The sequence below is a fragment of the Mytilus trossulus genome, chromosome 10 (genome assembly GCF_036588685.1).
Source record: "Mytilus trossulus isolate FHL-02 chromosome 10, PNRI_Mtr1.1.1.hap1, whole genome shotgun sequence".
Lineage (NCBI taxonomy): Eukaryota > Metazoa > Mollusca > Bivalvia > Mytilida > Mytilidae > Mytilus > Mytilus trossulus.
In genome coordinates this window covers 5,434,334-5,506,422 of record NC_086382.1, presented here as the reverse complement: position 1 = coordinate 5,506,422, position 72,089 = coordinate 5,434,334, and the positions used below count along the sequence as shown (strand labels likewise).

The 72,089-nt window shown below is 31.9% G+C and overlaps 2 protein-coding genes across 8 annotated transcripts; one reads left to right on the top strand and one right to left on the bottom strand.

The window, feature by feature from the left end:
- Positions 1 to 12,023: 12,023 nt before the first annotated feature.
- On the top strand, positions 12,024 to 18,148 carry LOC134686762 (para-nitrobenzyl esterase-like). The gene is made up of 4 exons (XM_063546504.1): positions 12,024 to 12,819; positions 13,368 to 13,686; positions 16,068 to 16,139; positions 16,734 to 18,148. The coding sequence occupies exons 1-4, from the start codon at positions 12,196 to 12,198 to the stop codon at positions 17,330 to 17,332; spliced, it is 1,614 nt and encodes a 537-aa protein (XP_063402574.1). The 5' UTR covers positions 12,024 to 12,195; the 3' UTR covers positions 17,333 to 18,148.
- Positions 18,149 to 24,356: 6,208 nt separating this feature from the next.
- On the bottom strand, positions 24,357 to 70,426 carry LOC134686761 (uncharacterized). 7 transcript variants are annotated; one of them, XM_063546499.1, is made up of 11 exons: positions 70,105 to 70,426; positions 58,854 to 58,976; positions 38,370 to 38,533; positions 32,881 to 34,700; positions 31,824 to 31,923; positions 30,683 to 31,627; positions 29,901 to 30,032; positions 28,562 to 28,633; positions 27,209 to 27,294; positions 26,734 to 26,775; positions 24,357 to 24,635 (listed from the first exon to the last, which is right to left on the bottom strand). In XM_063546499.1, exons 1-11 carry the CDS (start codon positions 70,122 to 70,124, stop codon positions 24,537 to 24,539), a joined length of 3,603 nt encoding a protein of 1,200 aa, XP_063402569.1. In that variant the 5' UTR covers positions 70,125 to 70,426; the 3' UTR covers positions 24,357 to 24,536. The 7 variants fall into 7 exon arrangements, with proteins under 7 accessions (XP_063402569.1, XP_063402566.1, XP_063402571.1 ...); XM_063546500.1 differs by lacking the exons at positions 58,854 to 58,976; positions 70,105 to 70,426 and adding exons at positions 25,752 to 25,806; positions 55,626 to 56,512 and having other exon boundaries at positions 24,455 to 24,635; XM_063546496.1 differs by lacking the exons at positions 58,854 to 58,976; positions 70,105 to 70,426 and adding an exon at positions 55,626 to 56,511.
- Positions 70,427 to 72,089: the final 1,663 nt, after the last annotated feature.

Sequence of the window (72,089 nt, the reverse complement as noted above, 5' to 3'; positions counted from 1 at the left end):
AATCAATTCACGCAATTACACACAGCAAGGTAATTATATTTCAATTATTTGATTTAGAGTAACATCTTTAAACCGTTTGTAGCATATTTGTCTATAATAATAACGTAGCAAAATCAGGAATATTTAATCTGACACAATATTAAAATCATTTTCAGGCCGCGTCCCCCGCTGCCATTTTGAAAATACCAGCAGATTGGCAGATTGGGTAGGAGTAACAAGAACCTGCAAGGCCCTTAAAGATAAGGTTACTTTCTTTGTATTCTTAAATGCAACAATTTGTGTTTTTTTTTAAAGATCTCAACAATTTTTTAAGTTAAATTTCTTTTCTTCGTAAATAACAAGTAGATTGATCACTTGGACACACTTGGAACTATTTTCTGTTTTTTAAGGTACTGTTTCTGATTTTCGCTCCTTCTCCGACTTACTTACTTGCATTAGTATATTTGAATAATTACGTCCCTTGACTAGAAAAAAAGCAGATTTTGTTAATGAATTTGTAAGTAATTCTTATATATAATTATTGTTTGAAATAATTGTATTTTACATGTATGTAATATTCAGAGTATTCTTCCAATAGAGATGGACTATTTTTGAGTGTGAATTTTGACTCTTGCTCGTTAAAGCAAGAGTCTTATTTTACACTGAAAGTCGGAATTTGGGTAAATCACAATTACTGAATTACAATAAGTGGCGTTGTCCGAACCATTTACTAGCCTCTAGATATTTTGAAGAATCCTTACAATTTTAGAGGTATAAATATAGATTAACTGTTGTAGTATTGTATAATTTTGGACCATGCCATACATGTCACATGTACATGTATTGCCAAAATTATTAAGTTGTGTAATCCATGTAAAATTTTAGGTATTTGAATTAGACATATGTTCACGCATACATGAGTACTTGAGCAAATACAATCAGTTTCCAATCACTACGAGCACCCATGAGATCTTAAATTGAGCAAATATGATCACTTACATTTATGAGTAAAATTTGAGCTAGATCTACTCAATTGAGTTAGATATATCAATTTTGAGACTAATTCAAATGGTTATTTGAGCACACATGTATCTATATATACTAATGAGAGCGATATTGGGATTCTGCATGAGTAAACTTAGCAAAATCTTTATCATGTTTATAGAGACAAACCTATGAGCTATATACCATGTATACCCTGCATATGACTGCAAGAGATATTTTAAAAGTTTTCTGGAACCCCAGATTAAAAGTTGAAGTAACATTGCAAAGGGTTAGTGTATTATTTTATTTTATCAAAATGTTAAAATTGAGAATGGAAATGGGGAATGTGTCAGAGAGACAACAACCTGACCAAAGAAAAAAAACAACAGCAGAAGGTCACCAACAGGTCTTCAAAGTAGCGAGAAATTCACGCAACCGGAGGCGTCCTTCAGTTAGCCCCTAATCAAATATATAATAGTTCAGTGATAATGAACGCCATACTAATTTCCAAATTGTACACAAGAAACCAAAATTAAAATAATACAAGACTAACAAAGGCCAGAGGCTCCTGACTTGGGACAGGCGCAAAAATCCGGCGGGGTTATGTTAGTGAGATCTCAACCCTCTCCCTATACCTCTAGCCAATTTTGAAAAGTAAACGCATAACAATACGCACATTAAAATTCAGTTCAAAAGAAGTCTGAGTCTGACGTCAGAAGATGTAACCATTATGGCATAGAAAATAAACAAAATGACAATAATACATAAAAAACAAAAGACTACTAGCAGTTAACTGACATGCCAGCTCCAGACTTCAATAAAACTGACTGAAAGATTAAGATTTCATCATATTAATATCAAGCACAATCCTTCCTGTTAGGGGTTTAGTATCATACCATCATAACATATATGAGAAGAACATAACCAGTGTCATGCCAACAACTGTTTTTTTAATAAATGTGTTTAGTTCCAATGCAAAGACCCTATAAGTGAATCGATATTAACACCAAAATATCCATCTTTAATGACCTGATAACAGTATCGTTACTATATCCCTTCTTAAAAAGTCTATTCAAAGGTTTGTTAGTTTTATGAGGTGAATACTGACACCTGTGTGCTTTATAAAGAATATTTCCATAATAAATTGGATGTGAAATACCTGAACGTTTAAGAAGTCTGCATGTTGAGCTATATTGGATAAATAATGTCCTTATACCGCTGATAAAATTGAGTAAATGTAATGACTAGGTTGTGATATGGAAAACCCTGGTGGAATAATTTTTCAGTAATACATAAATTTCTCTCGTTAAAATCTAAAACATTGTTACATTGTGTACATACACGAGAGAATCATACAAGTTGAGATATATAAACACTGTAAGTAGGTGACAAGGGAACTTCACGATCTAATAATGGATTGTTATCTCTTTTATCATAAATTTTAGTATGTTAAATGTTTTATCATAATTTTAGTATGTTAATTGTTTAATGTTTTTGTTTATTTATTATTCTGTGGAAATTTAAATCTCGAGAATCTTTCTGTGAGTTTGCATGAATAATTCCATGTTCTAATTTGTACCAGAGGCCAGAGTCATGCATAAGTTAACATGGATTTAAAATGTCCACGATTAAAACCACATGTACATATAAAAAAGAAGATGTGGTATGATTGCCAATGAGGCAACTATCCACAAAAGACCAAAATGATATGTATATTATAGATAATTCAAACAAAATGTTCAGCAACATTTAACATGTTTAAAGCAACCTTTCTATTTTATTCCCAAACATAATTTTTATTACCTAAACAACCTTGTTTCAAAGCAGTTTAGATTTCTATCAAATTGGATGAGAATCCAGGAGTTTTAAAGGGGGAGGGGTCTAGCAAGTCAACACTTTGGGTAAAACTATATAAAAAAAGGACTACGCATTTACCATACATGGAGCTCCTCGAAAAAGCATGCCTTTAGCTCCTTCCTCCCCCAAAAAGTCTGCCTTAGCAATTTTAAACACTCTTACGCTGTCTATTCATGTAGCTGTACATTGGAGCCTATGAGATAACAATCTGAGTAGCCATCTGAATCACTGAAAATCAACCTATAAACATGATAAATATTTTCATGTATATATAAATTGATAATTAAATTTTAACCAATTTATACATTTTTTTAAATTTATTTTTGATAATTTTTTGTTCATTTAAAAATATACATATGTATAGGGACAACAGAGTTGGTGTATGTGGGTTCGATTCCCACCCTAGGCATTCATTTATATTGGCTGGTGCAAAGAGGGCAGTTAAGCTTAGTGGCCCCACACTGACTCTGTTGTTCATATGTCACTTTAAAGAATCAGGCGGCCTTCTTCAGGTCTTGCCATCTCTATTTTTCTATTTGTAAATCATACACAACAAAACTATTGAATAATTGTGAAAATTATACCACAGATAACTATTGTAAAACTTTAATTCTTGTTGGCATAATTAAACTTGGCAGCTATGGCTGCCATCCAAGATCCAAAAAGTTTTATATTGATGAATTATATATTTCAGATTTGGATTCTTTTGGTCACAAAACATTTTGGATGGTAGGTTGCTCAGTCTTTAGTTTTCTATGTTGTTTTTAGAAAAGAGTACTTTTTTTTGTCTGCATGTCTTTTTAGTTTTAGTCATGGAATTGTAAGTTTATTTTCGGTTTATGAGTTTGCTGTTCATCTGGTATCTTTAGCTCCAATATTACAATTTGTCTGTTTTAATATGATTGTCTTAAACCTCTTTATCATAGTTCAGTGAGCATTGGTGAGTGACTATATAGCTACTCGAAGAATTGTTTGCTATGTTGATTCTCTATTTACTATTATAAGTTATATGCTAACTATTTTTGTATGTGTGCAACTATATAGTCATAATGCCAATCTAACAGTTCTCATTTGACCACATAATCATTGATAATTCACAAAGTTAAGTATCCTAGTTCAAGTCAGTATCTCAGATATGATATATATTTATAGCATAGCAAATATTGTTATATGTACTATATTGTAAGGTGAACATATCTGTCCAGCAAGTATAATATAAACACCTGTCATTTATCAATAATTCAACACAACTTGAGGTCCTCTGATGTTCAGTACTTCAGTACTTTGATTTACTTTGTCTCCTCTTTGTTCACCTATGAAAGCTAGTATTATATTGCATAAACTGTTTGTTTTATATGCATGTCCATTATATTATACTATTATTGTAACTTTATATTGTATTATGGAGAAGACTTCATAAGTATGATTTACTTGTGTCTAATCCATTTTGCTTTAATTCAGCAAATAAAATATGTTTAAACTAAATCCGACGGCCATTTACTTCTTGCAAATTATAATGGTCTGATTGCTGGAGTCATAAAGTATAGTTATACCGGGCAGTTTATTCGGAACATTGATGCCTCCGATCAACCGTTTGATGTAGCAGTTTTTGAAACCGATCATATTGCTGTCACGTATGGTCAATATAATTACGCGGAAATTATAGACGTTAATAAAAACAAAACTAATAATAAGAAAATACAATTTCAAAACAGTTGCTGGGGTATATGTCATCAGAATGGGAAATGTTATGTTCTAATTCATAGAAGCGGAATATCAGTTATTGATATATTGGGTTAAAAACTGAAGACAATTAAGCTAGCAACTGCAATAGTGGACTATTTAGCGATTACAGAGAACCGAATATTCTACGCGGACTACCGCACAAGTTTAGTTTACTGTTGCGATATGGAAGGGGGAAAGGAATTCAAGGAATTTTCTATCAAGGGTCCGACTGGATCATCGGTCGACAATCATAAAAACGTTTTTGTTGCTAGTGAACAAGCAAATACTATAACCTTTGTTCAACACGATGGAAACTCCAGTAAAATACTTCTAAATGAAGAAAAGAGCTTGAAGAAACCAAGTGCTATTCATTATGATATGGAGAAGAAAATTTTAATAGTGTGCAACAAAGAGGATAGGAACGTAACTATTTACACTGTAATTTAAACTTCGAAACCAACTAGCCACACCAAATGATTTTTTAATAACTCTTATTAAAATATTGAATTGGATATGCAATTTCATTTTTGTTTTAAAAAAAAGCATTGTATTACAGACAAGATAACAAATGGCTTGAAAAGGTCATAATACTTGTACATTAAACAGACAAAATTTATGTAAGAAAAACTGTATATGAAACCGAGAATGAATTGAGATGCAAAACGGAGATGAAGTTATACAAGCCCCCGACAGAAAAAAATCTTGAAACTACTGTAGATTTATTAATATTCGTTGGATACCAATTTTCGTTTATTTCGTGGGTATAGGTTAACCAAGAATTTAAATGTTCAACGAATTGTATATTTTCCATTGCACGAAAGTGTCAGTTTTTCTCGATCCACGAAAATTGGTACCCACGAAAATTGGTACCCACGAAAATAAATGTTGATGTAAATTCAAAGTTGCAACCAACACTACAAGAAGAAACTGAGTTCAATGTACCAATCAAATTCAAGTACACACACAATGTATCTGTAAATTTTTTTAAATTTTAAAATTTAACAAATTCCAAGTGCTCCAGAAGTCGATATAGTTCAATTTCACATAGAACTAACTTAAGGTTGATAATACAGACAAGAAATCATTTGTATCCTTAGGGTATGAATAAAACGTTGACATTTACAAGAGAACATCTAGTTGATGATTTTTGTATCCATAGCCACTGTGAAAAGTACTTGAGAAAGGGGAGAAGTTTTTTTGTCACTTTGTTGATTTTCTGTTTTTACCTTGGTGTTGATCTTAAGCACGATTGTCCTTTTTGGTAAAGCATCTTAATGTCTCTTCCCATTTCTGACAAACATCAAATGCAGCCAATTAAAGTCAAGAATTTCTTTTTCGATGATTGTTGTCAGTGTAAACGATAAAACGATAATTCGTCTAGTAAGTACTAAACGTTCTGCATTATATATGTGATTTAAATTATATTATATTGATTAAGTGTAGAACACTTGTAGCTTAGATATTTGTGTTTGTTAAGAGAAGAGTTTTGTGTGTTTGTTAGTTTTTTTGACTTAGATTATGAATGTTGCATCGCAAGGAAAATAATATTTCTAGAATAAATGAATGTGAAGTTAGCAGCCGGTTCGTTATTCGATATTTGATATTCAATATCCAACCGGCTGCTAGCAGTCGGTTAGATATTCAAATTTATTTGAAAATCATAAAAAAATATAATATTTGATAACAATAAAAGCATGATTTTCATAGTTGAAAGGAGCGAAAAGATACGTAGAAAATTTTTTTATGACCCCATCAATTAAGTTGTCTTACACTCTCGTTGTCCTCGAATATAAACCCTAATCAATGCTTATGTAAATTGAATATCTGTCTTTATGATACATAGGTTTTTATCAATAAAACGACATCAAAAATGTATTTTTTTTTCTAATATTTCACAAAACAAAATCAAAAACCGATGACTCTAGAAATTTTTAGAAATATAAATATAAATAGTTATGGAAAGCCCAAAAAACACAGAAATATATAGTGTCAACCTAACTAAGACCGCTTAAATGACCCCCCCCCCCCCCCTGTTCTTTCAATGTACATAAAATTAAAGGAATTTATAGACTCAGTATATATAAAGATTGTCTCAGAAGGATTTCCGAGAATAAAGTCATTTTTAATATCTACGGAGGGCTTAGATTGTCACTTTTCAGCTAAAAATTGTCAAAATTGCAGGACAAAGGCCACAGGGCAATGTTGAGAGACACCTGATCGCTTAGATGAGGTGGTCTCGCCCTCATTTAAGCAGTCTCAGGTATGTTTTCACTATATATGTTGACTGAATATCTAACAGGCACTTTCGGCGCTCCGTAAACATAGAAGAGAGGAAGTGTACTCAAATTCCTTTTAGTCACGTTTGTATCTACCTATCAACTTAATGTCTGCATAATTTTAGAAAAAATTAAAAGTGACAATCTAAGCCCTCTAAGCCTTCCGTAGATATCGAAGATGACATTATTCTAGGAAATCCTTCTAACACAACCTTCATATATACAGAGTATATCATTAAGTTGAATGTTATTGACATAATGAAAGACCAGGGGGTCTCCCCTTCATTTAAGCGGTATCAGGTAGGTTGATAAAAATCTATATTACATAGATAAAGACAAATACGCAAGTTAGAAAAGGATTTATATTCGAGAACAACGAGAATTTTCGACAGCTTGAAGAGGTCATGAAACGATTTCCTACGTATCTTATCAGTCCTCTTAAGGTGTAATTCCAACATTGATTTTCCCCTAATTGTCTTTGTTAAATTTGCACTTTTCAAAAAAACTGTGCAGAATTTATCTTTGCTTCAAATAAAGAAATACTTGGCATGAGTAAAGTTTTATCCTGTCCAGTTCTATAGAAAAAGTTTTACATAACATTTCATTGCATATAAGAAAATAACCATTATTGGAAGTTAACCAATCAAATTTCTCCCCTTATTCTATCTGTGTACAAGGTTTAGTCACCATGTAAAAAATAAAATATTATATTCAATATTCAACTACCTGAACCATATAGTTTCTTCGGAAAATTCTTTGGCATATGATATATTCACTAAATCTGTAGATTCAAACCCTTGGGTCATAAAGGTCAAGAGTCTTTTGAATGAACTTGGAATGTCTTATATCATCAATAACTTTAATTATGTTAAAGGTAATTTAAATTCTATTAAACAAAGAATTAATGACCAATGTTTGCAAGTTCAAAATGCAAATATATTTGAATCCAAAAAGTTAGACTTTTTCAAAAGTGTCTACATAATGGGCAGAAGACCACCCTATGTTGATATATTAAAAAACAGAAGTGACAGAGCTGCAATATGTAAGATCCGTATAAGCGCTCATACACTGATGATTGAAAGAGGGAGACATCTAAATATTCCCAGAAATGAGAGATACTGCTCTGTATGTAATTCTGGTCAAATTGAAAATGAAAAACATTTTCTTTTACATTGTGAAAAATACTCAACTAAGAGGGACATATTTTACCATAAAGTTTCAAATATAATTGTTGATTCTACAAAATTTCAAAAACATGAAAATAATATAATCTTTTTATTAAATAATAATTCATACACAATCCTAAAATTAACTTCCTCTTTCATCTCAGACAGTTTGAACCTGCGTAAAGCAGAACAAACTCTATAAAATTGCTAATAATCATTGTTCATAATAAATAATATTACATATTAATATTGTCGTTATTTTTAATACTTATTTTGTTTGACCAACTATGTAATTGATATATCTTTTTTTAATCATTTACTGTTGACGATATTGATATCGTTCGATGATATTGTTCGAAATATGCCTATTGATATTCTTTGCATTATTACTATTTGTATAACAGTTGTATGGGCCATTGCCAATTATTGTAATTGTGTTTGTGCCAATAAAATATTTGTATTTGTATTTGTATTTGTAACCTCAAGATTACAAAATTTTCTATAGAAATCACAAATAAAAATAAGGGTGTTTTGAAATACCCAAAGCATATGTTTATGACACAGAAATAGGTTTACTGCAATAAAATGTAGGATTAATTACCTACAACGGTCAAAATCGAGGGAATATTTTTTTATACCTACTTTCGTGCAACCGGATGTGACGTACCATGATTTTGTGGTATTATACCAAAACTATGAAAAACCTGCTTTTAAGGTTATTGAGTTTTTTTTATGCTTTTCAACTTAATATTGAATATCCAACCGCCTGCTAGCAGCCGGTTAGATATCGAATATCGAATATCGAATAACGAATAACGATCCGGCTGCTAACTTCACATACATCTAGAATAAGTTAATGCGAGCAAGCCAAGTTTACATTCTGACTTGCCCTTTTTTATTGCCATGCAGATTAAAAAATGTTTTAAAAATGTTTTAAATTCGTTCAAATTTATGAGGGAGAATGTAAATAAACTTAACAAGTATCAAATGATATTTTGTGACATTATAAAATAAATAGTTACATAATTGCTATATAATGATCAATATTATCAGGTGATCGTTCTATCAAACATAAAAAAAAATTAGTAATTGCATAATTGCGATAAGTTTACTTATATATATTAAGTTAAATGACAAATACAAATTTAAGTGTTAGTAATTTCGTCAATATTGTCATTAAATCAGTAATTAGTATTAAATATATAAAAAAAAAAGAGATGTGGTATGATTGTCAATGAGACAACTCTCCACAAGAGACCAAAATGACACAGTAATTAACAACTATAGGTCACCATACGGCTTCAACAATGAGCAAAGCCAATACCGCATAGTCAGCTTTAAAAGGCCCCGTAATGACAATGTAAAACAATTCAAACAGAAAAACTCACGGCCTTATTTATATAAAAAAAAAAATGAACGAAAAACAAATATGTAACAAATAAACAAACGACAACCACTGAATTGCAGGCTCCTGACTTTGGACAGGCACATACAAACATAATGTGGCGGATCATAATTTTGTGTCCCCTTTTTTTATTTGTAATGTTTTGCTAGTTTTTTTTATAATTTTTTTTGGAAAAAAGAGGGGGGTAATGATTGTTTGTATTATGCAACTCGGCCAATTGCTAAGGTTCTTCATAGCATTTGTCAGCTCAAAATGTGTTCTGGATATAGATAAACCTATATAAATCTGGAAAAGTTTAAAGGCATCGCATAACCTAGATATACATGTATAATTAAATAAATTTCGTGGTAGAGGTAATAAAAAATACTTATCTTAAAATTAAATTATCAGCTTGTAACCCTTTGAAAATAACTTAAGGTGGTATGGGAGTCTAAAATAAAAATGACAGAATTTGTTCATACTTTGCCAAAACGTAGTTTCTTTTGACATATGGTGAAAAATATAATAAGAATAATAGATCACCGCGCATTTTCTCTTGCTACAGAACGTGACAAACTGACACATTTTGTATGGATTATACAGGAAAATACACCATTTTGTGATTAGAAACTAAACAAATGATAGAATTGTTAAATAGTTAGGGAAAAGACAGCTTTCAGACAATGCTTTGAGAATATCAAAAGAAAAGATAGGGTGACCGTATGCTTTTTCCGGCTAAAATACAAAATAGGAAAATTCCATATAGAATCCTTCAGAAAATGCAGTTTTAGAGTTACCTCCCCTTAAAATGCCAATTTAAAAAAGTTAAAATCAACCAAAAATAATCAACATTTGCAAAAATATTAATATTTATAAGTTATATTCTTATAAATTGGTTCTTTTAAACGAAAATTCACATTAAATATCTGCATTCCTGCATAACATTTTGCGAACTTGAAAATCTGGACCTTTGGTTCTCTGTTTGTTACAATATAAGATGGAGGAAGACACCCATACCACCTGAAGCCTACGTTGTTGTACTCTTGTTACCTTGCTGTGAGTGGAAGCTGGTGGTATGATATCAAACTAGTGTGTTTTAAAAACAAATTTGCGGCTTCTTAGCTGGACACGTTACAGTCACGAAGCAAGATTGCTCACTTGTAGACGTGGAGTCAAAAAAATGAGCCTCGATTAAATGACATGTAAAAAAAGGAGATGTGGTTGTTAATGAGACAACTATCCACCAAAGCTCAAAGTAAAGTGGATTTAAGCTATTATAGACTACAGTACGGCCTTCAACAATGAGACAATCCCATATCGTATGGTCAACTATTAAAGCCCCAACATGAAAAATATGAAACAATTCAATAGAAAAACTAACGGCCTATTTTAGAACAACACAGTTTACGAGATAAAAATATGACAGACAATAACCAACGACAACCACAGGCATAGAAAGAATGTAGCTGAATTAAGCATGATTGTGATCGCCCAATCATCCCCTTACCTTTGGAAGTGGTGTTACAGTACAACATAAGAACAAACAAAAAAATGAGTTATACAATGCTTAATTCACCAAATGGATACAAATAGAAATGTATCTAACATAAACACAATGTGGACGTGGACAGGTACTTATACATCCCAAAAGCAAAATGACAAAATATCCGAGATTACTCGCAGTTACGTATACTGACAGCTATAGTTCAAAGCTAATAACAACTTATGAAAAAAAATCATGTATCAAAGACTAAAATATCAATCTGGACCCGGTTGTTCAAAAAGCTGGATAAAGTTATCCACTGGCAAACTATTTATCCAGTGGAGAACTATCCAGTGGTTAAATTCTGTTGTTCAAAACCTGGTTAATGATTAGTTAATTATCCACTAGACAAAATATTATCCAGTGGACAAGTCCCATAACTCTTAGTACTTCCTGTCACATTTGCAAAATGGAACCAGAAAAGGGGAAAGGGCTGCAAATTGTACGGATGTAGAAAAAAATCGGGCCTAGGACACATCTAACATCCAATAGATTTAGTGCAAAATTGTCTTTGTATCAATCACAATTGATAATTATTGTGTAACTCTGAGAGTGAGAATGATATTCATGTTTCGAGTTCCTGACTACAACATAGCAATTTGAAGCAATCAGCATTTACAAATTGTAAAAATAATGGTTTTATTGTTTGCTAAAAAAACAAACTTTGGTAAATAAAAAATATATATTGGCCATTTGAGCCGAGAGCTACTTTTTTATTATCTTACATAAAAAATTTGCTCACTGGTTAAGCCCGTCCGTTGACCTAAATTAAAGTTGTTAACTTCTACGCCATTTGGTCTCGGTAAATAGTTGTTTTATTGTCAAGCATACCACATCTTGTTATTATAATATTGATTGCACTTTACCGTGTACATAGGCAATGCAGAAATAAAGAGTGTTTACAACCCGAGTGAACTGTTCCATATGTTATAATACCAAAACGTCAGAATATGTAAAAAATATATGAAGTCAATTTATGTTGATGATTTGAGGGGGATAATAAAGGTACTTTTGATAAAAGGAAAATCATATTATAGGAAAACATAAAACGACATTTATGTATAGAGATAAATATCTGACATCCGTGATATGTTATTTTTCTCTATTTGGTTCAATAATTATTCATAAGTTAATAACTTATATAACTCATGAACTTTGCACTTTGGCTTATGAATAAAAGCTTCAAACAAATTTGGAATTGTGGAATTAACCTAAATTAGTTGGATAATCTGTACAATAGTGAGTACAGGTTTGTTGCGTGTGTGTGATTAAATTGCTACAATGAGAAATGAGCAGTGCACGTTATGTATCCTGCTTTTGTCAATTTCTGCTGTACAAACCTGCATTAGAAATCAGAAAAGTGCACCATTCGTTCATACTTCATGCGGGCCGATAGAAGGACTAAAAACCTCATCGTATGTATTTAAGGGAATTCCATATGCTAAACCACCAATATCCAGTCTACGATGGAAGCCACCTGTACCATTAACGAAAAGGGATAACACATGTTGGGATGGTATCCTCAAAGCAACCGAGTTTGGGAATTGGTGTGTTCAACGAGATCCAACGTCTCCCATTGGCATTTCTGGGAGCGAGGATTGTTTGTATTTGAACGTATGGACGCCTACAATAAACAGGAATGCCAATTTGCCAGTGATGGTTTGGTTTCATGGCGGTTCTCTCACAGAATTAAGTGGAAATTTTCCTACTTATAGTCCATCTGAAGAAGTTGCAGAGGCAACAAATATGGTTTATGTTAGCATGAACTACAGATTAAATGCTTTTGGGTTCATGACTCTATCAACTCCGTTACGTTTAACGGGAAACTATGGTTTCATGGACCAGATATTGTCGTTACGATGGGTAAAAGAAAATATCAGGAGTTTTGGAGGTAATCCAAATCTGGTAAGTAGGATATATTAGAATAAGTCTCCTAGTGATTTTTTTGTTTGTTTCTGTCTACACTAATTTTCTTATTGTTATGTTTAAAATAATGGTTGTTTAACGTTTGAATTGCTTTAAATTTTGTCTTTTCTTTGCCATTTATTATGTTTAAAATGCTATACGGTATGGTTTTTGTTCATTTTCGAAGGCGGTATAGTGCAATATAGTTTTGTGTATCCTCGTCCTTTTTGTCTCTATTGGAAATTTGTATAATAAACCATAAAATCACATCTCCTCGTCTGTCCTGTCTAAATGAAGAACGATAACTCTCAAAATAGTACATTTCTGTACTTCGTATTTGATTAACATGCTTCATCTGACTGTACTCCACATAGAATATTGAAAATGAAATAATGCTGCACTTGATTGAAGCAATCATACTAGTTTGTGTTAAGTTTCGAATTCTGCTTGATGAATTAAAAGGCTTATAAATTTATTTTTGACATTAAAAATGTTTAAAAGCAATTAGCAAAATAATTTCAACGACTATACGATGAACAATTTTACAGGTGACGTTGTTTGGGCAAAGTTCTGGAGCTACAAGCATAATGGTTTTAATGGCTTCGCCAATGACAACTGGTCTTTTCCATAGAGTTTGGATGATGAGTGGATCTGCCTTATTGAATAAAACGTACGAGGAGGCCGCATTCGACAATAAGATATTTCTTGAGAATACTAAATGTGCAGGAGCAGATTGTTTGATTAATCTTCCCGCCAAATATATTATGGACGCCATTCCATGGGATGTTTATCCATACTGGGCTATGGATGATTTCGGTGATTTACCTACTAACAATCTATTTGTTGGTGCTCTTGCAGTAGTTGATGGTAAGAACAATTATTTACTCGGGGTTTCTTTTTTTTTTATTAACAGCTTTTTAATTATTTATGTAATGTTAAGTTAAAGTTGTCTTATTATAGCAAGCGCTCAACTTCTACGAAACACTTAAATATAAACAAAATATCCCTGAATGCATAAATCATTCAAAAGACCAATGAAGAAATTCAGCAAGGTAGTGAATGAAGTGTAGCCTCACACATTGCAGCAGGAGTACTTGACGGTTGAACATGCTATAACCAGAACCGGATCTGCTTACCATTCCGGAGCACATGATATCTCCTTTGTTAGATGTCTTAGATTTGCTTTTTGGTGGCATTTTTCAGTGTTCTCTGCTGTGTTTTGTTAGCTGTACGCTCTTTTTTTGTTATGGCTTTTTTAGTGTATTTTCGACTTATGCTTTTGGATGCTTCCTGGTATGTTTATCTTGTATTTCGGGGTAGATTCTATACCGCAACGGCATATGCTGCATGTGTTAGAATTATGGGTGGTGGTCATATTTTGTTGGAGGAAAAAGCCGATGTTCTCTCACAAACAACTGAAAATCCCAGTCAATTAAGATTGGAGTCGAGGCATATTAATTCAATTAATTGTACCTACATTCAAATAATAACCAATATTATCTGGCGTCGTGTGTATTTACTAAATTATAATTCGATGTATATATTTCATCACGAGACCTATTAAAGTTTTAGTTCAAAATAAGTTATGAGATGAGTATCGGACATAAATAAGGACATTGACCTGGATTAAAAGTACACAGAAAATGACACTCCTATGGATGAGGGTTTGGATGGGGTTAAATGATTAAAGAATAATGCCCTTAAAAAATGAAGATTAGAGAATAATGAGCCAAAAAATAGAAGATTAGAGAATAAAAGGGTTAATTTTTGGAAGATTAGAGAAAAAAGGGGTTATTTTTTTAAAGATTAGAGAAAAATGGGGTGAAAATTAAGTGTTTACAGAATAACAGACCCCCCCATCCATACCCTCATGGATTCCAATCAGTTTTCCCGGTACATTAAGAACGATGAAATTTAAAGATGCGCAAAAATTTAACAACCCGACATAGTTCACGGCTGATAGGTATTGATTTGAAGATAAAACATAATTGCTTTCGATTAAAGTCTGTCGTTGATGCAAACTTCGAAAATTGTGATCAAAGGTCAGAAGGTCAGAAGTGGGGACTTTCAAAAATCACAATTCGTTGATCCCTTTTATTCAAAAAGAGCTCTTTCCAGGAGAATATCATAATAATATAGACAAAAGAAAGGATGTGGGGAAAGCAATAAATGCGGCAAAATATCACATATAGAAAACAAAATGGTTATGGAGTAAACATTCGTGTGACAATAACTCAGACGATACATAAAAAAATCAGAATAATGAAGAAAAAGTTGGTTTCCCTATATACGTGTACCTGCAGTGTTGGTGTACGAGGCGCGTTTATGATTTTCATTATGTTACTTGATATGAAAAATTGACAAAAAATAATATTTTACTTGTAAAAGTAAATCCATAGCCTGTAATAGCTGCTCTTCTTGTTCCATTTGAATTAATAGAAACAACGCTGTCGCCTTTCTTGTTCTCATAGAATTATATGATATGAGCTCCATGTTTTGTGAACGTCTTTCTTAACTGTCGTATTAGACTGACCAGTGCATATCGCGCATGGTACTTTAAATGTGTTTTAGCGCGAAAATTAACTTACATTTAGCTGGATTTATTGCCGTCGTAGTTCCGTCTTGTCGCCTTCGTACTTTTATTCGATGGCAACACGACGGGATTACGAGGTCTTCACGAAGTCGTGTTGCCATCGTAAGACCTTCGGGTAGCTTCGTTATTCATTCGTGTAGACATCGTAATGTCAAAACTGCCCGATGGAAACGATGGAAACACGAATGCAATACGATGTTCAAAGATGCATTCCCGGTGACATTACGATGGTGAGGATGGTGATACGAACTCAATACGAACCCTCAACATCGGACGCACCTTCGGGGATTTTTTAACATGTTAAAAAATTTAGAACCCTTCCCGAAGTTGTCCCCGAAGGCTAGAAAAAGTGGCCGATCGTTCTACGATGGTTAAAGATGGCACTACGAATAGCCCGATCTGGATATGATCAGTCCCGATTTTGAAAATTTCCATAATCGTGTTGCCATCGGCGTAAAAATCGGGACAGTGTGACGCGGGCATGAAGATTTTATTACGGGTTGACAAATACATGAATCTAGAATGTCCGTTAGGTCGTGTAATGATCGTAATAGTATAATAAATTCCTTGCACGCGTAACTCATTCTAGAGCAAATTCCTATTTAGGTTTCAATTCATTTTCCATTTGTAATTATACAGTATATGCTCATTGCAGGTTTAGTTTTACCAGCTTCGCCTTTTGAGCTTTGGAAAAAAGGAAAAGGGAATGATGTTCCAGTAATCATAGGTATGAAACATTTATATCATAATAGAGAAAACAAAGATATAGGGTATTATAATCCATGACACATAATCAGTATATGCAGAGCAAAAAAACAAAAAAAGGCAAAGAAACAGCACTTTAATTGCTGTTTGTTTTAAAAGTTATTGCCTCGACAATTAGAAGTTCTTTGACTAGAAATAAAAGAACAGGACTGAGAAAATCAAATCACAGTATGGATGTTTGAGAACCCATCAACAATAAAGTGCTTCATATTGACGAAATTTATTTTACTGCAAAGCATTGTGTTGTACCTTAAAAAGTTTCAAAAATGTTGAAACTGTAGAGTTTTGTAAGTCTTTTATCATTCTGTAGTACCTGATTAGGCAGCAACCATTTGATTTTCTGGGGGGGCTATGGATTTTTTTTCTGGACAAACTTTTTTTTCCGCCTTTCTCGGAATCAAAAACAAATTATTTTTTTTCTCCAAAAACTGGAAACAAACTTTTTTTCCCAAATATATCCATTGTCCCCCCCCCCCCCCCCCCGAAAATCAAATGGTTGCTGCCTTAGTTCCGATCATATGCCTATGTTGATTTTTGTTGTTTCTGTTTTGTTTAGGTAGTTCAGCTCAGGAACTGGATTACTCTCCGAAGCATACTGATATCGAGAATTGGACATGGGATGATTATATTAACAGGGTATCAGAGAAAATGAATACGTTTCCTACAATAAACGCAGATCAGGTAATTGGAATGTATCCAACGGGAGTAATATCTCCTGAATACCAATACACAACCATGGGAACAGATATCCGTGTTACCTGTCCTGTAGATGTGATGACTCATGCTATAGGATCCAGTTACAAGGCACCAGTATACAGATATATTGTCACAGCTTTTCCAACGGAACCAGCATATTTTTACGGAGTACCATTTAAAGCAAAGTATGCTGCACATGGAATTGATGCATTTGCTTTTTTCAACACCTTAAGATATTATTACAAAATTTCAAAAAAGGACAAACAGTTAACAGACACCTTAAGGAAAGAAATAATAAATTTTGTCAAAACAGGAAAGCCGAGTACAAGCCTCTGGGATGAGTTTCCAGATAAAACTGCCATACTATCTGATGGTTTAGTCGTTTCAGGGGGATACCACAAGCAGGAATGTTCATTCTGGATAAAAAACGGATTCCTTCCATATTCATGGATTAATTAAACATAACAATTCCTGTGACCTATATAAATATTGTCTCTATTTAAGAGGGGGAATGAAAAATAGGTTAAAAAAAGTAAAAAAACATGACCAACGGCTTAAAGAATGTGAAGCTATTTATAAACTATTAAGAATTCAGAATAATGGTCGGGAAATAAGAAAGAAAAGAAAAGAAGAGAGAAATTACCTTAAAAAAACAGAAGTGAAGGATCGACTCCCTGCCAGACCGGCATTTGTTATCCATGGCTTAAATTTATATAATAAACGCTTCTTATATCTGTTGTGCCTCAAAATCAATTGTTCATGTTGCTCTCTTGTTATAATTTGATTTAGACAATCAAACTTAACGGCGCAGAAACTATTGGTGCAGAAACCTAGTGGCGCAGAAACCTAGTGGTGCAGAAACCATTAACCTTCGAATTCAGGATTTGTGTTTCCCAGTCCTTAGTTATAAACCTATCTTTTCGATGGATGCGTATTATATGCATTTTTAATTTTAGAAACTGGCATACACCTACAATTAGTAGTACACTTACAGGTAGAATTTAAATCTTGGGTCGTTTCAAAGTGTAAATATAAACCGTCGGTTAAAAACAAATACTAACTCGTTTGATGTTTTCTCTATAGTAGAAATAGAGATGCTCATGTTGAAGGCTGTATAGTGACCTATAGTTAATTTCCGTGCGGAGAGTTGTCCCATTGACAATCAAACCACATCTTCTTCTTTATATAAACTCATTAGATACTAGTAGACACAAATATAAATACATACTTCAAAAAGCATAGAGTGGACGTGGTCGGGTACTTGTAGATCCCAATAATAAAAATGACACTAGGTACAGATCTGAGAATACTCGCAGTTACTGACAGCTAGTTCAAAGCCAGTAATAACTAATTAAACAAACCATGCATCAAAGATTAAATTAACAATCAGTACAAATCAAACATCCAATAGATTTAGCGTTAAGACTTCATAAACAGCAAGAGAAAAACATTACATTATGCAATGCTCAGATATTTATGTTGTTGCTCTGACTTGTCGTTTAGGTCTATGAAATTTAATTCGGTCGTCCGGAGGGAGCGCTGGTATCTTCCATCTCAACCACATTGATCAAGAAAATCAGTCGTTGTTTTGTTGACATCTTGATTGTAGTGACGGATGCTTAAGTTCTGATAGCATTTTTCATTCTTTATAGATATAGGAAGACGTGGTATAAGTGCCAATGAGACAACTCTCCATCCAAATAACAATTTATATAGGTAGACCATAATAGGTCAAGGTATGGTCTTCACACCGAACAGCAAGTTATATAGGGCCCAAAAAAGTACTAGTGTAAAACCCTTGATTTGTAGTATTTACTAATAAATCTAGCACTCTTTTTTGTATGGATTCCAATTTGTCGATGTCTTTTTGGATATACATGTATGGGTCCCAAATAATTGACCTGTACTACATAATATATCTTACGAGTGTTATCTATGCTGTTTTACGCCATTCCCTACGTCAGTGTTGTAGGTTTCTCCTAAGGAGACTTAGAGTGGAACTGGCTTTGCTGCATGTATTTGTTAATTGTTCTTTCCATTTAAGATCTTCTTGTATTTATAGCACAAAATATGTGTTGGATGACGCTTGTTCGAGTGAATGGTTGTAGAACTGTTGACATTTACTTTTCAGGCTTAGCATGTAGCTTTGTTTGGCGTTGAAGCGCATACCCCAGTCGTCTGCCTATTTTTCTAGTGATTAGAAGTAGATTGAAGATAGAAGAAGTACCTCTTGTAGATTGTTGTGGTCATTTTGGTTTTCGATTTCCCTGTACAGCAAACAGTCGTCTGCCGCTTAAAATAGTTGGACTAATGAGTTTACTACATCTGGTAGATCCTTAAAACCAGAGGCTCTAAATAGTCTGTGTCGCTCACATTGGTGTATGTCCATATCAAACAAAGGACACAGATGGTATCAAGACAAAATTGTGTTTTGGTGATGGTTATTAGGTGTAGATCTTATTTTACTGAAACTTATGATCTATGAGCTTGATCTTGAACCTGTTAACCTCATACTTCCTTACTTACTTAATACATACGTATCTTCCTCACATGACATATGACCGCTCAATGAAATTAGATTCAAACTCGTCAAATGTTTATTTAGTTATTTGTCACCATCATCTGGAAAACTCTCTACTGCAATAACTGGGGACTATTTTCAGTGTCTGTGACCCGGATGGTAAAAAGATTGACCTCAAATTTTCTGGTCATTCTATGCAAGGAAGTGTCAAGGTCCCAATACCAAGGAAGGTTCTCAAGTTGTCATTGAAAAACAAATAAAAGGGAATGTGTCCATGGGACACAGACGATGCCTCTGCTGCATATAACATTATAAAGGGATATTATTCAAGAATTGAAAAAGTGACGCTTCCCAATCTGTTCTTGATTTGAGTTTTGTGGTAATAAGCATTGTTTCTAAGTTTCATAACAATAAGTTGGAGCAAACTTATTTAATGTTAGAAAACTAAAACAAATATTTCAGAATTTTATTCCCTTTGTAATGGGGAATCACTCTAGGATGGTAAAAGTGGTACCACTAAATTCGAACTTGATCTGTGTTATGTGGTTATAAACATTGTGTATAAGTTTCATACCATTTGGTTGAGACAAACTAAAGTTAAAGAATGGAAACCAATTTAAGACGTTTGAACTTAGAACGGTTAAACTTAATGCCCCTCCGCTACAGCGAGTGCATAACAAGCTGTCTTGCTAGACTTACATATTCAAGGGTCAAAACATTATTGAAGCATCAGTTTCAATGAATATTAAAAAAGTGTACTAAATGATGATGATGGTTTGTTGTTTAAAATCGAAAAGCAAATATCACATGCACATCAGAACAAAACTATGCCAAACTGAACAATAACATGCCAAACTGAATGCATACAAACCCTGTTTTGTACCTGAAGAACACCCAAAGCTAGAAATTTAAAATGCTAGTTCACAAGGAAACAGTCTTTGGGAAAAGTGTATCCATACTTGAACACTTTTGACTTTAAGCTGACCAAGTTTTTGTTTGTAATGGTTTGTGGCGAAGAAACAAATATCAATTTTCAAGTTCGATGTTTGATCTGTCATGGGTTAAAACTAGGATCTCTTGCACTCTGTCAATTGCAAGGTTTTTTATATAGATTAGACTGTTGTTTTTCCCGTTTTAAAGGTTTTACACTAGTTATTTTGTGACCCTTTATAGCTTGTTGTTCGGTGTGAGCCTAGGCTCCGTGTTGAAGGCTGTACATTTACCTATCATGGTTTACTTTTATAAATTGTTATTTGGAGAGTTGTCTCATTGGCACTCACACCACATCTTCCTATATCTATAAAAGTGTACTATACTAGTATATATTTTATATATTTGTTTAGGGGCCATCTGAAGGACACCTCCGGGTGCAGGAACTTTTCGCTACATTGAAGACCTGTTGGTGACCTTCTACTGTTGTTTTTTTTTTTTTTTTTTTCTACGTTTGGGTTGTTGTCTCTTTAACACATTCCTCATTTCCATTCTCAATTTTATGAAAGCAATTAAATAAGATTCAATATTTTTTTATTACAAAAGGCACATAAGGCCAAGTGTCTAGTATTTTTTAAAGATAAACCATCTACGTAATTTTAACAAATAATTAAAGTCAGCATTATTTTTTTTTTACATAATACCCATCATCAATTTTAACATACATATATATTTTGATAAACATGTAAAGCAAAACTCCTCAGTCAAAGTCAAATTCTAACAATCGACGTACACAGAAAGCCTGAAAATACTGATTCTGGATAAAAATTAACAAAAAGATGAATTTCTACTATCAATAATACACTGATATCTTATTAACATCTATAATTAACTTTTACAAAATTACAGTAGAGTGAAAAATTTTGCTGGATATAAAGAAGTAGGTCCAGTAAGAGCCCTTTTTGGCCTCAAAATATATAAGTGTTTAAAAAGTGGTCAATATCTTTTGTCAGATGAACCTGAAATTTTAGGCCAAAATCGGTCCTTACCGGACCTATTCCTTTGCAATTTCTAGAGCCAAATATCATTGTATTGTATTTTGGGGCTTATAATCCTTGATTCTTATGGTAGTTCTATCAACCTAAATAAAGGCACTGTTGGCCTTAAGTCTGTTTCTTCACTTTGGTCATGCTGTTATGTTTTTGACTCATTCCCCAATTCAATTCTTATAATTTTTATATCATAAAATTGAGAAAGGAAATGGGGAATGTGTCAAAGCGACAACAACCCGACCATTATGCAGACAACAGCCGAAGGCCACCAATGGTTTGATATAAATTCAATTAAAAATTTAGGAAAACATAACCTCTATACAAAAATGTTCCACTCTATAGTAATTTGTTTACAATAAAACACTTCTATAATAATTCTTCATCTTGATATATCTATATCAACTTTTATTAATCAATTCAGAGAAAGACATAATTATTATTTTAAGACCTGACCAAAGACATGTCTTAATTCATCTATAGTTTAATCTTAATTACTAAAAGTGGCAAAATATTAAGGATTTATTATAAAAATCACATACTGATACTGTTTTATACGACTTTTGAGCTAGGTAAGAAAAATTAAGACCTGCACACTGATATACCTCCAAAATATTCAATTTACATTTTGGTATTAAAGATTTGTATTTCGTAGAAAAAGGGTCCAATATATGCACAATTGTTCTCGAAAGCAGTACATTGGAACATAGACTTAACTAACTTCACAGATATGAAAATTAGACCAAGTTTTGCCCTATTATTGAAATGAAACCATTTTAACATCATACAAATCCCTAATTAAAATAAAGATAATTAATTAAAAATATAAAAATGCAAAAATCTGATGATACTTGAAATCAGCGTACTTTTGTTGAAAGCCCCAAAAAACTGGAGCAACAAATAGAAGTCTTTGAATTTAAAATTATAAAATTCCCAGTCAGTTAATTAAATAATTTATTTGATGGTTTAAAATATATATCAATTTTCTATCTTGCATTAAGTCTTCAAAAACTAAAAATAAATGCAAGTGGGTGAAATATTAATTCTATTTTGTTCATGATGAATTCAAGAATTATTCTTGCAAACAAAAAGAAAAGTATTTGTCACGTACATCATTTCAATTTTTTTTCAAATGAATCCAAAAACATAAAATTCAAGGGAAAGTGTTGTGATGATGAATTAAACAGTGAAAATATAGAAAATGACTGATGGATTGATAGAAATATGCACAAATTTAGTACAAATGTAAAAAAATAAAATATTAAATAATATTTATATACAGTAACAGATTTTCTATTATAATATTCTAAGAGGAAGTGACTAGCTTTATAAATAAGTTTATGTCATGGTGAAAAAATGCCTTATTTATAAAAAGGATAAATGAATAAAATGATAAATGAATAAAATGACAATGAAACATCCCTTTCTCAGAAGGCAGGGAAATATAGAGGAACATAATGGCCTTTTTTGTGAAATCATTGTGATTCAATATATCATTTGCAAAACTGACACATTAGTTTTACAGGAATTGGGGAATTTGGCATTTTTTTTCAGAAATTCTGAGCATTGTTTAAAAGTCTATTCCCATGGAAGATACTAACTCTATACATAAGTTGTAAACATTTTTAAAGTATATGTTAGATTTAAAAAAATATGCAAAAATTAAATTCAAATGTAAAATGGCTGGAATGTTTACTGAATAAAAAGAATCAATAAATGAGTGACCCAATAAAAATTCTTGTAAATTTGGTAAATGGACGGAATAAAAATATAAACTAAAATGTTATAAAATAAAAAAAACAATAATTGTATATATTTTTATGTTCCCCATAAAAATAAATGGATGGATTTTAATAAACAAGAATACACAATACCCATTTAAATATAGTCATAAATTTACATTTACACCATGTTATTTTAAAACAATACAATGCCAAATTAACAATGAGCACCTCAAAGTCCTGTTTTACACCTACGCAACTGGCATCCTTTAAATTTTGACAAATGTAAACACATTTTATCAACTTATTACAAAAACATGACTCCAGTTATTGTATCTGTTTGAGTTATAATGATTATCAATGGGTTTTAACTTTATTTCTTCATAACCATTTGTATGACAAAAAGTATTGAGAAAGATAAGCAGTCAAAAAATTATCAATTTTAAAAGAGCAATCGAAATATTTGACACTAAAAATAAAGGTGAAATTATAAGATATTTTTAATGTAAAGTATAATCAATTTCAGTAAAGGGGTGAACAATATGTATGGATTCTATTCTTAATGAAAAGGAAAAGACTGGTTTTTGGATAGTTTTTACCTATTTTGCATAAAGTTCTGAAGAAGGGGAAGTAACTCCCTTTTTGTATCTGTCTATGGATTACAAAATATCCAATGGGTTATCTCCTCTAGCCTAGTCTCCTCCAAAAAATAAAAGAAATGGGATTTCCTCAGTGATTAGCACTTTTAAAATGAATAGCCAGTAATATACTGCATCTTTATATAAATCAGCTCATAATAAATAAAATTTTACATTTATATTACAAATTCTAGTTTGTCATTAAATATTACATACAATCAATTAATACATCTAAGAATTATGGTATAAAATTATATTGATTCCATTTTATAACAATATATCACAGTAGCTTGTTATATCACAGTTATTTCCCTTGGATTTCATGAAAATCTAGTATTCTATTGGAGATTCATAAATCTTCTTATTTAGAAAAACAAAATTTCTGTGTCTATGCCAACTTTTTTTCCATGTGTTTCATGAAATCCTAAAATACATGAATAATTTCCTTCAGGAATGTGGTAATATATTCTAATGTCCTTCAGGAGTGTGGTAAAATATTCTTATGTTCTTCAGGAATGTGGTAACATATTCTTATGTTCTTCTGGAATGTGGTAATATATTCTCAGGTCCTAGAGTTTTCAAATTCTTTAATACATTAAAAATTGTCCATGTCTGGGCGATGACTGAAAAACTTCATACACTGATTTTAATGAAAACGTTAATTCTGTAGAACCACTGTGAAAATTTCCAGTGCCATCTACATTGAAATCCATTAAATCTGCACCATAAATAATTGAAGCAATATTCTATTCTAACAACAAAGCTAAACATCCTTCACCAACTGAGGACATCCATGTCCTCTTCTCAAGAAAACCGGAAATTCTGAATTGTTGGTGACATTTTTCTCTGTCCTGCCGAGTTCCGTTTATGTTGTATAGGATGGTGACCTCTGAAACCTCCAGCCTGTAAAATTAAGAATGTTCGATTAAAATAATGATTTTAGGCAAATATTTTCAATATGAAATTCATCTTTATTACATTGACTGTACATAAAATCAAGCATAATACATTTTTTTTAATTTATTATAATTCAGTTCTTAACTTATTTTCAAAACATTAAAATTTGTTATCAAAATGATGTCGCTCTGTTTTGCATCATTTAATCTAGAGAATAAATATATCTCATTTTGAATATATTTAAAAGTACCATAAAACTTGAGATGAAAATGAGATAGACAAGATTGTGATAAATTTTCAATTAACTTCTGAGCATTCAAATTTGAAAATTGCTTATCTAAGAACTGTAATAGCTATATAAGGCATGCACATAAAAGAAAGATAACTCTGTAAGACTATTAATTTAATGTGCACTAGTATAAAATCTCATCACAATGCAGTGCCCTTTTAAGGTCCTGGGAAAATCACAACTTAACAAATAGACATTTTAGAGGGTATATAACACACATGGGATGAAACTCTCTCTGAATCAACAGAATGTTTGAAATTTTTGAAGTCAAAATCCTCTCTATACCTAAGACTAAAATTTCTAAGCAACCAACTTCGCTTGTGCTATCAAATATCTTAAGGTGAATAACTGCTAAGGCACTAGCAGGTTTGTGTCAAAATATTCTTAGATTCTAAGAAACAGATTATTCAAATTCTGTTTCACATGAGATAATTTATCAAACACATTTTTTTTTGTATATAATCAATTAAGCTTAAGGCTGTTAGTTTTCTTGTTTGAATTGTTTTTTATTGGCATTTCAGGCCATTTGTAGCAGAATAAGCAGTATGGGCTTTGCTTTTTGTTGAAGGTCTTTCGGTGACCTATAGTTGTTAATTTCTTTGTCATTTGGTCTCTTGTTGAGAGTTGTCTCATTGGCAATCATACCACATCTTCTTTTTACAATTCATATTTTAAAGTGTTATCTCCCTATAACCCATTATTCTGTTAAAATTGAGGGATAAAATCAATATAATATTGTAACTCTAAACATTTTAATTACCATGCAATAATTCAATAAACATTGTACCTAAAAACATGCACCACTCAACAATATAACACAACACACTTTATACCTAGCCAAAATGTTACGGTGCAAACAACCTTACACTTTTACTTTCTCCTGTGTCTCTGTTTAGATTATGAGAAAAAGATTACAGAGTTAAATTCAGATCTTGATCAGTGAAAATACTAGTTGGATGTACATTTGTTTTTCTACTAGCAAAGGTATCATTTTAAGTGAATATCAAAAGCAAAATATCAAATCAAAAACTGCATTTTACCCTTGCACATTGAACAAAAGCTGCACTTGTTTGTGCAAAGTCAACCTTATTTACCTATGTTAATAGGACTTCAGGTATTTGATAAAAACACAACATTACATTTCATTTTCATTCCAATATTATCTCTCGACTTATAAGGGAACAATAAATATTTTAAATACAATTTTGAAAACAGAACTTTGTAAAAGTATAAAAAAAAATCTTTCATAAGTACTGGTAATCAATTTAACTTGACTAAATTTTACTTTCAGAGTTCTTTTGTAACCGCATGTGGATGAGGTACATATTCAAATTTCAATAATCAATTTCCAGATACTACATGTCTGGTAAAAGTACTGGTGCTCCATAAAAACTTATTAACATTTATTCAATATTAAAAATTTAATTGTCAATGAATTATGATAATACATATATATGTATACCTTTTTTCTTATCCAAAAGTAAATATAACAGTTGTTAGCAAGGTTACAGTCTATGTTCAATTTAACAGTGGTTTGGTTAAGGATTATGGTATGAAAGATATGAAGCTCAGAATTTTGGTTCAACAGATATGAAGTTCAGGATTATAATACTGACTATTGATAAAGCTCAGGATTATGGTTCAACCAATATAAAGTTAAGGATTATAATACTGACTATTGATACAGTTAAGGATTATGGTATGACATATATGAAGTTCAGGATTATAATACTGACTATTGATAAAGTTAAGGATTATGGTTGAGTTAAGGATTTAAGGCTACATATATACCCAAACAGAACATAGAAATCTTACATTAGTGTTGTACATTGAGTATGCACTTGTATAATTTGGTGGCTGTAAAAATAAATTAACCATACAAATAATAACAATATTTTCTTCTAGATTTGCTGTAGTTAAATTACAAGCTCGGAAAGAATATCAGAAACTAACAGAAAGATTTTAATAAGTCCATTAATACAATGCAAACAAATTGACTTAAATACCAGTGAAAAAATGCCAGACATTTTGCTTATAAAACTTGTGAAAAAAGCTAAAAACATTTTAACTTTTGAAAATCAGAAAAACCTAATAAATTAAACCATGTGTATAACTCGAAATTTAGTAAATTCATACTGATTATGATGGTAAATTGTATGATTCAAAATATCTGAAACAACAAATTAAAGGCTTAACATTAGAGTATATTATTTTAGTTTGAATGTACAACTTGTGGGTTACTAAAGTTATCATGCAGAAACATGCATTTGATTCTACATGTATTACTTACATGTACATAGTGGTGAGGTACAGCTTGTTGTACTGGTTGAGGGGGAGGAGGGGCTTGTTGAGGTAGAGGGCCTGGAAACTCTGATACTGAAAATATAATTATAAATTCAATTTAAGGTTACTGCTCGTTTCCTTTACAGATGACCTTCATGACCTTATACTTGTAGATGAAAGATTGGTGTGGTTTTTATATATATCTTTATTAATATTACTTTTACCTTTGAGTTTTTTTTTGTATGATATCAATTTGACGTGATTCTGTACTTATACATCCTGTCACTGCATGCATTGTGTTATTGTTCCATAATTTTTGTATTCTTGTCTTTCATTTTTGCTAATGTGCTTCGTCTATATGCCTTTTTTGTTACATATTTGTTTGTTTTATAGTGATTAAGATATAACACAATATTGAAAGCTGTAACCCTATTTTTGACATTTTTACCTATGTCTGTTTGTTTTGTTCACACATAGGTGTCAATATAATGGAATTTGATGTGACAGTCATACAAGGGAGAGGTTAAGCTAACTATAAAACCAGGTTCAATCAAACATTTCTACATAAGAAAATGTCTGTACCCAAGTCAGGAATATAACAGTTTTTATCCATTTGTTTGATGTGTTTTAGCTTTTCATTTTTTCATCTAATTAGGGACTTTTTGTTTTAAATTTTCCTCATAGTTCAGTATTTTTGTTGTGTTAAAGGTTCTCCTCAGGGTCTTTTAGCATCATGGTAATGTGATGCTATAATCTTAAATGTGATGCTATCTGTAGTGGTTTTCTTATAGATTATGTTATGGATATGATGCTATAGTTTATAGAAACAAGATTGTATTATTAGTTACACAGTTTGCAATTGTCCTAATACAAGAATTCATTGGGTCAATAAAAGTCATATCGGGTGAGGCAAAGCCAAACCCGATATGAATTTTATTGACCTGATAAATTCCATATTAGGACAATTGAACACTGTGTAATGAATTTCTCCTGATTTTGATACATTACATTTTATTATATATTCAAATTCAATATTAGGACAATATCAAATATTTTATTAATATTTAATCAAAACTGTGAAAAATTAAAAATATTAGAACTATAAATAAACTCATTTTTTTATTAGGTCTATAGTATAAGGGAGATAATTCCAATTGACGTAATAAATAAGGGAGATAATTTCAATTGATGTAATAAAAAATTGTACTGAAATTAATTACTACAATATCAGCAAATCAAATTGCGAGAAATTACTCTAAATCAGGATAATTCAATTTCCCCTGCTTTCCAGGATGCTAAATGAAATATCTGGGGAGAACACTGTTATCAGAAAACCTGTACAATATACATCAGAACTTACTTTTCAATTGGTCATTTAATTTATCTAGTGATTCAAGCAACCGTCTCTCTTCTATAGACAAAGCTGATGGTACTGAAAAATAGGGAAAAAATCAATTTAAAGTATTAACCAATATCAGAACACAGACCATATCTATTGATACCTGTATAACTAATTGTCAGAAGAGTACCAGTTTTCATGGATTACATTGTTAATTCCAACCATGAAACTTGTTAACCAATGAAATACATATTTTTTGTTGAACCTATATCATGATCATGTATTTATCATGTTCATTTTTAACCACAGATTGAACATGATGTTTGAGCAGGCATGTTAGCATGAATGTGACCTATCAAATTATGCTATTTACCAGATTTGTTATATCATAAGCAACACAACAGGTGCCACATGTGGAGCAGGATCTGCTTACCCTTCCTGAGCACCTGAGATCACCCCTAGTTTTTGGTGGGGTTAGTGTTGCTTATTCTTTAGATTTCTATGTTGTGTTATGTGTTCTATTGTTTGTCTGTCTTCTTTCATTTTTAGCCAGGCTTTGTCAGTTTATTTTTGATTTATGAGTTTGACTTTCCCCCTGGTATCTTTCGTCCCTCTTTTAGCACTTATTTCTTAAGATTAAGATATATTTACCATTAGGAGTAGAATTGTTTAATTTTTTAAATTAGGCTGTTAGTTTTGTTTCACATTTCTAAGTTGAGAACTTTTACAGCATACTATACAGTATAGGTATTTCTCATTTATGAAGGTAACCTATAATTACTTTCATCTTCCGTCTTTAAACTAGTTGTCTCATTGGCATTTTTGCAATATCACCTTATTTTCCTTAATTTAAGTACTGTTAACATCTTTTTAGATACATTTTACCATTAGGAGCAGGTCTGTTAGCACTGATTGGGTTACTCTGTACATCGTTCATGGCATGGTGCATCTGACTGACTTATAAATTATAGTATATTTCCCATTAGGAGCAGGTCTGTTAGCACTGATAGGATTACTCTGTACATCGTTCATGGCATGGTGCATCTGACTGACTTATAAATTATAGTATATTTACCATTAGGAGCAGGTCTGTTAGCACTGATAGGATTACTCTGTACATCATTCATGGCATGGTGCATCTGACTGACTTATAAATTATAGTATAATTACCATTAGGAGCAGGTCTGTTTGCACTGATTGGGTTACTCTGTACATCATTCATGGCATGGTGCATCTGACTGACTTATAAATTATAGTATATTTACCATTAGGAGCAGGTCTGTTAGCACTGATTGGGTTACTCTGTACATCGTTCATGGCATGGTGCATCTGACTGACTTATAAATTATAGTATAATTACCATTAGGAGCAGGTCTGTTTGCACTGATTGGGTTACTCTGTACATCATTCATGGCATGGTGCATCTGACTCTCAGACATGGACTGCTGGGCTAACTGTTCAGCCATCAAAAATGCAGTCATACTGTCAGCAGCTGAAATATCAAAGTCATTACATTTGTCATATAGTCCAAGTATAGAAAGTAAGGTGGATATCATTTTTTGTGGTTTTCTTGGGTAAAGGTGAAACAATGAAATATAAATTTTCTGTGTGTTTGTATGCAGAATATATGGTAAAACGCACATAAAAATACAGCTTTAAGAACTAGTATCATGAATCTATTAAGAAAAACTTTGTGAACTCCTCTTGTTAGAATTCCAGCCCCTATAGTGACAAAGAGCTTAATCATTTAAATTGACTAAGATTGCTTGTTTTTCTGCTGAAAGTCATGGTTCCCTTTTGATATTTTAATTTCCACCACGAATTACAAATATTGCTGGGAAGTATGCAATTCATTAGTTGTTACATATTTGTTTTTCATCCATCATTTTGTACATAAATTAAGCTGTTATTTTTATCATTGAATTGTTTTACATTTGTCATTCTGGGCCATATTATAGTTGACTATATCAGTAAGTGGTTTGGGCGTTGCTCATTGTTGAAGGCGGAACGTTGACCTATAGTTGTGAATTTCTCTATCATTTGGTCTTTTGTGGAGAGTTGTCTCATACCACATCTTCTTTTTATACTTAAAGTGGCTTAAACAATCAATTGAAAACAATCATTCTACTGTCTCCTACTTACTGTCTTGTCGAGGCTGAAACTGTGGGTTCCCTTGTTGTGGTTCCTGATTACTTGACATAGGACCATGGTATGTAATTGTCTCCCTTTGTAGTTGGTTATTGTTACTCAGACTGTTAGGGTTGGGTTGTTTCTGTCTCTGTAACAGACCATATCTTCTCTGATACCCATTAGGATCAACACTTTTTCTACCTGGGGTTGTAGGATTTGTTGTGTTGTAACTAGAAACACGAGTTTGATTGGCTATTTGTCCAAGAGCAGCTCCATCAATAATTGTATGCGAAACATGTGCTGCCTGCCGTGAAACAGGCTGATCGAAGAAAGGTGGTTTAACAGGATCAGACGTAGGACTGTTATTAGGTGCTGGTGTCCTATGTAAACACGTTCTTACTTTATCCCATAAGAAATTAATCTCATCGTCTGTGGGTGTCCTGTCGATTCTCATACCATTCTCATCATAAACTGGCCCTTCTTGATAAATACCGTTAGTTAATCCTTGTGCTGGTGTTGACCCACTCATCATTGGCTGTTGATAGTAACCGTTTGGAGTAACTTCCTGTTTCTGAGATGTAACCATCGTTGACGCTACAGGGTAATTAGATGCTGATACAGCATAATTTAATCTAGCACCTGGTACAGTGTACATAGTTATTTCAGATGATACAGGCTGAAATTGTGATACCAAACCCTTGGCTACACTTGATACTGGTACTTTGGACATGAAGTTGTTGTTCACAACAGATATTCTTTTCTCTGGTTGTGTATTTTCCTTCAAAGTATTATGGGTAATAATATGAGCAGCTGCTTGTGGCCGTATTGTTGATTTGTGTTTCTGAGAAAGCACTGATGCACTCCCAGCTCTCCCCTGGGATTTATGTGTGATCTCGGTTTCAGTTGTTTGTAAATTTGGTTTTGCAGAAAATGGCCTCTTCTTTGGAGTAATTTTTACTGAAATTTAAAAAAAAGAGAAGTATAATCAATAGATATTAATCTAATTGACTGCTTCAGAAATCTATTACTAGGATGAGGTAAGTTTTTAATGTTTTTCAAGATTTGTTATTTTATTGTAACTTTATAAGATCATTGTAACTCTTCTAAGACATGTTAAGTATTTTTTTACTTTTTAATGTAACACAACATGTACCTGAAATGCGTTTAGTGAATAATTTGTCTTCCTCTTCTGTTTCTTCCTCCACCTCATCAGAGTATTCTACACCAGCAAATCTAACACTCTTCTTCTTTGGCTACAATACACAATATTAAAATCAGAAACATTATTAACCAGATACAATGTAAGCACAATTGGAACTGAATGTATCACAGTTGTTAGTACACATGCAGAACAATAACAAAATGTTGTTACAATAACTATTTATATACATGTTGTAAGATGAGTTTTTGTAAGTCTGTGTTGAAAGCCTCACTATGACTTTGAGATGAGGAACAGCAATAAAAGAGTCGTTGCTTTGCTTTTAGTGTGCTACTTTGCTCTGCATGTACTGATTTTGTGTCATGGATAGATGCTCACATATATAGGTTAAGTGAGTAATTCTAAAAATAAAACATCTCTAACTTTGTTGGTCCTAGGAATGAAAAACTGGAGTTGTCTCTCCTTTTACATCGGAGAAATGGGATAAGAACTAACATGAACTAGAATCTAGAATATCTACCAAATAAAATTGAAAATGGAAATGGGGAATGTGTCAAAGAGACAACAACCCAACCATAGAACAAACAATACCAGAAGGTCACCAACAAGTCACCAACAAGTCTTCAATGCAGCGAGAAATTCTTACACCCAGAGGCGTCCTTCAGCTGGCCCCTTAACACATATATATACTAGAGAATTTTTCAGATAGAGCATAACTTGCACATAAAATTAGTTACAAGGGATCTATTTCAAATGAACATTTTCTGACAAGTCTAGTTAAGCAATATTAATGGTTAACCAAAAGATCTTAACTCCTCCCATTATTATAAATGAGTGTGGTAAAGGGTTATTTTCGTGCAACATGTTTTGCCATTTTTATTTCACATTTAGCGGTGATGAAGGTACGTTATTCACTGTGTTTCGAGCAATCGATAATAGGCTCAACATTCAACACATTTTTAATTGTTCATTCATCGTGAAATGGCAATTTTATTTTGCATTCTTCCCTGCAAATACCCCCCTTTACACCCCTCATAAATACTATACAAACCTTAGTTTGTTTTTCTTTTTCATGAATCATCTGTGATTTAGCCACCTCTAAACTGTCCTTAATGTTCATGCTTCCTGTTGACCCTGCCCTTTTTATAGTACCAGACGTTGGTAGTTTACAGGTAGCAGGTCTTTTAAGTATACTTTTCACAACTCCAGATTCCATTTCTTTTAATTTTGCCTTTGAAATGGTTTCCAATTCACTATCATCTTTTGATTTCTGTGGTGGAGCATACGACACTTGCTTAGCTGTCGTCTGCTGTGGTTGTCCTACAGCTTGTCGTGCAGGCATGACAGGTTTGTCTGGTAAAACTGTTAATTTACCTCCAGGAAGTACCTGTAGTTTTGGTGTGTTTTCATTATTTAGGTATGTTTGTTTTGGTTCATTTTCTTTATTATCTACTTTTGAAACGGACAAAACCTTAATTGGTTGTGATACTGGTGTAGATGTTGTTTTAGCATTCACTATTGTCTGATTTATATTGCTTGGAGGAGTCATCGATGGAGCACTTGGAACAGCAATTTGTTTACTTGGAATAACTTTCTTTACAACAGTGACTGGTCGTGGTACACGGCTAGGTGGAGGCTCTTTAGGAACAACTGTATTTGAATCAGAAGGAGGCTCTCTCTGGAAGTCTCCATTTATATTATTTTCATAAAGGTCACTTCTTTCACTACCATAACCATTAGTAACGGTTTCTAAAAATTCCATATTTTTACTTGGTTGTGTTGTTCGACCTTCATTTTGTTTTTTAAAGACCATAACTTGTGGATGAGGCAGTCCTGATCCATTTGTCATAGCAGAGGCATCTGCTTCCCCATTTGTATTTATATTGCTTTGAGCATACTGTTGCCCTGCATTACTGGCACCTCTGGCATAGGCAGTTGTTGTGGTTACAGTTGTCATGGTATTTCTTTGTGTATACAAACTAGCATTAGTAACCATTCTCTGGGAGTTCTGAGAGACTGGTTCCTGTTGTGGTGGCTGTCTATGGCTTGAATCAACAGGAGAGGGTGTGGCCCATGCTCGCAGCTGTACTTTTGGACGATTGGCAGCTGTTTGTGTCTTTGTCACATCATTAACTCCATTTTGGCTGACATCATAAGAATCAATCCTACCATTAGCTTGATAGCCATTATATCTGTCATTTTTACTATTTTCATACTGGTCACTTACTAGCTGATTTTGTATATTTTGACAATTTATTTGTGGCGCAACAATATTTACAGGAGAACGTCCATTATGACCATTACTATAACTAAGGTCATTTTTTGTACTATATCTATTTATAAACTCTTGATCCCCATTAGCCTCACTTTGATTTTGATTATATGTTAAATCACGATTCTGTCTTATCGAATCTTCAGAATTCTCCAGACTATCAAGACTATCTAGACTTTCTGACCGAGGTATATTCTGATGGCCATACTCAACGTCCACCCCTTGCACACTTCTGTCACTAGCAATCTCATTTTTAATTGCATCATTGAATTCATTCAACGTCCTTTGTTGCTGTTCCACAAGAAGCTGTTGGTGCTGTTCCAGTTGTTGTTCGAACAAATTACGGCTACTGTTCAAGTTCCGTAAACTATTATTATGAAGGTAATTTGCATTGCTGTTGTCATTTTGTTTCTCTGGCGTTTGATGATATGACCCTGAGTATTTGTTAACATACGGTTTGTTCAGAGGATCGGTACTAAACAGTTGAGTGCTGTACGGTGATGTCTGATGTTTAGCACTATGTCTCCCTGACGATGACCCTCTGACTAACTTTAAAGTATCTTCTAAGGTTCTCTGGGTAAACTTTGGAGATCTTTTACCTGATAAACAAATATGACTCAGTAAAAATGTCAAACATATCATAACTTACTGTGTATTCATTTAAATTTGTTGGAAACCAATTAAAGCTGATTTCTTTGGTATTGGCCCATGGAACCACAAATTCAAATGTTTCACAGATTACAAATTTTCTAAAATTGTATGCAAACTTTGTCACAGCCACGAAATTAAATATCTAGAAAAAGCAATTTTTTTGCAATACCTTAAATTTGTACCCACCTTACCAAAATAAAAGTAAAATTTGTAAAATCTTTTAACAAATATACAGTTGATTAATATATTCCAGATTTTTTTATGCTGCATCAGCACAAAAAAGAAAGTTAATATATAGCTATATGTAATGATCTGAGAGTGATTTCAAATATATTTAAAAAAAAAAAAATAGATTTTGTATTCTAATTTGAATTGCAAATTTATTTACAAAAAAAACCCATTGATTTTCAAGCTTGATGAAACATTTCACATTTGTATTAGAATTAACATTGAAGCTGTCAATAATTATATGTTACTGCATTACTACATGCACTTTATCTATCAATGAATATACTTCTAGCATGTGACCGTTAGAGACTTTGTAATCAAATGAGCTGTAGAAATCTATCGTGTTTATGCTCTGCAACAAATTTTATAAATTGAAAAATGCTTTTAAAAACATACAGTTATAAGCACTTACAATTAAAACAATAACTTCCCCATCAAACTACATTTAACTCTCTACCCATTTAACCATAACTTTCATCTTGTATTCAGTAATTGGGTTTGCTTCTTCAAAGATTTTTTTTTCAAATATTCAACAAGCATGCATATATATATGATCAAAAAAATCTAACTGCCTCATAAATCTAGTTTCCAATTTAGTTTTCCTTGCATGTCTTTTTAGCATTTAATGAAGAATTCTGTGGTTAAAGTTAATTTGTGTTGTTTAATTATAATATCAATATGACATCCAAACTTATAAATGCATGTGTTAATTAAGTTTTATGACAGAGCTGAGTCAAATTTTAATTTATTTAGGACACTTGTTGGGAACCATAAATTTTATAATTTAGTGAAACAGCTTGTTTTTGGTGATAAATATTTATAAATCTATTCAAAATTAAATTCTTTAATTACACCCTTTCGGTTTCTGAATGGGAGCAATTAACAGATTTAATTTTAATTATATTGAATTACCAACTTAAACCAAGAAAATTTTGTTTTAAAATCTGCAGTGCTATTTTATAAATTATCTCTTATATATATTCATAAATAACAAATTTGAACTGCCCAATTGCAAGAATATTAGTAATCATATATATGCACTGATACAAGTTTGATTGTAAAAACATGAAAGAAGTGACGCAAAGAACCATGGGCTAGTAATAATTGACATAGCAATTAGATCACAATCAGATCTTCATGATGCAATTTCAATTTGAAAATCAATCTAAAATGGGATGCTAAGGTACAATCTATTTTTTTCTGCGCTATTAAAGCATACCAAAGTAATTATTATATAACAGTTTTTCTTATCTGATGAGAAATGGTTTACCAATTAAAGTATGGGGCTGATAAATAGATAGTTGTGATGTTAAATATCTTCACATCAATTTATATTGGTGACTTTGACCACCATAGATAGTATTATATAGACTTGATAGAAGAAAAAATAGGTCTAGTTTTTATGTAAAATGCAAAATTACTGAGGCTGGAATGAAATTCAGTGAATATATGCTAAACTTATCACCTAGATGAAGAAAATTATGTGGTTATATTTTTTTTTATTACTGTTTTAGAAATATAGTTTTGTATTTGTTGATTCAAATCTTTAAATTCAGCATATAAATTGTGTTATATATCAGTATATATGGTCAGATTATGTTTCTGTATGTGAGAGAGAGTTGTTCCCCTTTTGTCAGTATTTTGTATTCATGTTTGTGACATAATCTTTGTCTGATTAAAATGTAGAAATGGAAGCTGATGTGTTTTTATGTGTCCGTATGTAATCGCCTCCATCCATGCTACCAGAGCTATTCCCCTAGTCTGTAATATGGTGGAGTGACCTAAACGATCGGTGGATAATGATTTATACATATTTTGGATTTAATTTTTCATTGAATTTTGGATATTTTTACATACAAAGTTGACCGAATGTTCCTGATGGATCCTGCCATGCCGCAATGATGCCGAACCCTTTTACTTGTTTTTGAAAATTTATACCTTAACTTTTATTATAAGACCAACATTTAAATTGATTTTTTGGAAGAAAGAACAGACCATGTCTTGTCTTGTATAAGTACTGTCTTTGTGATTTTTGATGAATGTCAACTACCTGTATCCCGTTTTAAACCTGAAGCATGTGAGATGTATCTCATTGCATCATGATCATACATTTTATTTCTGTAACATTCATTTGGATCCTGTTTATACATTTTTTATATGCTATTTTCATTTGACATTATTTAATTTGTATCGGTGATAACTGTATCGCCATGCATACTCGAGTTCCGATTTCACCAGAAGAGCCAATTTTACTGTTTATTGATGTTGACCCAGATTATCCCGTTGAACTACACGTGTGATGTGTATTGCGTAATGTTGACTGTATTGCTGTTGTGTTTCATCCGCCGTAACCTTTATTTGACTCTTTTAAAAACGTAATTGTATTTACTGTGTTTTGGTGATAACTGTATCGCCATGGTTTTGCAGATTTCCGAGAAGAATTTATTCTGTACGAGAACATTTTATTTTTCACTATGTTGATGAATCCAGATACTTTTCATGCTAATTTTGTTTACTTCGAATTTAAACTAATGTGAACATGTTTATCATTTAGCGGTGTGATATTTATCATAAATAAAACCTTATTAAATTTAAGAGTTTAAGGTCTCAGATGATAATATCAAATGTGTATTCAGCTATTTATAATGATATCAGTTTGTCTAGTAGGAAATGCCATTAATGTGTGTGTATCACTGTAATGGTTTGTGTGAGAGTAATGTGTGCATAAGGGAGGAGTCCGAGATGCCAGACTTTCGGTTTTGCAGCGTTGATACGTTGGTTTTACAATGGTTACTAGAGTGTTAGAGATTAACTTTATTCATGTATACTTTCAATCTTGCAAATTATTATATATTGTATTTTTTTATAAAACATAAACATATTGACCATTGTAAAAATTAAGTAAATTTTTGTTTTGGGGGCGGGATGTTATATATCAGTATATATGGTCAGATTATGTTTCTGTATGTGAGAGAGAGTTGTTCCCCTTTTGTCAGTATTTTGTATTCATGTTTATGACGTAATCTTTGTCTGATTAAAATGTAGAAATGAAAGCTGATGTGTTTTTATGTGTCCGTATGTAATCGCCTCCATCCATGCTACCAGAGCTATTCCCCTAGTCTGTAATAATTGACTCATCATAGATTATCCAGGACTAAATTTAGTATATATAAGCCAGACCCGCGTTTTGTCTACAAAAGACTCATCAGTGACGCTCAAATCCAAAAAAGTTAAAAAGGCTAAATACACAATGATTTATTGATTGTTGCAATTGGTTGCTAATAATTAATGTCCAGTTGAGAAAAATCAATTATGAATTCAACGAAATAATGCCAAATTTGGATTTCTGATGACGCAAGTGTGTATTTCTAATCTGGATCTTATCTTACCACTGTGACTGCTATTGCTGTTTTTACTGGATGGACGACTACTTATATGGGATCGTTGAAATTTCTCAGTTGCCTGTCTTTGTTCTTCACTGCGCTTGCTTAATATATTTTGTCTCCTTTTTTCTTCTCTTTGTGCTTCTAACTTTCTTTTAACTGCTTGTGCCCTGTTAAATAAAAATAAATTTATTTAATTTTGCTACTTATTTACAAGCAATATAAATATACCATTGTTAATTGCAAATGACTAAAAATTAAAGATCACATGTACTTTTATCCCCCATGTTCTTCTGCCTAGCTATGTATGAAATAGCACAGACATTTGTGCATCTTTAATGAACATCCATGTACCTTTTTTCCTTAAAATCATACATGTTTATAATTTAACATAAACTGCCAGGAGATAAGTTCAAAGTTGAATGGCCCATAATTGATAAGCAATTCTATAATTAATCCAAGAGATTTCATGTGGATTAATGGCAACTCAGGCATTCAATACCAACTGATTGAATTTGTTTGATTTAATTATTTCATTTTTGTCCAAATCTTTATATTTACTATTCAAAATTAATAATCAAATACTATGAGAAGTACATGTATGAGGGTCAAGATGGAATCTACAGAATAAGGACAAATGCTGTATATAACATTTTTTTTTTTTTATAAAGAATGGAAATAAATAGGCAAAAACAATAAAAGAATAAAAAAATATCAAGTTTAGATAATCTTTAATCTGTAAACTCCACACAGACCCATATGTATGTACTTTCTTAAACCATACCACATCTTCCAATTCTTATCTATCTACTCCTACATCACAGTTTTAGTTGTTTGTACAAATCATAAAACACACTTTCAATATTCCTCTCCTTCACGTTTTTCCTTAAGACTTGCACGATTATCTAAATAATTTATTAAATGAACACTCTCGACTGGACATGTTTTTCAAGTGTGTTGTCTTATTTTTTCAATTTGGTAAGTTGTCTTAATCATTAATCAAATGGACACTTTCAATGCCTACATGTTTTTAAAGTGCACTAGAAGCCCGATTTCAGTCTGAAACGGCCATTTTGGTCTGATCACATCTTGATTGACTGGATTTACCGCTAGAGAAATTCGTCCAGATATTTCAGATCGTTTAGTCGCCGTTCAGATCGATAGCCTCATCAGGTAAATCAGTTCGTTAAGGCGTATCAAGACGGAAAAGACTGAATCGTCTAGCGGGTTGTTTAGACCCGTTAAGACCGTGTCAGACCAAAACAGACCATTGATACAAAATTATGTTCAACATGTTCAGACCCTGTTTAGATCCGTTTAGTATACCGGTTTGATAACACGAGTTGCGCCCCTTTTACTCGATAATGCATTTTAGATTAATTTGTATATATGGTTTTTTTTTATATTAGGATTTGTTTGAAGTATTATTTTGATTAATTACAAAGAAAAATTAAATCTTCTGTTGATTCTTTATTTCTTTTCTTGTTTTGTCGAGGAACTAATAAATTATTCGTCTATATATGTTGTTTATTTTTTAATAAATGTTAGTTTATATAAATGTATATTGGTAATTTAATGCAAGGACGTATGTTAATTGTATACACACCAGAATGTATGCCATAAACCTTAAAATGTTGTGAACACCGGTGAAAATGTTTTTCGTATTTGAAGATTAGTAACGGAAAATCCTAAACGTAACCTAAAAAAGTTAAGGATCCACAGAAATGCACCGGAGGCAAATTAACACATGCATATTTTGGTTTTATGTATGGCATTTGCTTTAATTCGTTTTCTGTTGATATATGTCCTAGTTAACCGTTGAAGCTGTTGCTTTTTGTTTGCATGTGTATTAATTTAGTGAGATTTACTCTATTTAAGTTGGAAAAAAATATTCCCGACATCCGGAAATTCGAAAAAAGACTTCTCGGATCCCGAAACCTGATCATCATACTGCATTCATTCAGTCTCTGTCGGGACAGTGTTAAAGTATCACCGTATAATATGCATTTTCTAATCCATATGATAGGTATACTGTACTTAGTATACATATGGCGTTAACTTAAACAAAATCTATTTTAGTTAAAATGGTTGAGTTCGATGGCACGTGCTAGTAATCAACCGGGTCAACAGGTAACAAAATCAATGATCCGTAACGTAAGAAAGTACATGCCTATTATATATTACAATTACTCTCATCTTCATTCTTAATAGAAAGGTGCCGTAGGGCTAAACGTTAATAAAGAATTAATGAATTTGTGTATACACGTATTAGTGATGTCTGATCGTCAGTTTTTAATATACATGCTTATGTTTTCAAGATTTTAAATTGAGCAAAAAAACATGAACTGTTCGGAAGTTTGTTAAGTATTCAAAAGAAACTTTTCGCTTCTCTACTTATATGGTTTACAGAGTATTCCTTTAAATTATGTCAGTTAAATAAAGTAGTGTGTATTTGTATTCTATTTATTTTGCTAATTGTATCATTATAATATTCATTTTGTATTTCACTACTATATATACTTTAAGTTGTAGTGTGATTGATTGTTGGTTGTTAAAAGTCCAGTGGCAAATATTTCATGCATTTTCAGGACCAGCTGTAAGTTGAAGACATATATGGAACTCACCGGTGTAGTTTTCACGTGTTATAATAGATAAAAGAATAATTAATTTCTAAAATATCGAAACATAAAGGAGGCAAGGCGCATGGAATACCCGCACTTATCAGTTCTTTTCTCTGTTTTGTTTTAAAAAAATAATGTTATTTTTTTTTATATGTTTATATAATTCACGATAACTGCGGTGTATACGTGCTGTCAGACGAAAGATAAATATGTGCCCTTTAAATGTTTTTTTTTACCATGGATCGCTTGCTTTCGTCGTATTGAATGGAAGCTGCGCTCAAAGTACTAATTCTTTGGCGTATAACGACCAACCATGATGTGAACAATCTTCTAAAGATTAATTTTGAAATGTCTGACATTGTAAAGTTCGTCTACAGTAAAACTTGTAAAATGCATTTTTTTGTACAAAAAACACTTCATTTTGTTATAAACATTTTAGTTCGAAAAAACCTTTTTTTTCATACATTTTTTGTTCGATTTAAAGCCAATGTTATCATTAACTTCGTTTCAATATTATTTTACAAATATTTTATCATATTCCATCCAAAATAAGAGACTAATTTTTCATGTTTTAAAAAATTAAGGTGTTGCAATACTTTTTTCCATGTGTATATATGTTTCTGCATGGGTGATTTGTACAGTTATATAAATACAGATTTAATGTTTTTACAAAATGCATTCATTTACACGTAATGAACGAATTTGGTAATTGTCATTGTTTGTCGGGAATACACGTACTTGTAATAATTATCCATTCATTTGACTGTTTTTCCCCGAGGGCTAATCATAACCTATGCCATATGGCATGGAGAGATTAATAGAATAGTTTGAAAGGGTTTAAGCTATTATTTCGGGCGATATCTATTTGTGCCAAAAAGTAACTCATTTGCGCCACAACTTAATTGCGCCAATACTTCTTTGGCGCCACTTAATTTTCAAAACTATAGGTATCATTTGCGCCAATAAAATAATCATCTAATTGCGCCAATTTTTTTTTATTTATATAAAATAACTAAATGATTGACTTCCCTCCTTCTTTATCCGGGCTCGGGATCAGCAGTTTACCGACTGGCGGAGTTAAAGTCATTTTAATAACAAAAAGTATGCTGAATTAAAACGTTCACTTGTATAAATATACACAGTTACACCTTAAAATGTCTCTGTACATCATTGAACTAAAGGCTGGTATTTGTAGTTGAGAATAGACACATATATAATGTCCTATCTTGAAGCCATGCATGTATAGTATAAAGTTGTTTGAAATATTTTGGACAAATTTTATAGATACCAGCAAAAACTTCCTCTGAAATTGTACACAGAAATTTGAAATTTTAAATTAGCTTTGCATCCTAATAAAATGATCCCGCTTTCTGGATCGTTACACAAAAAAAAGTCATCATCTTTGTTTGTAACAACACCAATAGCATCCACTATTCAGTGGAATTCGGCTGGAATTTAAGTTGAGCCGGTGAAGTTTTCTTCTCTCTATATACATTTACTGACGCACATATTTTAAATCTTTCTTTTCTTAGTTTTCTTCTTCAATTTTGAAGAGCTCTGGATTTATTATTTTTTTAAGGTAGCTCTGACAACATACCATTTGCTTTTCTTTTGCTATAGGTAAAAAAATATTTACAGGTAAATATGGCGCAATTTCATTTAATTAATTGGTAAAAAATAAAGGTTCCGTCGTCAGCATTCACGCCGACTAATTCAGCATTTAGGTTCAGTCTGTGGTTAAAGTTTTGTTTTACATCAAAATCGTTGTCAAACATAATGGAATTTCGGGAAATTGGGACATTGGCTTCTTTATGTCCAAAACACAGTATCCAGGGGAAAATTTTGCATATATTTATTTTCATTTTTCCGTATTTTACTACTAGATGGACTTCGTTTTTCCTGAACAGTTAATTTCATGTTTTGTCTGAGGTTAAAGATTTTTGTGCAGCCATCAATAACCGGTTTGTTTAACCGTACAGTTGCAAGTTAAATGCATATATCCATGCAGGTCAAGATCATGATAATGATAAATGAATGTTGAAACTATTTTGTTCTACGTGGCGCTGGACTTTCACTCGTTTGTTCAAAATGCAACAGTCAGACTGAGAGCATGTATATATCTTATAAGTGGGTGTGGCTTTTTTCCACCTATTTTCAAACTTGAAAGGAGACCTCTTTCAGCGACACGAGTCTAGAACATGTACATGTGGCAGTTGCAAGTAATAGCTATATAATATAAAAGAGAAGATGTGGTATGATTGCGAATGAGACAACTGTCCAAAAGAAACCAAAATTACACAGACATTAACAACTATATGTCACCGTACGGCCGTCAACAATGAGCAAAGCCCATACCGCATAGTCCGCTATAAAATGCATTTCAAAGATACTATAATTAGAATGAAAGGTTATAGAGTATATTAAACGTACTTACAAAATATGTCATCTTGTAGAATGTGATTTCACAAATATATTATTTTCAAATTCGCAGTCCAAGTCAACGTAAAATCAGTTACACACATTTTTCATGCTATAAAAATCCATTTCAACAATATCATTTCAAACACACACTAGCTTGCCTTTTCATTAATTTAAATAATACAAATTCAGCTAAATTTTGTTTATTCCCATCAACAGAGAAATCTCACACTTATCCTAGACGTTAATAACACTCATGCACTTCAATTTTATTAAACAATTTATTGATACGGATGACAACACTTTAAAAATACGGTTACATCAGGGTGTAAAAAAAGTGAATTTGTTTTAATTTGAATTCAAAGATAGATTAAACGGTAGCTTTAATAGTGAAATGTACTATTTTTTGAAGACTCGCCTAAATGTATGTTGCATAGATGTATTTGACCCCAACAATTTTATTAAGATCATGCTGTAAATTATATTTATAAAACCATTCATTTGTAAATACCGCATATATCTGCTCACTGTTTGAATATAGAAACTTGTCGATTTTATAATATTGAGACATATCCGAGATTTTGTATTATGTGTGATAAACAAATAATTGAAGATGAATATCATTTTATTTTAGTATGTGAAAAGTAATGAACTTCGAAAGAAATTTATCAAACCATATTGTTGGAGGAAACCGTTGAGTCATAAACTTATAAGACGATCAATGCATTTGAACGGGGATATAGTTGGAACTCGCCCCTTTTTTGTGTGTGATCGGTTGGGACCCCAATACAGGCTCATAGTATTTTGAAGCATTTTTGAAGTAATCAAATATAATAAACCAGAGACATATATAACTTGTAATTTATGTCTCTAAATGGACGAATGATAATTTTTACGAAAAGAAAGAAAAAGCAAGTCTATCCGAAAGGTGATTGTCTATTTGATATTTTAAAGGAAAATGTATAACTATAGTGTGTTCATTGTAAACTTAAACCATAATGCATAGAATTGTCTCTGCATGTTTATAACAGTCACAAGTCACTTCTAGAATTAAAGGTCAGCGATCGATTAAAAATTCGTGCAATTATATTTTGTCAAAATTTTCCAGAACACGTTAAATCTAATATCAGAGCCATATAATACATGTTTTATATCTTTGACTATTATGCTAGTAGACTAGTATAGTTTTCTCAGGTTATATTCTCCGTTGATATGTATCTTTCCTTTAAAGTCTTGTTTTTTTTCACTAACACTTTAGAATAGTATATACGGGACAACTTCCGAAAATAATCTTTCAAAATGCAAATTTAAAACTTGTATGTCAAATAATTTGACCACATGACAAAAAATTCTACAATAAACATTGGTCACGCTCGACAGATTTCGATATGAGACAGTCACACGTGCCGTTACAATAGCCAGTGTACACGCATCAGTGCACACATGTATGTCAAATAGGTCTGATTGGAGGAATGTTTCCGAAAACACGCCTACCTCAAACTAATACCCAATCAAACGCCTTTACCAGAAACATAAATAATACTTGGAGATTTGGTTGCGTATTATATTCTTTTATTATTTTATTGTTTACTTAATCTTAAATTTTTTACTTTTTTTATTCATTTATTTATCCAAATTTTTGCATTTTAAATTTTTGTTTTTATTAAACTTTCTTATCATTCTAAATTATTTAAATTACCACATGGTAAACATATTAAATTATTTAATGCCCAAAAAGGCGCAAGCCAGGGCCGACCGTGCAAGGGCTGTATAGCCAGTCAAGGTCGTTAAAAACTTCCATTTGTTGGTTGCGTATTCAACATTTGAAAAAGTTTATAACACTCTTTAATTCGAGCTAAGAAGCAAAGAATATGCCCGAAATGCAAGTTTCCCAATAAATTTCAGCTATCTAGTGATGAAAATAAATTAAAAAAAAAAATACAAATTAAAAGTTTTTTGAGTTATATAACTATAAGTCTTTTATCTGGCAAGAACAGCCCAATTTAGCGGACAAGTTATTCTTTTTGCTGTTACTGAATATATCAAGAAAGAAAATAAATCGCGATATTAATTTGAAACTTTGTTACTGAATACTTTTCCAAGAAAATATTCACATCTCTTGGTAACATGCATGTCGGAACAGAAAATTCTCTTGGGACGTCCAGTAGCATATATATAACGTGCATGTTGGAACAGAAAATTTGGCATACAGTACTTCAGAACGATGTTCACATTATAATACATTATACCCAACAATTGTGATGACGAATTCCTTCCTTTGTTCGAGAACAATTTTATTTAAATAGAAATCTGTGATTTTACTTTGTCCATTACTTCGACGAACCAGAGCAGGTTAAATATCGACCTGTTTTTAATTCAAATTGGTTCTCTTCTTCTTCTTTTGGTATACAATAGTCCATCGACATCCCATGATAACATGCTCAGTGGCGGATCCAGGAATTTTCGTAAGTGACTGACCTAAGAGAGGGACCGCTCCAGTCACGGTTCAGTGATTCCCTATATAAGCAACCATTTTTTTTCCAAAAAGGGAGGGGGCAAATTGCATGTTTATTTATGTTTAATTGTCATTTTGCTTATTTTCTTTGGTTACATCTTCTGACATCAGACTCGGGACTTTTCTTGAATTGAATGAATTTTAAATGTACGTATTGTTATGCGTTTACTTTACTACATTGGCTAGAGGTATAGGGGGAGGGTTGAGATCTCATAAACATGTTTAACCCCGCCGCATTTTTTGCGCCTGTCCCAAGTCAGAAGCCTCTGGTCTTTGTTAGTCTTGTATTATTAAATTTTAGTTTCTTGTGTACAACTTGGAAATTAGTATGGTGTTCATTATCACTGAACTTGTATATATTTGTTTAGGGGTCAGCTAAAGGACACCTCCAGGAGCGGGAATTTCTCGTTACATTGCATTGAAGACCTGTTGGTGACCTTCCGCTTCCTCTTCGATACATTCCCCATTTCCATTCTCAATTTTATTTCTTTCTTATGTTCAATGTAAAAATGTATATAATTTTAAATTGCAACTATCTATAGTTCCGTAACTTTCTATCAAGGCGTATAAAAGAATCGTCGTTAAGTGCGTATATATATATTTTTGTTAAATCAATTTTTCTTGTATGTTTCAAACTGGCCTTTACTTTTGACAACGAGTACTTACATTTCCCCAAATTTACCATTGGAAAAAATGTGTAAGCAAATTTTTATTTTATCAAATCTCTTTTTTGGAATTATTTAAATTTTTATGAATAATATTCTTTACACCAGAAATGTTATTTATAAACAGTAATGACTAGTGTATCACTATCGGACATGCAGGACAGAGATGTATATTATCAAATGATTACCTATGCACCTGAAAGTTTAAAATGGAAAGATTCAAGTTTTCGGTCGTGTACACTGACAGAAGTGAAATGATGCATGAACTTGCAAGTCCGACAGGAAATCGCTTGAATACCTGGAGGTGTCACCTGCCAATACATCTGGGAGTAATACCTTTAGCCATGCTGGTGATCAGACAGGTGAAGGTCTGAATTTATTTAAATAAGTTTATTACATAAAAGAATTATGGACAAATTAGATTTTTGAAAACAATTTTCACGGAACGTCAGGGTAATACTTGTACAAGACATTAGTTAATTTTATTTACTTTACATTAAAGTAAATAAACCCAAGTCAGGAGCCTGTTATTAAGTGGTTGTCGTTTGTTTTTGTGTTACATCAAGGATTTGTATAGTGAGACACTATACAAATCATTGGTTACATATTTGTTTTTGTTCATTTATTTTCATAAATAAGGCCGTCAGTTTTCTCGTTTGAATCGTTTTACTTTTTCTTATCGGGGCCTTTTATAGCTGACTAGGCGGTATGGGCTTTGCTCATTGTTGAAAGCTGTACGGTGACCTATAATTGTTAATGTTTGTGTCATTTTGGTCTTTTGTGGAGAGTTGTCTCATTGGCAATCATACCACATCTTCTTTTTTATATTTAAATAGTCTCCCCTTAATTTTTTGTCTGTAGTGTTTTTGTTGATTGCTGTTTATCACATATTTGTTTGTTTGTAGCTCATGTATACTAGTATAAATCAAGTTGTCATCACTGTTGGGTTCTCGTCTGAATTTTTTACATTAACTCTGTTAGAAGCCTAGCTCTTTCCAAGCAGAGCCATTTATAGGGTGCTCATCATGAAGTTTAAGTTTTTGGTCTTTGCTAAAGGGTTGCAGGGACCTATTATATAGTGACTAAAAAGAAAATCACTTGGTCTACATGGTTTATAACTTAAGTAATGCAAGTCGTCTCATCAAAATTCATACCCAGTGGTGGATCAAGGGGGAGGGTTCAGGGGGTTGGAACCCCCCGTTTTTGGACGATCATGGAATGGGGACATATAGTTGGAACCCCCCCCCCCCCTTTTGTCTTGGGTTGGGAACTCCCCCTTTTTTAAATGGCTGGATTCACCCCTGATACCATATCTCCTTCAGGCAAAACAAAAATTATGTTTGTTTCCAACATGTAAAATGTAGCTTACAGCTTCTGAGAAACAATTCAAACATTGATGACCTTCTGCTGTTGTCTGCTCTGTAGTCAGGTTGTTGTCTTATTGGCACATTCCCCATTTCCAGTCTCTAATTTCATTACGAAGTATCTGAGAAACAAACCTAACCATGTTAACATTGTATTAAACTGAAATAACCTAAATCACTTAGATTATCCATGAAATAAAATTAAGGTCAGGTCAACCTAACCTGATAGACAAGTAGACCTTGCAAGGTACTCATATACAATAAAATGTATCCAATTACATGTAATAAAATGTAACAGTATATTTTACACTCATTCCCTGAACCAGCTCTTTTAGCTTTTATAAATGTAAAGCTCTATTAAAAATAGCTTACATCATCACCCCAAGACTGTAATACATATTTCTTGCATATATACAACTAACTTTCATGACTTTCATGTAAGGCGAGACAAAATAAATTGATACTTTGAAGTACATGTATTGTTTAATATGTTCGACTACTACATGTACTAGTATAAAATGCCAGTTTCAGAATGAACAGTAATTTAGAAGATTCAATGTCACCATACATGTAGATTCATTCAGACTATTTGAACTACAAATGTATACAGCAAGCTGTCATTTGACTCTAAGTGCAACCAACAACCGTGCCAGGGCTGTAAAGCTTGTCTAGGTTGGTGAAACTTCCATAATCATGCATATATGACACTAACCAATTGTGACAGACCGTGACAGACCCTCACGAAAGGTCAAAAAGGTTTAACACTCCCAGCTGGTGGTACATGAAGCCAACAGTAGCAACGCCAGCACAGAAATTCTTATTATATCCAAATTCTTATTTTAAATGTATAATTATCCAAGGTGAATTCAGATATACATGATCATGATGATGCACTTGTAGTATTGACAATGATCATGATGATTGTAAGATAATCACTGAAACTATGAATTTTCATTATTCCAATTTCCTACTTTTTTTCCTATGAATTTCAAGTTTGCTATTTGTTCAATTCACAATTTCCTTTTTGTCCAATCAGAACATCCCATCAACATCATGGCATAATGCTGTTAGCTTTATCAACGTTATTTCCAATTGCAATAAGTAACTCAAAATTATGAATGAATCCACCGTTTCACAATTTACAGCTACAGAGGTGAGGTACCGTATGGGAGTAATCTAGTGACACTACTAGTATATATTTCCTATGTATATATGATATATATGCCCCTTCATAATCTTGCTGGGAATCATGCTCAAACCAATGTGATATCTTATCTACAAAAAAAATTTACATTAAGAATTAAGTATTTATAACTTGTATTACATGCGACTTCTATAACATGTATAAAATTAAATAAGTCAATAGCATTAATACTATTTTATATACTACTGTCAATTCAGAAATTAATGTGAGGTTTTTATTATTGCGAAAAATGCGACTGAGTTGTAAACACAATAACTTAAACGCACATTTTGTGATATTTTATATGAATTAAACAGGATTTTTCACAAAATCGTAAAAATTAAAATCGCATTTAAGTCTAAAATGAAAAATTCGCAATAATTTGCAAGCAATAATTTCTGAATTTACAGTAACTACATGTATTTGATTTGTGATATTTGTAGTAATAATAATTCAACAAATTCTTTTAATAATACTTTTTTATTTCAAAATAGAATTTGTAGAATATTACTACATACATGACAAAGCAATGGTATGCATAGATTATAACCTGTTATATTTAAGTTCTACAAAATTTAGAGCAAAACAAATCATTGATAACAATTCAGGGGAGAGTCCAGCCATTTTGAAAACCAGGAAAAAGGGGGGTTCAAATTACACGTCCCAATTCAAATGCATTGATCCTCAAAAAGAGAAAGGGTTCCAACCCCTTGAACCCCCCTCTGGATCCGCGCCTGCAATTTAATGAAACATGCCTGGAAAATTATCTTAAATTTCTTATCACAAAAGTGTAAAAAATTGTCGTTAAGGACGCAATGCTGTCACATCATTTGGAATCAGGGCACAATATCAATATACTCTTTTTTTTGCCCCCGGCAATTTAGAGGTTATTGCATATGCAAACCCAAGCCTTGAAGGTATTCATAACAAATATGTGATAAATTATAATTATTGTACATCACCCACCAGTGGCTATATAAATAGGTGCATCATCATTGTAACATACATGTGAAGATTGGTTGGTTATGAGTTATAAAAAAATCCAGTGACAGATATTTCATGCAAATTTTAGGAGGTGACAGTTATCAATACATTATTAAACATACAATAAATATGAATATGTAGGGTTACTCTCAGTGATATTGTTGGCTTTTTTCAAAACTACCTCTACCCATTTTTATTGGGAAAATGTGATTCGTTTTCATCAAATTGGGAAATTTAAAATAAACCATGAATTTGACTGAAACTTTAATTTACAGACCCATTTTCAAGAGTCAAACTCTGCTTTAAAATAAGACCCCATTTTGTGAGTGATGATAAATAAATAGACTCTCCGTGTGCACATATAGTCATTTTAGGCAAGAAATTGTTTAAATGAGTGTTTTTCAGTGTGTTTTCATGCACAATTACTGCTGAGACTGCACTGTTTGGGAAAAAAGTTGTCTTTTTGGGAATAATTTTAAGCCATTTTTTTTTCAAATTGGGATTTTTCTCCAGGGGAAAAAGCCTTTAATCTCCACTAATTTAAGGCAACCAATATCACTGACTCTAGTCCAAATAATTATGACGTTTGGCAAGGCTATTTAAATTTTTTTCTGGGACGGCTTCCTACAACGTCCTAGGAAGGCGTCTCAGAAAAAAAATAAAATAGCCTTGCCAGACGTCGTAATTATTTGGACTAGGGTTACTCCATCAGGGGGTTAGGTCTGGTAATAGGCCCCCTCCCCCCCCAACCAAACCATTGTGAATACACACAATGGTTTAGGCAATAAACAGGTGTGTATCCAGCCCTTTTTAAAAGGGAGGATTTAAACCATAGTTTATATGTACCTTTTTCAAATCATGCATTGATCTTCCAAAAAGGGGGGGGGGTCCAATCACAGGAATATTTTTTTTTACAAGCCCAAATTCTTACTTTGCCTTTGAACAAGTTACTGTACAAGAATGTGGTGTATTAGAAAGTCAATTCATACCTGTATGCACAAATGTAACAAATGTAAACATCTTTCCTTCAATTTCTTGGCCGGATCAATGATTATTCTCATGTCTGATAGGCATGTTTTAAAATATTATTCATTTCTACTCACCAATTGTAATTTCCAGCTCAGCTTATATTGTGCTGTAGTGTCCATCTACCATCATGGCATGTCAACGAATTTGTGTAAAATAAATTTGCCATTTGAAGATGCCGACATGCGACAAGTAAAGAGGGTACGGTAACGTTAAATCGTTTACGGGCTTATTTTCCGTTTTTAATCAAACTTGTCAGATTTGATTAATTATCGTCAGAAAATGTCCCTAATGGATAGTAATTCAAATTAAACCAGCTTTATTATGCTGTATTCATGTAATATATATAACCTGGTCTTCAAATGTACTTCAGGTACACTGGCCTTTTTCTGCTATAATATTCAAACTTTATCTTTTAACAAAGTCTTCTGGTGTGTAATATTTTTTTTATAAAAGGCTCTCGAATTATAGACTAAGTGAAAAATAAAGATGGAAAGTCAAACGCATGAGTCTTGCAAAAATGAACGGACAATGGCATGACAGTAAACGGAAAACGAGAAAAGACATAGATTCTAGTTATATATATATATTTTTCCCTGCCTCACTCAAATGCAATTTATATAGCCAACATTAAAAGTTAAATGAATGCATTCATTTACAATATTAAAAAAATGTTACATCTTAAATTTAATTAAACATAATTATTAAGATTACGCGTTTTCAAGTGTTCACGCACAGGCACTTGTCTCAGAAAAAAAAAATCCTATATACCTTATTATTATAAGGTATTTAGGAAATTTATTTTCTGAGACAAGTGCCTGTGTGTTCACGGCCGACATCCGTAATTATTTAATACGGGTGTAAAAATGATCTATTGCGTCAACATGACAAATTTTTCACCACCCACGACAGTCTGTATTTGCAAAAACATGTATTGTAATCACTTGTAAACCTTTAATATAAAGGTTCAGGTGCTTACATTCAATAAATAAATGTTATTGCGGCAATCTGTTGAATTTTTTTTAGTCATTTCGCGGCGGTTTGTTCAGCAGTATGACTTTGAGCTATTTTTTAAAATATATACAAAACATGTTAAATAGGATGTAGTAAGAAATCAAATTGAATATTTTTTTTATTTAATTAACATGATTAAAGGGACGTGGTAGACTTTCAGTTAACATAAACCGTCTTCTTTCTAACTTTTATTTTATTTTTAAAAGGGGAGCAACCCCTGATAAACAATGGGAAAGTTTCACTCGTTTTGTGTCCAAATGATTAAAATCTGAACACGACTGGACACGGTCTGACAACATCTTGACGTAACTTTGTATCCATGGTCTGTTTTGGTCTGACACGGTCTTAACGGGTCTAAACAACCCGCTAGATGATTCAGTCTTTTCCGTCTTGATACGCCTTAACGAACTGATTTACCTGATGAGGCTATCGATCTGAACGGCGACTAAACGATCTGAAATATCTGGACGAATTTCTCTAGCGGTAAATTCAGTCAATCAAGATGTGATCAGACCAAAATGGCCGTTTCAGACTGAAATCGGGCTTCTAGTGGTGTGTTGTCTAATTTATGAAATAAATAAACACGTTCTTCCCTAGTTTTTTAAAAGATTCATTTCTGAATCATTAAATAAATGAACACTTTCCTTTCCTTTATAATGTACATCTTATCATACTTATCTAAATTTTAAACCTATACATCATGTCAGATCTGTCACAATATAACCATCTTATATAAACAGTTTACTTTTAAGTTATAGGAATATTGGAACAGTGAAGACTGTGAAGTGTAAATTACTGTATAACCAAGGAGTAGACAAACTCTGGTCTAAAACTCTAAATACATCATGTACACGTTAGTACTGTATTAACTACGGTACAGAGGTCTACATTCTAGGTAAATGAATCTTCAATAGAAATGAGTAAAAGATATATGCAATGCGACAGCAATCCAATATTAATACTTATATTAATTACCATCAATAACAAGGATTGAGCTGGTAAATTATAACGCATACATTTTTACAATTCAAAACTACTATGCGGAGCATACTATAAGGGGGTTACATCTGCACGGAAAATTGCCATTTCACGATGAACGAACAATTAAAAATGTCTTGCACTTTGATATTTTTACTGATTTCACGAAACATGGTAAATAATGAAACTATTTCACGGCTGCACAAGAATTGAAAATAGCAAAACATGTTGCACGAAAATAACCCTTTGCCACCCTCTACTATTGTATGCATTGTATGTTTAAACCAGCTGAGAAAAAATATTCTCAAATCTGACTGCACAACAGTTTTGGATAACAACTTAACTCCTAACAATCCTTGGCCTTTTCAACCCTTACTGCTACTTTGAGGACAAAGAACAAAGAATATGCAACTCTTTGAAATGACAATAGAAATGCACCATATAAGGTTGAGTATATCACACCCAGCAGACGACAGTTTAGATTTATGTTGAAGATAAGCTTTGTAGTGTTTAAAGTTTTACAGGTTTATTATACAGATATCATCACTATAAACATGAGTGTATTTTATTTAACACTTTAAACAATAATTCTGATAAAAGGATATGGATGATTTAAATATTTCTACTTCAAATCTGAAGATCACATGTTTTAAACTGTTACGCATATTAATAATATAACTCTTTCCAGATAAGGACTAAAATTTAAAAGATTGTCACTATGTTGACAAGATTTAAATCGAATTCAATGATAGTTACAATTAATTTTGACAACTAAATTGTAAACAAAGATTGTGAACCAAGAAAAAAGTATAAAATGAGGAGATCTACATGTATCAGAGTCATTATAGTTATGTCTTTTTGTCCATAAATTATTTTAAAACTTTGATCACTTTAACAAATCTTCATATACTGCACATCAGTGTGATATTCCAATAGTTATCATCAAAATATGGAAATCATGCCGTAGAATTGCTGACACATTTTTTTCGACACAAAAACAAAGATGGATTTATAAGCCATTAAGACCACTGTACACGAGAAATTATATAAATTTAGAAAATCACATAGCATGTTTATAAAAGAGTTACTGCCCCTATAATTTTGAACTACATGATTGAACAATTTACTAGATTCAATCAAAAAAAGTTGAGTACTATAAGGTTTTAAATTATTTTTCTTCATGGTTTTTATTTTTTCTATAGCAAATTCTTAGACTGGAAATAAAAACAGCTTCCAAGAATATTTTTTTAGCAATGAATCCCTTTTTCACAGAACTCAATCAGAATTTTCCAATCTAAAAAAGCCTGAACAGGATATGTTTTACAAAATGCACAATACCATTTTATATTAGATTATTTATATAATCCTGTTTGTCCCCTTTCTTATCCAACAATATAAAGACATGCTTGACTTAATTTACTTGGCTTAATTTCATAATTGTTAATCTGACAGCAGATTAAGATTTAATGCATGTTAAATAAGTCAAATTAAATTAGTAAATACACAGTAATAGATATATTTGTAAACAGAAGACAATGTGTCCTGATTTTCTATGGAAAAATATGAATGACAATGAGATAACTATAATCCAAGACCAATCAATTATTATCATTCATGGTTTTATAATTGATTATATTTTACTCTCCTGTCAATTTTCAAGCTATTTTTAAGAACTAACATGTATATTATTAAACAAATATAATGTAAAATTATATATTTCGTTCAGTATCTAAATTCTTTAAACTTCATATGTGAAATGTCTTTCATCAATGATCCTCATACAATTATGACAATTCCTGCAGCTTAAGGCCATAATAAGAATTGAATTGTCTGATGTTGCATTTGTCTACCTACCCTCTAAAAGCAGTCTAGCCCCTCCCCCCAAAAAAAATAAAAATAAAATAAAAATAAAATAAAATAAAGCAGTATAATAGGTTCAATTTTTTAAAAAGATTTTTACCTACTCTGAAAAAAATTTAAGAGTAAAACCTGTAATTTATGTTCTTGCCCCCCCAGGCCCCCCCAAAAAATAAATAAAAATGAAATATAAATAACTACCAACCCAAAAAGCATGGGTAGGCAACATCAAGGGAAGGTGGCCTGTACACTTGAACATATAAAATACATCTTCATCATCATTGTATAGTGCTTTCATAAAAAAAAACATTTGTAGAAAATGATAACACTTACTTGTAATGGTACTGAAAATATTCACTGTTTTCATTAGAAACCATTAGCCAGCTATATACATGTACATGTAGCTCTGTACTTAACATTTTGACTTTCTCTGTTCACTATAAAGTTATCAATTAAAAAAATCTAAAAGGCTGCATCTAATTATAATTCGAATTTCCAATGTACTATAACAATTAAATAACAGGATAATGATTTCTCAGAACCAATACCTTTTTACCGTTAAAATGACTAATTTATTCTTATGAAAAAAAAAAAAACACAATATTATATATTTCTTAGAAACAAACGTGTTTATTACCTTAAGATATGACTAGAATACTCTGGTAACCTTTCTATAAATCCCACACTTTTTATCAGATTAGTCAAGTTATGTTGGATCGGAACTCCAGTTGTATCCGTCAAACTTAAATGCATTCGCATTTTCTGATCGCTCTTTTCCATCATCTCGTTTATACACTTCGGAAATCTTATTTTCACATATCCGTTATTATTCATAATTGATTTTTGATGTGATTGACGACACCAGAAGAGAATATTAACAACCTAATCACCAAACATGGATCACAAAAATATGTAGCATTGATTTCATTAGCATAGGTGAGCCACAAATTGTGTTTTACTTTACATGTTCAACAAATTCCAAATTTCCTATGCTGTAACAGACATGTATGGACAAAAATCTTGTCACAAAATCCTGTTTCCATGAAACAGCAATTATTCCTCAATAAATCCACAAATAATTTGGAACTTTTTTTATCATTTCTAAAATCCAAAACAATTGTTGTCAATTAAAGCAGACACTTAGAGGATAGACATGCATGTAGATGACTCCAAAAAGTTGTCAGAAATAAAATTAAAAAAATTCTGTATTCCTAGAGACTAATTGAACAATGCAGATATATTCCAAAGCACATTAGAAATTCCTCAACATATTTTTAAGTTATTTTATCAAGTCTTATTGCATCAAAATTAAATTCCAAGCTGTTTCTGAAGGTATCTTTTCTTGCTATTAACTTCACTTTAACTTTTTCATTCATACCATGGATTGGACAAATTACAATTTACACTTGATGACATCAGAATTGAAGCAAGTTTATCAAAAATCCAACAAAATTCTTCAAACCTGTGACACAAGAGCTGAACAAGTTTATGACTGTTATTGAAGTACAATATATCATCCAAGACGTCAGGATTAAATTGAACTTAATCTCAACTTTCTTTACCTCTCAAATTTCTATTCTAATCAGCACGTTTTTAAACAAGCACTTTATTAATCCTGAACTGTATTAGTTAATAATTGAAATCCATTAATCCTGCCCATTTTGACAGTTAATAACTCCATGTAGACTTCCCGTCACTGATTAATACATTTCCCCTAGCCCAGCTTTACTAAGAGACTTTTAAAAGGTCTTGGTATCTACTGATGTTAAATGCATCATAAAAACAACGTACGTTTAAATCCTATTTTCTACCGAACAATAACGCTAATTCACCCTATTCACGTTATCACTGTCGGAGCAAAATTGATTTCTTTCAGTGAATATAATCCCTCTTTTATATACTCCATATCAAATAAATTTGTAGACTTCATATTTCATTCTTCTAATAAAATGTTCTTTTATCCGATGTTTGAATCTATGTATTATACAACCAGACAAAAGCATTACAAAGACCAATTTTACATGTAATATTCTGTGATCTCTTGTCAAACATATTGATCTCAAAATCTGATTTGAAATAACAATGTGTTGAAATGTTATTAATTAAATAGTTTGAATGTTATTTTAACCATTCTATTTAAATTTAGACCTTTGAGTTAATTGTACTATTTTATTTGCTTGCGTTGAGCAAGAAAATTTATAATTCTCTATATCAATTATAAAAATTTTGTAAAAAAGAAAGCATGCATAAAATTTTCTTTTAAAATATGATGTATGCCATAGTACATGTATTTTTGTGACATAAATTTAAAAGATGTAATGTATTTTGCAACTGATATCTTCTTTATCATAAGTTGACCTTTATAATTTTACTGTAAAATCTATTCACTTTAGGGACGACATCAAAAGATTGATGTATTAGTTTGTTGGTGGGGGGTTAAAATTCTGCAAGTTTTGTATATCTAAAATCAATCTATACATATTTCCCTATTGGTAAATCATTGGGGGGTCAGTGAAAAAAACATGTGAATTAAGTTTTTTATCCTACATTGAACTTTTGATGTCGTTCCTTATACAGTCATATAATTTAATTTGTCTTAGGAATGTTTAACATAACTAACTAAAATCAACAGGAACAAATATATTTTTTACAAGACATGTACAAAGTCCTGTGGGTCTAGTGCTAATTTCAAAGTGCCATATACAAACATACTTTTAATCTAGAACTGATTTAATACCAACTTTTAAAATGTAAAATGCAAAATATTCAAGGTCAATAGACTGTGTCTCAAGGGGAGGACCCCAAAAATAAGTCTCCATGGAAAAGAGAGTGTTCAAATGGAAATATATCTGCATACAAAATATCATTTACATATTAATACATGCTATGATGTACATGTATACCACTACTAGATATTGATTTTCTAACAAGGAGTCTACTGAATTCCAAATCATACGGTAACAAAATTACATCTAGTCTTTTAAAATATTAATTTTTATACATTCCATCCATACAAACCATACTGTGAGCTGATACATGTATTTGTAAAATGAATGTAAACTCTTTTGTAAATTTATACAGATGAAATCTAAATTGTATGCATGGCCATATACATTTGTATATATTACATTGTATTATATGCACACAAAAATCGTATGAATAATTAGTATCACTTCAATTTACAACTGTAAATGCTTGTTCACCGCACACATGTACATAACCTCAATTGAACTGTGTAACTATTTTTACAGCACCAGTGATCAAAACAGAAAACTAATTCAGAATAAAAAGACAATAGGTAACAAAATAATACCTTCAAGACAAATATGACAGTTTCATTGTGTAACTAACAACTTAATGGGATAATGACTCAATATTGAACAGACTACTGTTTTGATAACTGATAATCTTTATATTTATTTTGCCTCATATTGTGAAACAGATAAAGACAAAATCAATGAACATTTAATATTTTTTTAAGTCTGTTATTTATGCTTTTAAGTTTTCCAAATACCACAAAATCAAATAGACATGAATTCATTGATGGAACCCGGGGACTGCCTCATTTTTCTTTCTTTTTAAATCATTTGAACTTTCCATGGTGTCCTTAGACTATATATATTTAGAATGGAACCCCATATTAAAAAAAAATCCATTTTTGTGCCCCATTCAGCCAATGACTTGAAATTACTATTATCATGTTCATCAAATATTTTACATGCAATTCAGTGTTTTCCCCATGGTGTAGGCCCTATTAAGGAGAACAGTGGCAATTGGTTTCATCATACTTACCTGTGCTTTATTATCAAAGCTATATATAGAATCACCTTAAATCTTCTAAAAAAAATCACAGGTCAGTACTTACTTTCGTCGGCGGTTTGTTTCGTTTTGTAACTTTTTAGCTCTTGACAGAGCATCGTCTTCCCCATTGACTGCCATCTGTTTCAGGTGTTCTACCTGTTGCTGTTCAATCTGACGAAAAGTTTTACTGGTCATTAGTTAAGGAAATAAGATAAAAGTTGATCATGAGCATGGTTAAAAATAATCATATGTATCTATTTTAAAGAATGATAAAACTAAGTAATTTCCCCTTATCTGATACTTCCAATGAAATCTGATTCCAATGTCACTTAATCTTGGAAATGTGCTATTTTCAAATTATGTAACTAGTCCTTGATCAGCTTCCCAGGTAATGTTATCTTAAGTGTGTTTGGTAACTAGGTATAATTTTGATATAGATTGATAGACAACTGCATGCTACAAAATGTACATGTATTTATTGAGTTACTTCCCCTTATAAGAACTTTTTTAAGTCACTGATATCTGTTTACAGAAATAAGAAATTATAATGAATATTTTTAAAAATCTGTATTTTAAATTTTGTTTTTTTCTTGCCTACTGACCTAGTTTAAAACCAGATGCTCTGCAGGGCGTAGCTTTATACGACCGCAGAGGTTGAACCCTGAACGGTTGGGGCAAGTATGGACACAACATTCAAGCTGGATTCAGCTCTAAATTTGGATTGTGATTAAATAGTTGACACAGCATAGGTTTCTGACACAGAATGAATGTGTTCTAATGAACTTAAAAATTTTGTTTTCTCTTAGAGCAATTCACTATGCTGTTGAATATTAATCCTCTCAAAAAAACGTTTGAAGAAAAAAGAAATTTTCTTTTTATTTATGAAATTTCAAATGAGAAAAATTGAACCCAATTTTTTTAATCACATCCCCCTTTCCCTTATTCCAAAACTAATCTCAATTAAAATTTCTAATGGAGTTTGCAACAATAACTACTCATTTAAATACATCATAAAATAGTAAGATGTAAAAAAAAACTGCTTGTTATCACAGAATGGTAAAGATTATTTTAATTTATCAGTTGGTAGTAAAAAGTGAATATACATTGTATATTGTATATAACAAAGATTTAAATTGATTCTGGACAAAGAAAGATAACTCCAATTAAAAAAAAATCTTGCTATTGCAAAATATTGTGCAATTAGATATTTCTTGCTTACTATTCTGGACAAAGAAAGATACATGTAACTCTAATTAAAAAAAATTTGCTATTTCACAATATTGTGCAATTAGATATTTCTTGCCATTGCGCAATACTGTGCAATTGAAAAGACTTGCTATTGCACAATACTTAATATAATAATTTTAGTTCCTGATTTGGACCAACTTGAAAACTGGGCCCATAATCAAAAATCTAAGTACATGTTTGGATTCAGCATATCAAAGAACCCCAAGATTTCAATTTTTGTTAAAATCAAACTAAGTTTAATTTTGGACCCTTTGGACTTTAATGAAGACCAATTTGAAAACAGGACCAAAAATGAAGAATCTTCATACACAGTTAGATTAGGCATATCAAAGAACCCCATTTATTCAATTTTTGATGAAATCAAACAAAGTTTAATTTTGAACCTCGATTTGGACCAACTTGAAAACTGGGCCAATAATCAAGAATCTAAGTACATTTTTAGATTCAGCATATCAAAGAACCCAACTGATTCATTTTTTGTCAAAATCAAACTAAGTTTAATTTTGGACCCTTTGGACCTTAATGTAGACCAATTTGAAAACGGGACCAAAAGTTAAGAATCTACATTAGATTCGGCATATCAAAGAACCCCAATTATTCAATTTTGATGAAATCAAACAATGTTTAATTTAGGACCCTTTGGGCCCCTTATTCCGTTGGGACCAAAACTCCCAAAATCAATCCCAACCTTTCTTTTGTGGTCATAAACCTTGTGTTTAAATTTTATTGATTTCTATTTACTTAAACTAAAGTTATTGTGCGAAAACCAAGAATAATGCTTATTTGGGCCCTTTTTTGGCCCCTAATACCTAAACTGTTGGGACCTAAACTCCCAAAATCAATCCCAACCTTTCTTTTGTGGTCATAAACCTTGAGTCAAAATTTCATAGATTTCTATTAACTTAAACTAAAGTTAGAGTGCGAAAAACTAAAAGTATTCGGACGCCGACGACAACGACACCAACGTGATAGCAATATACGACGAAATGTTTCAAACTTTGCTGTTGTATAAAAAACAATATTTTTTACAGTAAAATTATCAGAATTGAAAACATCACAAGTCATTATTTACATTCAAAATGGCTATGGAAACATTTTCAAAGAACCTTATGACCCAATCTTTTGTCTTCAATTTCATGAAAATATTTATATTTTTAGGGCAAAGAAAATGACCATATGTTTGTGGTATAAATTCAAACACAAAAGTTTCCAACATGTATAGCACCTGCAAATAAAAGAAAAGTTTCCAACATGTCCAAGAAGAATAGATTTTGCAGTGAATTTTTACATTGAAAGTCCATGAACATTATATAATTCATTCAGGAAAGTTGATTAAGCAACATATGAATTGTAACCCTTACCAATCTTTGGTCTAAAATTCTCTATTGGAAATTGAACAGAATTCTTTGTTACTAAATAATAATGAAATTCATGATTTAAAATCTGCAAGTATTTCAACATGACCATAAAAATATTTTTAATTTAAAATTTTAATTAATCAATTATTCCAACAGAATACAAAATGTAAATGTAATTAATAAAATATGAACTAAATTTTTGTGTAACTGGGCATGAAGCGGTCATGACATAAGATCTAGAATTTCCCACTCAATATATGAGATATTACGATAGTGATAGTGGTGGAACAGTTCAATGTCTACGTAATAGAAACATTGATTAATTTAACTTATTAAAAAGAAACAGCTTTCCCCAAGCTGCACATATTTTTGTCTTACCAAGGGCAAAAACTTACATTATTTTTCTTTTTCTTTTTTAGGTTCTATTAAAGCTATTCAAAAGTATCCAACAAGAAATGTAGGCATGAATCTGATGAGTTTAGCTATTCTCATCTAATTTTTAAAGTTTGTTCTTACATTGTGCTGTAACACAACTCTCTCGGGTTAGGGGGAGAATTGAGCACTCACAGACATGTTTAACTCCATCGGAATAAGGAGTCTGTAGTTCAGTCGTTGTTGTAAGTTTATGATTGTATCTGTCATATTTTTTTTTTCGTAAATTGTTTTGATATAAATTAGTCTGTTAAATTTCTCGATTGAACTGTTTTCAAATTTTTCCATGTTGGTGCCTTATATAGTATGCTGTGTTTATTTTCACATTGTTAAAGACTGTCATGGTTGCCAATAGTTGCTTACAAAAATGTACATTCACTTCCTATGTATTTGGTGGATAGTTCTCTATTTGCCAATTAATCATACGTAACATCTCCCTATTTTTACATTGTCATTCAAAATTCAAAAGCAGAGAATATATATTTTTTCAAAGTACATGCTAATATACTTAGTGACTTGTACATGTATACACTTGAAGTAATTGACTTGCAAATGTAAATATGTGAAAAATTACTTCTTTACAAGCCATACTTTTTCAAATTCAAACTAAAGTGAGGGTGCATACAATTATAAACAACAATAATAGTATTCAAGTCTTTAAAGTTTATGAATAAAATATTGAATTAAAACAATCTTTATAAAACCATTTAACCATGACACAATTTTTAGATAAATAAATTCATGTCAATATATTTTTAAACTCAGCTGACATGTTCTTTTCATATTTCAAATGAGACTTTGACGATTTGACAGCTAATTAATTTTTCAACAATGCTACAAATTAACCATTTTCATAAATTAACGCTTGAAAGCCAATACTTTATGCTGTTGTAATTTAGTTATAAAGCTAACTGGCCTTGGTTTATTAATTTTTGTTTTTTCACAACTATTTATTTATATATGCATTAATTGATGTATACATTTGTACATACATATTTATACACTTAAGTAAAAATTGTGATTAACAATTAAGATTAAAACAAAATGTGTATGACCTCGAAAGCTTTGTTTCTATTATACATTTATATATGAGTTTTTCATAAAAGTGCAGACTACATGTACATGTTTCAAAATGAGGTTCTTCGTACCTTCATGATGAATAATGGTTAAAATTGTTGGCAAAGACGTTAACAGTAATTTTAGGTACATTCAATAAAATGTACACTGTCTACAATTTACCAAAATACCAAAATTCTTCAAAAAACATAGACACTGAAGTCTAATTGACTGTGTTGACTACAAAAAGCTTTGGATATCTCCTCTAACTAAAGACTGTAATAATGAACTGATTAATATATTTTAATTTATAGAAACCTTTTGGACCACTGGCATTAAATTCATTTTTAAAACAACTGTGATCCAACATTTGAATGAATTACCCATATATATTATATAGAGCAACAACTAAAATCTAAATGCCTTAAAATCTAAATTGTCAAATTAGACAGGCTATATGACAGCTAAAGGGAAGTAACTCAAAATTGTAGTATACATAAACTTTTCAATTTATGCAAAAAAGCCATGTCTTTTACTGAACTCTACACATGCACCAACCATTCATTTAAAATTTTGACAAATATAGAAGGTAGTCAATATCCTCATTTATAATAAATTATACTTTTAAATTTAATGTAACACGTTTAATGTAGTAAATCAAGGCCAACAATGTTTTACAACATTTGTACAACGTTCATAGTCAACTACTTAACGTAATTTACAGTTATATTTGGAAATGCAATGAATGACTATTATATATATAGCTATCTATCAAGACTTAGTTAAATAAATAAAACAATACTGTACATTGTAGATTTACTTAAAAAAAAGAAACAAAAATTCATCCACTTCTTCACCGACCTGTGAACAGAAAAATATTGAAACAAATTTAATATAAACCATCGTACAATGAATTTCAGTGTGATCAAAAACACACTTTAAAGGCAAACCATTGCACTTAAGCTGGACCATGGAGATTCTGGTCACACATTTGTTCAGAGTTCTACAATGATAAGAATATAGTGTAAATGTAAAATCTGCAGGTGAATAGGATGGGGCATTATTTTCCTAGCAACCTTTTCCATTCTCAATCTTATTTTAAAATGGGAAGACATGAATTTCCATCATAAATCACCACTTCCTCAAAATTTAAACCACTCAACATGCTATAGGGCATAAAACCTGAGTCACATGCTACCAATCAATACATTGTCATTGTTCCACAAATGGCTATGTATTATTTACAAAAAAAAAGAAATGTTATAAACAATGTATGAAAGGCATAAAGCCAACTTTATATTGTACATGTATCAGTATTTAAAGTGACTGCACACACAACAAATAACTGCAAATATGTTCTGAATCATCCAGTGAGATGTTTTATTGTTATTCTGACCGACGACATGGCTTCATACTTATATATCCTGCACTTCCAAAATGGACAGTCTAAGGATATCTTAATAAATATAAGTCCCTACATCTTCTTTTTCTTTAAATTTTATCTATATATAATTTGTCATGGTGTAAACTATATACATTGTACATGTACATTTGTTGCAAATATGAAGTCAATATCTTCAAGCATGACAGGAACTAGAGGCTCTAAAGAGCCTGTGTCGCTCACCTTGGTCTATGTGAATATCAAACAAAGGATGCAGATGGATTCATGACAAAATTGTGTTTTGGTGATGGTGATGTGTTTGTACATTTTTGTACATCTTACTTTACTGAACATTCTTGCTGCTTACAATTATCTTTATCTATAATGAACTTGGCCCAGTAGTTTCAGAGGAGATGATTTTTGTAAAAGATTATTAAGAGTTATTTGAAAAATGGTTAAAAATTGACTATAAAGGGCAATAACTCCTAAAGGGGTCAATTGACCATTTCAGCATACCTGCCAACTTTCACGATTTAGGCGTGTACTACACGATTTTGACCCTTTGTCACGATTGCACGATCGTGTTTCTGAAAAACCCTCTTAAACACGATTCGATGAAAATCTACACGAAAAATATTGTTGTTCCCGATTTTGAACTGTGTCCAATGGAGGACAATCGTGTTCAGCCAATCACATTGTAGGTTTCTCATGATCAAATCAATCAGCCAATCAAAAACATTTTCTCTCAAGATTATTTTAACATGCTAGCTATTGAACTTGTGTTGTATTCCTCTGTTTGTTGGTCAGAATTGTAAAATCGTGAACATGGCAAAGGATTTTTCAACTGCATGGAGGTTCTTACACAGAATTAAAATAAAAGCATGGCTGATTGACAAAGTTGAATGATGAAGTACTACCATGAAGATAATAAATAGTAGTTTATTCACTTATTTATTGACATTACACTTGCTGTGACATAAATTTATTTATGTATTCAATTCAATTACCAAATCATTTAAAGTATAATCTACTATTCATTATTTTTCACATGGACCCCTCTCCCCAAAACATCAACATGAGGAATCACTTAACCATTATATTTGGAACAGCTTTTCTAAATGAAGAGTCCAATTATTATGAATAATAAAAAAGATATAAGGCCAAGAACATATCAAAATTATTGGACATGTGTTGACCATATAATACTAGATAGATCATAAGATGTATAGTTCTTTGGAAAAAGTTCCTTCAAATAATACATGTAATATGAATGTGTGCTCGTTTGTACTTAAAAAGTGTTTTTTTATGTCCTAACATTGAGGGGGTATCCCTAGGTGCTGTTCCCAACCCGATAAAGGTCCTTCTTTGTGTATAATTTTAAATTGGAAAAGTCAACAACTATTTAGTATCCTTAAACATGAAAATAATTCCTGGTCTTATAGCTAGTTCATATTTTCTGCTGATATAATAGCTAGAATCATGCAAATAAACTTAAGAAAAAGGCATGTTAGCTCATCTTACAAATATGACACTTTTTCTAGACCACAAAACATCACATGCAAAATAGTCGTTGCAAAGAATTGTAACCTTTGAAATTTTTGTGGCACGCTAAAACCACCATGGGCATTTTCAAAAGTTGGCAGGTATGTTTCAGTCATGTTGACTTATTTGTAAATCTTACTTTGCTGAACATTATTGCTGTTTACAGTTTATCTCTATCTATAATAATATTTAAGATAATAACCAAAAACAGCAAAATTTCCTTAAAATTACTAATTCTGGTGCAGCAACCCAACAACAGGTTGTCGGATTCATCTGAAAATTTCTGGGCAGATAGATCTTGAACTGATAATCAATTTTACATCTTGTCAGATTTCCTCTAAGCCAAAAACTGCATTTTATCCCTATGTTCTATTTTTAGCTCTGGCGACCATCTTAGTTGGTTGGTGGGTCACCGGACATTTTTTTAAAACTAGATACCCCAATGATGATTGTGGCCAGGTTTGGTTTAAATATGCCCAGTAGTTTCAGAGGAGAAGATTTTTGTAAAAGATTCCTAAGATTTACGAAAAATGGTTAAAAATTGACTATAAAGGGCAATAACTCCTAAAGGGGTCAACTGACCATTTCAGTCATGTTGACTTATTTGTAGATCTTACTTTGCTGAACATTATTGCTGTCTACAGTTTACCTCTATCTATAATAATATTCAAGATAATAACCAAAAACAGCAAAATTTCCTAAAAATTACCAATTCAGGGGCAGCAACCCAACAACAGGTTGTCCGATTCGTCTGAAAATTTCAGGGCACATAGATCTTGACCTGATAAACAATTTTTCCTCATGTTAGATTGCTCTAAATGCTTTGGTTTTTGAGTTATAAGCCAAAAACTGCATTTTACCCCTATGTTCTATTTTTAGCCATGGCGGCCATCTTGGTTGGTTGGCCGGGTCACACCAAATTGTTCCTTATAGAAATTTTATCAGAACTGTAGATTAATTGATGTCACATTTAGCTGCAAGAAAATCATCACATGATACATTGTAGTTATAAGGGGACGAAGTCTCTCTCCTATTATGGTAGAAAATAAAATAAAATAAAAAACTTCCCTAAAAAAAAATCATTCTACCATCACATGACCATGGCCATGTCTACATTTTACTATTGAACTAAAAACATAAACTTTTTTTAGACTTTTTAATTATCAAGCATTTGCACAGAAATTCACTACCTTTTTCAGGTCTAGTTTGTCATGAGACCGAGTAAAATATATATTTATCAGTCTACTTAAATATAGAAAGGAGCACAATACCAATTTCATTTTTAATAATTCTTTGATTTGATAAAACGTTACCTGATGATTGCACTTGTCACTTCTCTGTTCACATTGTATATGACGTCATAGCTTAAATAATGTCACAACTAAAATCCCTTACTAAAGAACCAAAATCAGAAATGTTACGGTATTTCGGTTTTCTTTTTTGACAGATTTTGAAAATAAAATATGTCTGAATTAAAAACAATAATTTATACTTTTTCCTCTTTTACAGGTAATGCCTGCCTCATATCATAATTAAAACTATCTTTGTTGTATACAAACACATTTATTGTATTATATGTCTCTGGTGCAAAGTGAAATAAAAGTAGGTAGATAATGTATGGATTTAACAAGAATGAGGAAGAGGGTCAAGATGTTCAATGGAACCTTCATTGTGCTTTGTCATGTACATACATTTAAATATGTATGTAGCCCTTTTCTTTATGTCATAACAATGTCATTGTGACTGGTTTGATTTCTTTTGTCAGATCTTAAAATGTCATAGAAACGAATGACTAGACCTTTGATCATCATGATAATGAATACATAATTCATATCAACAAAATATATTCACGTAGTTCAAAACCATTTTTTTTAAATACCACTTTATTTAGAACTTATTGTTTTCATATTATAGTAATAATTTGTATAGTAATAATACTAACTCATGATTAAATTTTTATTCAAAACACACTTTCAATGACTTGATTAAATCAAATATGTGATAAAAAATATACCTTCATGTGCTACTTTTTGCGTAAAATGAGGTCGAAATTTTGTATATATATTTGCTCGAAATTCAGATTTGTGGCCGAAATTTCTTTTTCGAAAGAAAGACATAACTTTTTCGTTATAAGAGATAAAAACAAATGTTTTTTTGTTAAATAATCGGTAGTTTCTGTATTTTATAAATACCTTTAAAAAATATGCATTATTTTATTCAGAAATGACTCATATTTATCAAATGTTCATGAATTGAGGAAAAAACGTAATTTTTTACTGCATGTTTATCACAATTTAAAAAAATCCTCTATTTACAGTTTTATTAAATTTGGGTCTCATAATCTCCCTGCAAAATGAAACCAAATGCCCTTTTGAAAAATAGGGGTCCATGAACTCGTTTTCAAATTAAATAAGTTTGAATGATAAAAATCAGTCGAAAAATGAATCTTTTCCCGATATGTCACAGTTTGACGTCGCGAAAATAACAAATTACGTTAGCAACGTCATTACCTTCCCTGTAACTGTATTGTATGCCCTTAAGACAATGTACATATTTAAGAGGAAAGGAATGCCCTTTACGGTCAGGCATAAAACAGTCATTTTTCGGTTTATAGCATCAAACATTGTCAAATTGGTTAAAACTTTAACATGATTTGTCAAAATATCTGTGTTGCAATTACAAAGTCTCAAACAATCATTTCTTTATTGTCTTGTAGAAAGTGAACATATTTCGTCACACACAAAAACAAGAATGCGTCCCAAGTACACGGATGCCCCACTCGCACTATCATTTTCCATGTTCAGTGGACTGTGAAATTGGTATCAAAACTCTTATTTGGCATTAATATCAGAAAGATCATATCATAAGGAACATGTGTACAAAGTTTCAAGTTGATTGGACTTCAACTTCATTAAAAACTACCTTGACCAAAAACTTAAACCTGAAGCGGTACGAACGGACAAACATACAGGCCAGAAAACATGATGCCCCTCACCATCCAGGGATCTCCATGGCCTGTTTAACGATGGCGCCCCGCCATCGTTCAAATGTCTTGCGCCATCGTCAAATGACTCACGCCATCGTTAAATTGCCTTGCGCCATCGTTAAACTGTCTACCGCCATCGTTCAAAACTTCATCGTTTTTTGTAGCCAGACGCCATTTTTTTTATCAATTATAATCAAATGCATGTAATTGCATAACCCTTAGGCTTTTTATGGTATAATCCAATACAGTTCTAATGCCTGATGGATATCCTGATTAAGATCGCTAATCACTTGTACCTGAGCTTGTACAGGTAGATCAACAAACCAGACAGGAGAATACTATCTGAGGATAGACGACCAATTGTCGAAATTAATCAACTAAGTTTCAGCAAATGATTATGATAATTTAGATTAAATAAATAAATTAATAATCCAGTTACAAAGAAAATAGTTTAACCAGTCGAACACATGCTTTATTTTGACTTACGCAATCAGCATCCCCCTTTTTAAGAAGAACAAAATAAGACGCAAAACAGTAAATATTATTTCATCGCAAATAACTTGAGTACTGCTGTAACGATAATTTAAAATTACTTTTTTTTTAAAAGTTTAAAAGTAAAAACTTAAATATTTCGTAATTCCGAATTCATTTCGTAGATTACAATCAAATTGATACATCCTCGTTTCGGGTTTCTATTCAGACTCGAAAGATGCATGTTGTACAGCATCAATTTGCCAGATAAAGTCATTAAAAACCTCTTCATTTGTCAACGTTTGCTTTACAAATCTCTTTAACCTTTTACATAACCCGTAAGAATCGTTTTGTTGTTGCTGCAAATCAGCCATACCGGTAATGGGTTCTGAATTTGACAGTGTCCATGAAAAATATATATTAATATATTGTTACATGTACTTCTTATTCTATAATGAAAATTCAAATAAATATAATTTAAATAAGCAATGAATTAGCATGTTCACCATTCCTTGTATGGAGGGATAAAATACATCCGATCGCGCTACACTGTACAGTGTAGAAACGGTTTGTAATGGTGAAAGTTCCTCCATGGTTCAATTTTCATCCATGGAGATCCCTGACCATCGTAAGTGGGGCATAAAAAAACTTTACATCATGTGGCAAGATTTTTTACCGTTGTTTGTTATGTACCCTCACTATAACCATCTCATAAAATGCATAACTTCATAAGATTAAGGGGTGTGAACCTGAAACTGGGTCTGGTGCATTATTGAACGAGACAACCCTGGAATCCAGGGAAATTGTAAAATTTTAGACAATAACGGCATTGTAAGGATACGAATATGCTCCTGCTAACATGTCTGCTCTAGGTTTCCTCTAAGTTAAATATCAAACGAAAAATGTCAGCTAACGATGAAACAGTGTGGAACACATTTTCCGCAGCACCAGAATTTGCAGAAAATACAATATTTTTACCACTTCACTTCATCTCAACTGCGAAATATCGAAATATTTGACATTTGGAATTGTTCAGATAGTGTTATCTACAGAATTTGTATTTTCGTATACTGGAAAGACAAGCTTTTAACAAAGAGCACTTTCTTTCACATGGTAGGCACTTCTATCAAAATATTTTCCGCCATATTGTTTTGGTTACGTATGCGCAGGAATGAACATGTTTACAGAATAACTGCGCACATTCTGTGATAAAGTTAATATTTCAAATGGATATATTATACAACCACGACCCAGAAAGGGCGACGAACATAATGATTTGTTGAATTTTAAAAATAGTAATTTAAATCAATTTACGTTAGTCCTTTTAAGTTTATGATCGTCAGTATGAGTGTGTTATAAATGACGATCTGGATTGGGCTTACGATTCGAGAATAAAAAAATAAAAATAAAAATTTTAGACAATAACGGCATTGTAAGGATACGAATATGCTCCTGCTAACATGTCTGCTCTAGGTTTCCTCTAAGTTAAATATCAAACGAAAAATGTCAGCTAACGATGAAACAGTGTGGAACACATTTTCCGCAGCACCAGAATTTGCAGAAAATACAATATTTTTACCACTTCACTTCATCTCAACTGCGAAATATCGAAATATTTGACATTTGGAATTGTTCAGATAGTGTTATCTACAGAATTTGTATTTTCGTATACTGGAAAGACAAGCTTTTAACAAAGAGCACTTTCTTTCACATGGTAGGCACTTCTATCAAAATATTTTCCGCCATATTGTTTTGGTTACGTATGCGCAGGAATGAACATGTTTACAGAATAACTGCGCACATTCTGTGATAAAGTTAATATTTCAAATGGATATATTATACAACCACGACCCAGAAAGGGCGACGAACATAATGATTTGTTGAATTTTAAAAATAGTAATTTAAATCAATTTACGTTAGTCCTTTTAAGTTTATGATCGTCAGTATGAGTGTGTTATAAATGACGATCTGGATTGGGCTTACGATTCGAGAATAAAAAAATAAAAGAGAAAAATAAAAATAAAAATGGCCAATCAAAAATGACCTAAATGATCTTAAATCATGGCTGAGACTATAACATGTTATAGTAGTCTCAGCTTAAATACAGGAAATAAAAAGCAATCAAAGTACTGAATTACTGAATTTCGGAAGACTGTAAGTTCTTGTGGACGGTTACAAGCACGTCACGGTTTCAGACTGAGAAAAAAAATCGCATCTCTTTACCTGAAAATGCCGGAGGTAAATCTGTTTCTCTAATTTTTGTGCTTTTTTCACATTTCCTGACCGGTGTGAGAAAAATATTTCTCCTCACTAGTGAAAAATCTGTTCTCGGCAAATGATTAGTCGAAATTTGATTATGACGTCAAAATGTTTTGTTTTCTTCTCAATTTTCCTATTGTGACGTCATGAAAAAAGGTGACCTTGCCTGATGACGTCGCTTATAAAGAGCACAATTTTCTGAAAATCTTTGAAAAAGAACGATAAAAAGCATTAGAGAAACAGATTCTGACACTATAACTCGTGTATTACGATATTTCTCCACTCTCGAAAGTTAAATTTTATTATTTAAAGGGCTCGGCAAGCCTCGCGCTTTAAATAATAAAATTTAACTGTCTCGAGTGGAGAAATATCGTAATACACTTGTTACAGTGTAAGAATCTATATATCTGTATCTGTATCTGTATGGTTACGTCGTAGCTACCAATTCTGGCGTTAATACAACGGGGTGAAGGCGCCGTCGATTTACTGACGTCTCGTGAGAGCAGATTTAAAGCTCTCAACGCTCGTTTCGCGCACAATAGTGTCCTCAAGATGGTTCCAGTTAAT

Bases quoted from the DNA above. Each gene is read 5' to 3' on its own strand.
- LOC134686762 (XM_063546504.1), top strand. From the start codon at position 12,196: ATGAGAAATGAGCAGTGCACGTTATGTATCCTGCTTTTGTCAATTTCT. The intron at 12,820-13,367 runs GTAAGTAGGATA...ACAATTTTACAG, and splicing joins TTGGAGGTAATCCAAATCTG to GTGACGTTGTTTGGGCAAAG. The intron at 16,140-16,733 runs GTATGAAACATT...TGTTTTGTTTAG, and splicing joins TGATGTTCCAGTAATCATAG to GTAGTTCAGCTCAGGAACTG.
- LOC134686761 (XM_063546496.1), bottom strand. From the start codon at position 55,822: ATGAATAATAACGGATATGTGAAAATAAGATTTCCGAAGTGTATAAAC. The intron at 31,628-31,823 runs GTACATGTTGTG...TTTAAATTTCAG, and splicing joins ATTCACTAAACGCATTTCAG to TAAAAATTACTCCAAAGAAG. The intron at 30,033-30,682 runs GTAAGTAGGAGA...TTGATATTTCAG, and splicing joins GTTTCAGCCTCGACAAGACA to CTGCTGACAGTATGACTGCA.